At 46.7% G+C, this 60948-nt stretch overlaps 3 protein-coding genes and 1 pseudogene across 3 annotated transcripts; 1 reads left to right on the top strand and 3 right to left on the bottom strand.

Annotated features, from left to right (window-relative positions):
* Window positions 1-455: 455 nt before the first annotated feature.
* Window positions 456-7093, bottom strand: LOC122907544 (protein CD300H-like). Its single transcript, XM_044250349.1, has 3 exons — window positions 6859-7093; window positions 1799-2156; window positions 456-752 (listed from the first exon to the last, which is right to left on the bottom strand). Exons 1-3 carry the CDS (start codon window positions 6989-6991, stop codon window positions 512-514), a joined length of 732 nt encoding a protein of 243 aa, XP_044106284.1. The 5' UTR covers window positions 6992-7093; the 3' UTR covers window positions 456-511.
* A 10647-nt stretch (window positions 7094-17740) lies between these two features.
* LOC122907543 lies at window positions 17741-26396 on the top strand (annotated as a pseudogene).
* A 7484-nt stretch (window positions 26397-33880) lies between these two features.
* On the bottom strand, window positions 33881-40249 carry LOC122907301 (CMRF35-like molecule 1). Its single transcript, XM_044250206.1, has 3 exons — window positions 40210-40249; window positions 36107-36439; window positions 33881-34297 (listed from the first exon to the last, which is right to left on the bottom strand). The coding sequence occupies exons 1-3, from the start codon at window positions 40247-40249 to the stop codon at window positions 34119-34121; spliced, it is 552 nt and encodes a 183-aa protein (XP_044106141.1). The 3' UTR covers window positions 33881-34118.
* Window positions 40250-48136: 7887 nt separating this feature from the next.
* Window positions 48137-53475, bottom strand: LOC122907542 (CMRF35-like molecule 5). Its single transcript, XM_044250348.1, has 3 exons — window positions 53371-53475; window positions 50180-50509; window positions 48137-48664 (listed from the first exon to the last, which is right to left on the bottom strand). Exons 1-3 carry the CDS (start codon window positions 53408-53410, stop codon window positions 48486-48488), a joined length of 549 nt encoding a protein of 182 aa, XP_044106283.1. The 5' UTR covers window positions 53411-53475; the 3' UTR covers window positions 48137-48485.
* Window positions 53476-60948: the final 7473 nt, after the last annotated feature.

Genomic DNA, 60948 nt, shown 5'->3' with positions numbered 1-60948 from the left:
ACTCCCAACCCCTCAGCTCAACTGTTGACTTTGGACATTAGATGGTCCAATATTGAGAGGAGAAAGAGGGTTTGCCTGGGCAGGACCTGGCTCCACAAACAGCTGCTTTGTCCTAAGCCCTGCCCCTCCTTCTGCCATCCACACACCCAAGAACCCAGCTCAGGCTGGGACTGTTTTTGGTGATTTCTCATAGGTCAATATCTATATAGGCTGGCGCTACATAGGTTCTTGGTGAATATTTGGTGAGTGGATGGAGGAAGGAAGGAATGTTGAGTTGGGAAGCTGCCCTGGGGGTTCTAAGGAGGGCAGCATCATTGAAAAGCAGGCCCTCACCTTGGGCTCCTCTGGCCAACCAGGCTGTGCTTGACACTCTCTGCTGGCATTTAGGGGTCCTATGGAAAGCTTTCCCCCCTTCTCCCAGCCAAGCACTGTGCACATCTACGTTATACACACAATTGTGTGTATGTGCGTGTGGCATATTTTATTGCATTTTCTCAAGCTTTTCTTAAATTTACCAGTTTTTGGGAACAAGGGGGCCAGAAGTTCTTCCTCTTCTAGTGTGAGTGGCAGTGTCTCTGGACAGGATGTCGATGGACAAGTAGGGCTGCATGTTGTCTTCATCAGGCCGACTGTGTGTCCCACAAATTGTCCATTGAGGTCTGTTGACCCAGAGCACAGCACTGAGCATCATCAGAAGCAGAGGTACCTTCAGGAGTATGAGAAGCAGGAAGTGGATGTTGCTAAGCAGAGACCTACAGGAAGACACAGTGACTGGCAGGGGTTTCCTCCTGAACAGGAGGCCCAGGCTCTGCCTTTTGCCCCTGCCTTTGAGCTCAGGTCCTGTGGCCCTAAAAGTCAATATCAGCATCAAATCTGGTTGGTATCAGCACCAGACGGCCCCTGCTGAGAGCCCCAGACTCCTGTCCTTCAGCTCAAGACCTGATCTTGAGCATCAGGGCAAAGCAGATACATGAGGATGTGGTGGTGAGGAATGGAGAGAACGGGAGAAGAGGGGACCCAGGAGGCTCTGGCTCCCAGAAACTCTCTGAGAGTTTAAAAAGCAGAGGGAACTGAGAGAAGGAGTGGCACAGAGCTTCTAGGGCCATCATCTCCCGCTAGGCAGACCCAGGCCTGGCCAGAGTGTGGTGTAGCCCCATTCAACACCATCCCAATCTGCTCAGCAATGGATGTATCATAAACCAGGACCAGAGAATCATCACCTTCCCCATAAGCATTACAGCGTCCCTCATCTCACTGGAAACCAGAGTGCTTGAAAGTTGGCACTGGAGCAAGACCTCAGGTCCCAGCCCCAGACAGTGCATCCCCCTGCCTTGTCCACCCTGCCAGAAGACTGCAGAGGTCAATTCAGGAAGTTTGTTAATGGGACACACAACCCTGGAGGACAGGAGGGTATACAAGCTGCCTGGATTCTAATAGAGATGCATAGCCCAGAACTCCCCTTGTGGACACCACCCTCAGAGTCCCCGAGGCCCAAGGCTCTTGTCAGGAGACTGGGCTCATGGCAGGGACCTTGGATGTCACAGTCCCGCCATCCTTCATTCTCAGGGGCTTGCACACATACTCTCTCATGCACACAAGCACACACACATTCTTTCACACTCCTGCACACTCCCACCACTCACATTTCTCTCACACTCACACCCACACAACCCACTTGGCCCCCAGTCTCTGAGGCACAAACACCAGGCCCGGTTTGCACTCTTAAGTTACTCTGATGCTCTTCAGGGATTAGCTCAGATCCCTTCCTCTGTGGCAGCAGAGAAAAGCAGGGTCTTACCTGGGGGAAACAGACACATGAACCTGGAAGAAAAGGTCAGGCAGGAAACCATGGAGTCCTTCTTCTTGCAGTATTGTTGCGATCCCACACCTGTATTTTCCTGCATCATCTGCAGTGAGGTTCTCCAAGGTCACTGTGAAGGTGAGGTCTTCAGCATGGTCCACAATGGACACGCGGCCACTCCTCATCTTTTCCTCAGACCTTCCGGTGGCCACAGTCGGGTTCCAAAGTAGTAAGCATGGTTGTCGGCACCAGTATTTGGTATATGTCTTGTACTTCTCCTCGTACTGACACTGCACGCTCAGGGATCCCCCCACGGTGCCCATCACAGTGCTGGGGCCACTCAGAGACAAAGAGCCTGAAAGACACCATCAGTATTTTCTTCACCTGGAGACCTGGGCTGGAGGTGCATTGTGGGGTCGGGTCCCCTGGAAGCCCAGACGTCACCCTGAGGCTGGAGGAGGGTGGGGCAGGAACCAGGGAGCTTATGGGCTGTTGGCAGACACAAGTGGGGAGACCTGAGGAGATTTTGGTGTGGGATTCTGGGATTCAAGAGGCCATGTCCAGCCTTCATGTGCTCAGCCAACCTGGAATGTGGGGGAAGAACGATTTTGGGTGGCCCCAGACAGGTTCTGGGTCCCCAGACATGTCAGTAGTGAGAGGAGATAGCTATGCCAATCAATCACCAAGACCTGAATGACACTACAGAGCATACTCTGAATGAATGGATGGATGGATGGATACATGAATGCATGGACACATGCATGGAGCATGGATGGATGCATGGATGGATGGAGAGATGGACAGTTGAAATAGGAAACAGGAAACAAGAATGGGAACCAAGGAAGTCCAGCTGAAGCACAGCATTGAGAGCTAGAAGGAAACCTTCAGGTTCTGACTACATCCCCTTCCCAAATGATCACCTGTAGGCCCCAAGCTTATAGCCCCCACTTGTATAGGTGGAACCTCCTGCTCACAGTCTGGGGCACTCAAGGGAAGCCTATTGACCAAAGGGTATAAAGAGGCAATCAGGAAGGGGTTCCTTTTGGCTATGATTTAAGGACAACTTCATCCTTATTTCCTTCCTGGAACAGAATCCTGTGACAACACTTGCCATCACCTAACATCCTTAGGGACTCCTTGCCCCATGCTGCTGCTCCCCCCACCCCTGGGCAGCCACCTACCAACTTTGGCATGTCCTGGCCTCATCTCTAGCTCTTCTGCCACCTCCAAGCTTTTTTGTTTTTTAATTTATCTATTTGACAGAGAAAGAGGAGCACAAGAAGGCAGAGAGGCGGGCAGAGAGAGGGGGGAAAGCAGGCTCCCTGCTGAGGAGAGAGCCCAATGTGGGGCTCGATTCCAGGACCCTGAGACCATGACCTGAGCCGAAGGCAGAGGCTTAACCCACTGAGCCTCAGGCTCCCTGTGCCACCTCCAGAGTTTTGGCATTGTCTTCCCTCATCTAGTCACCCTGGAGGCTCCAGTTTCAAATAATCAGGATGCAACCTCCTAAACTCTAGCTTCCTGCCTAGAGAGCCATGCCTGCCCCAGACACCCGAGGGGTCCTCATTACTCCAATGCATGGCTCTTGTCTGACCTACTCTTAACAAGGAAGGGTGGTAACCCAGGGCAAATGGACACTGAGAAATAATTTGGGCAAAATACCAAACTTCTGAAAAAGAACTGTGCATGTCCTCTACTTACCTATCATCCATCTGTCTGTCTGTCTACCCATCTTTCCACCCATCCATCCATTCTTCTCTCCCTCTATTCACCTATCCAAGCAATATATTGTCATCCATTGAATGTGAGGCTTTCCTATCTTTTATACTAAAATTAGAAGAAAATTTGTATTTTTTGTTTCTTCCTATTAAATACCTTACATTTTCTCACTGCATTTCCCAGCAAGTAAGTTCAAGTGACTGACAGATATTCTCCATCACAAGGCTATCTGCCTCTCCCACCAATAATCTGAAAAGCTGTGGCTCTCAACCAGGGGTGACAGAGCTCCCCCGGGAGACATTTGACAATGTTTGAAGACATTTTTGGTTGTCACAGCTTGAGGGGTGGGGAGCGGCTACTGGCATCCAGGGAGTAGAGGCCAGAGATGCTGCTAAATATCCCACAGGGCACAAGACAGTCCCTCAAACAGAATGATCCAGTCCCATTGTCAGCAGTTGGGAGGTTAAGGAACTACGCTCAAGAGGACAAAATGCCCCAACTTGAGGTCCTCCAGACACAGACTTAGGGCTGGGGGAGTGGGGGCATCAACACTCAACCTTCTCTGTGATTGTTGCCAACACAGGCTCAGGCTATAGGAGTGCCTGGTGGGGGTGAGTGGACCCTTCAGAGCAAGCTTCCCACTTTGCCTCCTCTTTCAGTTGCTTAAGTCCCAGCCTTGAAGATGTGGGGCTGCTTCCTCAGGGCTGGATGAGAAAACGTTATCAGGGACGCTCAGTTACACCCAGACATGACCCTGAGCCAGCACGGGGTCCCCCTCACCCACACTCCACTCCTCTACCCCCACAGCAGGCTTCCTGCCCACCAGGGCCTGGGAAAGAAACTCCCAGCTCCCAAGTGCACTATAGGACATTCAACAAAACCCTTGGCCCCTCCACACTAAATACCAGTAGCCCCCTTCCCCCAGTGGCAAGAGCCAAAATTGTCAACTGGCATTGCCTCATGTCCCCTGGGAGTAAGTCATCCCTGCTGAGAGCCACCGCTTTAGAAGAAGAGGGTTTATCCAGGAGAACCTGGGGTAGAAATTCCCAGGCAAGAGGATGGACTGTGGGCTCCTGTCCTTGGCATGTCCTCTGTCCTGGTGAGCATGCTGTATTTTGCAGCTGTTCCTTTGTGGTGTCTCCTGCTTTTTTTTTTTTTTTTAAGATTTTATTTATTTATTTATTTGAGAGAGAGACAGTGAGAAAGAGCATGAGCAAGGAGAAGGTCAGAGGGAGAAGCAGACTCCCCATGGAGCTGGGAGCCCGATGTGGGACTCGATCCCGGGACTCCGGGATCATGACCTGAGCCGAAGGCAGTCGTCCAACCAACTGAGCCACCCAGGCGTCCCGGTGTCTCCTGCTTATTACCTGTCGGTCATGGAGCGTGAGGGCGCTCTTCCCTGTATCTGAGCTGCCTCTCAGGTGCTGCTCAGCCTTCTCCCACACTGGGTTCTTTCCAGGATCCCACAGATGGTGCTTGCTCTATACCCATTAAACCCCTGATGCTTCCTACAGCTCTGACTTCTAAGAGACCCCGGGTTCTCTGCCTATGAGTATAAAGGCAAATATTGGCTAGACAGAGAGGTTTATCTCCTTGAGAAGCAGGAGGCTGGCTTAGCTTGAGGTCTTTTCTGGCTCATGTGTGTATGGCCTCCCTGCTGGGCTGTAGTGACTTGCTCACAGCATCTCTGTTGCTGGAAAGTCACAGTCTAGAACCCGGGCTTGTGTGTTTTCCCTTTCTCTGCCATCAGTCTTCCTACTGGGCAACCAGCTCCTGTGCATTTTCAGACTCAGGCTTAAAGACCAATTGAATCATAACTCTCCTTAATTACAGAAAGTCTCCTACATATCACTGAGATGAAAAATAGGAAAAGAGAAGCTTGCACTGCTGGAGGCTACCTTCAAGACTGTGATTCTTCCCTGAACTCTTCACCATCCCCGTGCCAAAGCAATAAACCAAAAGTATCCTCATCAGTATGACCTAGTCGAGAGTCAGTCAAAATTTTTTTTTTCATCTGGATGATCCTATCCCTAAAGGGCTATGGTGTTGTGTCTTTTCATGCCTGAGATGCCCAGTGTCACTCTGTAGGACACACGTGCTTGATGTGGGCCATCTCAGATTTGTCTTAGTAAGTGTAAGAAATTACTTTTTAGATCCTCAAATTTATAATAAAATTACTTTACCTATCCTGATCACCAAACTTGGTGTTTTAAATGTGCTTTATTGTTTTAATGTAGGTTTTTAATTTAATCACTTCACTAAGGCATTATTATTCAAACGTTGGTCAAGGTTTAAAAGTCTAAGATGGGTTTGTTCAGTCAATTTTATCCTGCAGAGTATCTTTATGTTCTTAATTTTAGTGTCCTGTTTTAGGAATAATATTCTTAAGGTTCTTAGTACACCTTGATTAATACCTCTAGAGGTGGAGGGAAATGGGATTAATGTAATAAAGATTTTTTTCCTACTTGGATTCTGAAGGTTGGCTCTGATGTTGGATTACTTTGTATTCTAATTCCTACGTTTAAGTTTGCATGGGATCAGAGCAAACTGGTGAGTTGTCTTGATTTTTTCTCCCATTTATAATAAAATATTTTCCTTCCAGTGTTCAAACACAAAAGAGAGAGAAAATTGTGTTAATGGGAACTCTCAGAACACACCACGTTGTGGGAGCTCTCAAGGTAGGATTGCTCACAAGTCCCCAACAGTTTCACCTTCAGGCAGCTCATAGTGCAAGATCCCTGAGGCCAGCCCAGGCCTGTCAGAGACACAGGGACTCCATCAGCACACAGCATACATAAACACCATTCACAAGGAGGCTTATGAAGTAAGTAACCAATGTATTATTTAAAAAAAAAAAAAAAAGGTGATGACCTTGAAAAGAAGTGTTATAAGAAGAGCAATGGCCTTGGAAATAAAATTATTTTACTTGGAACCTTAGCTGCCTTTTATGAATGGATCTAGAGTAAATAACTTGCATCTCTCTGCATCTTGGTCTCTTGTTTTCAAGGATTGTGATAAGAATTGGATTTGATTACAGGGAAAGCCAGGTAGTCAATTCCTATTAGTTTTCTGCTCCCCTCCCCTGGGATGGTGCCTAAGACAGTATTCCCGTTTTTCAAAATGGTGGCAATGATGATTCAAGGGGCCAATTTCTTCAGTGCTCAGTATGCCCTCTCCTGTGGGAATCATCTTACCATCCATAACTCCTCCTCTTTGCCTGGGTGAGGTATCTCTGTGCTCACCTCCTCCCCGCTTTGCTTGTCTCCTCATCTCTTCCCTTCCCCATTGCCAGCCTTGCCCCACACCATTGTCACCCCGACCTGTCCGGCCCCGCTCACCTGGGACACAGAGGAAGAGAAGAGCTAATGGCAGCCTCATAGTCTTGTCCCACTGGTGTGTCTCCAGCTGCAGCTGGAGCCGCCTCATCTGGGGCCCACTCACCCCATCTCCCTCTTCTGCTTTTCTTGGCATTTCTCTGCTTCCTTCTTTAGCCTCTTAGTTCTTTTCTCAGAGCTGCTCAGAAAATGGAGGAAGCGAGGAGTTCAGAGCATTGGGAAGTCAGCTGATGGCCTGCTGAATTTCATCCTCAGAAACACATTTGAATGCAGAGATCTTGTTTCTGTTCCCTCTGAGGATGACGCCTTTACCATAACTTCACCCATAGCTGACACACCCTCGAGCCTTTGGCCAGCCTGTCACATTGACTTCTATCTAGATTTTCTGAGCCAGCTTCCACCCCTCCCCAACCCCCATCTATGAATGGTAAATGTCCTGTGGCTGGTGTGGCTGGCATGAGCAGTCCTGAGAAGAAAAGGCATGACTAAGACTTCTCTGGACAAGACCCTCTATTTGCAGGGCCCAGTGCAAAATGAAAATGCCTTTGTCCCATTTACCAATAATATCAAGATAGCAACAGTGGAGTATTAACTCAAGACCTTCCGAGTGCGGGCCTGGTATGCCTGCAAAGGTGCACCTCCATGGGCCAGAACTGTCTCTAACTCTTGCTGGAGCAGAGTGTGAGGCTGGGTCCCCTCTAGGGGTATACTCTGCTCTTCTCAGCTCCCAGCCCTCAGTCTGGCCTTCCCCCAGAGACCTTGAATGGTTTCCTGTCTTGGTCATGCACTCTTGACCAGGGCCCAGCACTCTGGCAGCAAGCCATGCTCAAACCTCACCTTTACTCTGTGTGGTTAAATGAGCCCCAAGATACTCATGGCTACAAGAGTTTCAGTATATCGAATGGTAACTCAGGTGCACTTAGCCAGAAATGTGCCCAATGACATGAAACAGCCAGGGGGTACTTATAGAGGTAGGTGCAAATTTGGGATGTCTTAACCGAGAACCCAGGTTCACATAAATAGAAAAGTCTAAAATTCTGGAATCCTATTGCCAAATGTTCTTAGCTGGATGTTTCAGTAAATAACTTGCCTGCTTGCTTTTGCTGTACTGGTAGACCTCATACATTCTGATGTTTTGTGTGCATGTGCATGGGTGTGTGTGTGTGTGTGTGTGTGTGTGTGTGTGTATGCACCTCCCCCTTCATGGTGGAAAGTCATTTCCCGCACCATGTGTTCAGCAATGACACAGAACTGACAGAGCTAGAGAGGAGGAAGTTTGCCAGAAGCTGAAGGATTCTCCATTTCATTAGCTTCCATTTACTTGGGTTCCATCACTCCCTCGTTGACCCTTAGGGATTGGGTACCTGAAGAAGTACAAAGATTCATATTCATCTTTTATACCCTTATTTCACTAGTCCTTGTGACATTTTGCCTGAGAATTATTATTTTCTTTTCAACATGACCTTGAAGGAAAATCATTCCCCAATGTGATCTGTGACATGCCCAGAAAGCTCCATCTTGCTATTTATTAGCTGGGGGATCCTAGGCAAGTCACATGATTGCTCTCAGGGCAGGATTCAAACTCCTCCTTCTCAGCTCTCCCCACCTGGATGCAGCTGGCAGTAGGTGAGGGTGTGTGTGCATGGGTGTGTGTCCCTTTTTGAGCCCCAAAGATGGTTCCATCCGCAATAGGCCCAGACAGCTCAGGCAGGCTTCTTAGGGACATATCTGTCCTTTCTGTGACTGTTGTCTGCCAGTGAGAGGCCACTCTGCCTCCATTACCCATTTTACACCACCAGACCTGTAAGGGAAGAGCCCCCAAGAGCTGCTCATGGCCCTGGAAACAAGGAAAAGGGCACCTGCTCCTTAGTCTCCTGGAAGGAGCCCCGTTGGGGCAAGGCAAGTGCAGGGAGCACTACTTAACTTTCCTTCCTTGGAATGCAGTGTCTGAGTCTGTGAAGGGGATAATTCATAGCCACAGACTTTCCCAGAAAGGCACTCTCACCACCCACATTCTGAGCAAATATAGGGCTGTTGAACCCATGGCTGTATCAGTCAGCTTTTTCTAAGTGATGCTGCTGTAACAAAACTCCCAACCTTCAGAATGTTGGAATCACACAGGTTGCTCTCTCACTCATGTTACATGTCTGCAGTGGGCCACCTTTACTTAGGAACCCACTCTAAATAAGACCTCCCTGTCTGCAACAGGGAGAGGGAAACCACACAGCAGCTCCAGAGCTTTGGCTCGAAGGGGCACATGTCTCTTGGGCTCTTCGTTCATTGGCCAACGCTGATGTCAACAGGACAAAGTAGCATAATCCCCTCATAGGGACAGGTGGAAGGAATTGCAAACCTGCAACCAGAGGTTTCTATTAGCTTAGCTGGAATTTCACTCCATGGCATGCTGGCGTCATGGCTTCCTCTAGGTCTCCGGTCAAGGCAGGAAGAGGTTGCAGGGTCTACTTAGCCAACCCAGGTTCATTTCCTCAGCCACAGATAGGACACTTGGCCGTATGCAAAGGCCATGGCAATAGGACAGGAACCAAATTTATTTTTTAATTTTTTTGTGTGTGTTAACAACCTCTTAGATTGTCTTACGAGATATTAATACACAGCTAATTAACATAATATTATATAATAGAAGTCATGACAAAGTGTATATTAAACCTAAAATGGCAACTGAATTATAATTATAACTTTTTAAATTTCCCTTAGAGTTACCTTTTCTAATTTTAAAATTTATTAATTTAAATGGATTAATTAACATATAGTGTATCATGAGTTTTAGAGGTAAAGGCCAGTGATTCATCAGTCTTATATAATACACAGGACTCATTACATCACATTCTCTCCTTAATGTCCATCACCCAGTTACCCCATCCTCCTGCCCCACCCCCTTCAGCAACCCTCAGCTTGTTTCCTAAAATTAAGAGTCTCTTATGATTTGCCTAGCTCTCTAATTTCCTCTTGTTTTATTTTTCCCTCTCTTCCCCTATGATGCCCTGTTTTGTTTCTTAAATTCCACATATGAGTGAGATCACATGATAATTGTCTTTCTCTGATTGACTTATTTAGTTTAGCATAAAACCCTCTATTTCCATCTATGTCATTGCAAATGGCAAGATTTCATTTTTTGATGGCTGAGTAGTATCCAGTTGTATATACATATATACACCACATCTTCTTTATCCATTGATCTATTTTTTTTAATTTTTTATTGTTTATAAACATATATTTTTATCCCCAGGGTACAGGTCTGTGAATCGCCAGGTTTACACACTTCACAGCACTCACCAAAGCACATACCCTCCCCAATGTCCATAACCCTACCCCCCTTCTCCCAACCCCCCTCCCCCCAGCAACCCTCAGTTTGTTTTGTAAGATTAAGAGTCACTTATGGTTTGTCTCCCTCCCTATCCCATCTTGTTTCATGGATTCTTCTCCTACCCACTTAAGCCCCCATGTTGCATCACCACTTCCTCATATCAGGGAGATCATATGATAGTTATCTTTCTCCGCTTGACTTATTTCACTAAGCATGATACGCTCTAGTTCCATCCATGTTGTTGCAAATGGCAAGATTTCGTTTCTTTTGATGGCTGCATAGTATTCCATTGTGTATATATACCACATCTTCTTTATCCATTCATCTGTTGATGGACATCTAGGTTCTTTCCATAGTTTGGCTATTGTACATTGGGGTGCAGTTGTCCCTTTGGATGCCCACATTTGTATCTGTGGGGTAGGTACCCAATAGAGCTCTTGCTGGGTCATAGGGTAGCTCTATTTTCAACTTTTGAGGAATCTCCATACTGTTTTCCAGAGTGGCTGCACCAGCTTGCATTCCCACCAACAGTATAAGAGGGTTCCCCTTTCCAGAAACCAATTTTAAACCAGATGCACAATGTGCCTTCAAGAGAGATGACCCTTGGTGATGGCACAAAGGAGGAACTTGCCAGGGAAAATCAACAGTCACTTTCACAGTAAGAGAGGTCTCATTTTAATTTCAAATATCCACTGCCTGCATTATCCTCAGAGAGGTTCTCCATGGTATTGTGAAGGTCGGGTCCCAGAGATGGTAGTAGATGGAAAATCAACACATTTAAATTATCAATTGATTCCATGCCTTAAAAAGATGAAGACTTTTGCATCTCACCCTTTGTCCACCCTCCTCTTCCCAGTGCTGGTTTTGCTAGCACAGTGCTCTTTGCACCGATGTTATTTATACTCTCTTCTGTAATACTTCCCGCCATTGCTTAGGGGTTTTCTCTTTTTAAATACATTCATCGCTGACCACAGTTTCTCTTTTTTTTTACATTTAACTTACCGCTTTGTTGGCAAAATTTTATCATGATATAAATTTTTTTTTAAATGGCTCACGGGTGCTGTATTTCATAAGGACTTGATGCACGGGACTGTCTGTTGTCAGAATATTCCGAGGAGGGACGCCTGGGTGGCTCAGTTGGTTGGACGACTGCCTTCGGCTCAGGGCGTGATCCTGGAGTCCCGGGATCGAGTCCCGCATCAGGCTCCCAGCTCCATGGGGAGTCTGCTTCGCTCTCTGGCCTTCTCCTCGCTCGTGCTCTCTCTCACTGTCTCTCTCTCTCAAATAAATAAATAAAATCTTTAAAAAAAAAAAAAAGAATATTCCGAGGATATTCTCTCATTTGCTCAGAGCATGTAAATTTTCCTTCACTGTTTCTGGAAAGGGGTGCGGTTATCACGTCTGAGGCTAGCCTATTTGTGTCGCACACAACAAGCTCCTTCTGGTATGATCTTCTAATTCGATCACTGTTGCTGATACCAGCCCATAGATTCTGTCTTTATCCTCTGTAACTTTATAATATTCCAGGTATGGATCATCTGTATAGTCCTTTCCTGGGTCACCGTGTGGGCTCTCAGTTACAGCCTGAAACGTCTCCTTATTTCTGGTTAGTTTGTAATTCAATTGTTTACTTTGGCTTCTCTCTTCTCCAAGGCAACAGCCAGTGTGCATTTGTGGAATGACCTCCCGGTCTCCTATACCTAGTTTTCTGCCTCTCCACATTTTTTTGTATTGTGCCCATTTAAAGATTCTATTTATTTATTTGAGAGGAAGAGAATGAGAGAGAGAGAGAGAGAGCATGCACAAGAGGGGGAAAGTCCCAGGGAGAAGCAGACTCCCTACCAAGCAGGAAGTGCGATGTGGGACTCGATCCTGGAACTCCAGGATCATGACTTGAGCCAAAGCAGTCAGTTAACCAGCTGAGCCACCCAGGCGCCCTATTGTGTTCACTTAAATCTCCCTTCATGAACTTTCCAAAAGAAACCACATCTGTGTGTGCAGACATGCTTAATCATTGAGTTCTGTGGTTCCTTCCCCTCGCTGTTTCTTCCCGGCTAAGTCCTGTCTTGCTCTTCTGCTCCTTCTCTATCCCGAGGTCAGCCTGCCTGCTTCTCATTGCCCTATTTTTACTACAGTCTCTTTACATTTCTAGATTCATCTCATTCTCTGTCATTTCCTTGAGACTAAATAGAGCTGTTTATATGAGCAGTTTTCCCATGTCTCTTTGGGCATTTCCGCTCAGGATATATGTTCTGGGGATGCCTGGGTGGCTCAGTTGGTTAAGCAGCTGCCTTCGGCTCAGGTCATGATCCCAGCGTCCTGGGATGGAGTCCCGCATCGGGCTCCTTGCTCAGCAGGGAGCCTGCTTCTCCCTCTGCCTCTGCCTGCCTGTGCTTGCTCTCTCCCCACCCCCTCTCTCTGATAAATAAATAAAATCTTTTTTAAAAAAAGGATATATGTTCTGTATCAGTTTTGTGCTAGTATTCTTCTCTTTCCTTGCCACCTGTAAGCTTTTGAAGGTGCTACTCCCCTTTTGGATAAAAGTTGGTACTTGCTAAAGACAGTGTGGGGAGGGAGGTGGCTGGGAGGGTCTGTAACCTGGAACCTCCCCTACCCTGAGGACAGGTGTCCTGTTGGTTCTCAGCCCACCCAGCATCACCTACCTGGTCGCTCTCCACTTGGTGCCTATCGCTACTCCTTCTCCCCACTGTCCTTCACCCCCATCTCCTACCGTGCTCTCCTCTGCCTGGGAGCCCAGGTCACGTGCAGTCCACATACCAAGTCTGCCAGTCAGAGTGTAAAGACAAAAACTTGACGACACCCAATGTTGGGGGTGGGGGCTGACTGTCCATTAACAGATTCAGACAAGGGTAGAAATATTTACAACCTTTATGAAAAATTGGAAAAATGCACCAACCAATAATACAGCTATTTTTTTTGTAGGAAGATACCCAACAGGCATAGCCATAAATGGATATCAAGCCACATACACAAGAGATTCATTCCACAATTGCATGTAGTTGCAAAAAACACACAACAATGGAAATGCCATCAGGAGCAAAAAAAATTAAGCAAGTCATGATATGTAGATAGCATGGAATGCAGCGAAGCCATTAAAACATTTATGGATACTGATATGGAGTGATTTTCAAAATACATTCAGTGAAAATAGGCAAGCTGCAGAAGAATACATGTTGTTTTTCTTTGAGGGAGGGAAAGATAAATACCCTTATATATGCTTTAGATGCATAGAACTTATACACACATACACACACACATTGTTGTTTTATTCACCCCAAATGGTCATGGAGAATGTGTGTTTTTCCTGATTGATGGACACAATGTTCTTCTTTAACTCTGATCCAGAGGTTTGAACAAGGATGCTTCACTAGGTAGGGTGTCCCTTGCCAGGGTGCCTGAGGAGCTGGGAAGCTGACAGCCAGCAAACCAGGTGACACAGTGCAACAGGGACCAGATACCTGACCCTCAGAGTGTGGGTCCAAGGAAGTGATGGAGACACGTTGGGTTTGCACGTGGGGAAGAACGCAGTGCTCAGGGCTTACACTCAGCCTTGCTGGACACACAGCCCCATCTTAAGTCTCTTTCTGGGCAGCCCACCTGAGGGCATCCCAGACCACCCCTCTCTCCCTGGGCCCTGGTCCAGCCCTGAGTCTAGCCGTTAGACCCCTCGCTCTGAGTCTTCCTCATGAGGTCCTGAGTCTTTCTGACAGGTGTCATGGGAGATTTTAAGGAAGAAGAAGTAGCCTTTCCCCATCAGCCTCATTGTGGCCTAGATGCTTCCTCTGCCATCTTTTGGCATTACTTCCCCTGACTGTGGACTAAGGCCTCTTCCCAGCCCCAGACTGCTCATGCTAATGCCCTCCTAAGTGCTTTTACCACAAGGGTCTTCTCATCCTTCACATGTCCTCTTCTCCCTCTGTCCTCTGTCCCCTCTCCCTCTCCACTCTGAGTCAATTTTTCTGTCTCCTTTTTTCTTTTATGTTTTCCACATTTGTCAGCTTAGTTCTACCTCTTGGGAGGATTTGATTTGGTTTTGTGTTTTTATTCTCTCTTCCAATCTTTGGATGAAATGTTTAGTTTAGGAACTATTATTTCATTTGAAAAACTCCTTTCTTGGGGGCACCTGAGTGGCTCAGTGTGTTAAAGCCTCTGCCTTGGGCTCAGGTCATGGTCTAAGGGTCCTGGGATCGAGCCTCGCATCAGGCTCTCTGCTCAGCAGGAAGCTTGCTTCCCCCTTTATCTCTCCCTGTCTCTCTGACTACTTGTGATCTCTCTCTCTGTGTCAAATAAATAAATAAAATCTTTTTTTAAAAACCTCTTTTTTTGTTCTCTGCTTGCTGATGTTTTCAAAACTCTCCTCACTGTGTGGTCATGTGTTGAGTTTGGTCTGGTCTGGTTTGGTCCTTCTCTTTTTATATCCCACATATGCCTCACATGACTGATCATTGTTGGTTGTCTGACTGTAATGGAAAATGAGCCAGAACAGGGGCGCCTGGGTGGCTCAGAGGGTTAAAGCCTCTGCTTTCGGCTCAGGTCATAGTCCTGGGGTCCTGGGATCGAGCCCTGTGTCGGGCTCTCTGCTCAGGGAGGAGCCTGCTACTCCTTCTCTCTGCCTGCTACTCTGCCTATTTGTGATCTATCTCTCTGTCAAATAAATAAATAAAATATATTTTTTTAAAATGAACCAGAACATAGTTGATCAAGGCTCTGAGTATGTGAAACAGGGGTTCAGAGGGTGCCAAATTCTTTGAGCTTCCATTCTTTCTTGAACTATAAGCTATGCTTTCACAGGTGGTGACAGGGGGTCTTCTAAATTCCAGAATGAAGAGAACTGACGGTGGCCGCCAGCATCCTCTCTAGCTGCCTCGGTTTCCCCACATATTTTATGAAGTTAAAGAACCTCCTGGGCTATGGGAACGTTTGGTTCTTGATCTAAGTGCTGGTTCGTGGGTTTGGGGTGTTTTTTTGTGCAAATATACTGAGCTGTGCTCTTCTGATGTGTGCGCTTTCTGTGTGTATTTTATACTCCAATGAAAAGGTTTTAAATTTTACCATGAAATCTCTCCAAGCCGGTGCTTACTTAATCCTTTAAATAGCAGCCTCAGTATTCCATTATGTGGCTGTAGCATAATTACCTATTCCTCTTTTGTTGTTGGCATTGACCCTGTTTCCATCTTTCCTCTTGCAAATCTGTGCTATGGGATTCCAGATAGGTGAGATGACGTCATCACACACCACAGACTTCTTCCCGGACTGCAGCTAAGAACCCAGAGACATTATACGGACCACCTGCCTGAGAATTCGGCAAAATGAACCCTATCAGGGGCTCTAAGAGCTCAGGATGAGTAGAGAAAATGGGCCCTAGGGAAGAGGGGTCAGAATCCAGGAGTTTTCTTGGGGTTTATGTTTTCTTTCCCTCCCACTAGATCCCCAGCAAGCCTCAAGACAGAAGCTGTAATTCCACCTGCCGCCGCTGGGGGACGATAGCTGGAACGCGGAAGGAGGAGAGTCCTGGCTGCCCAGAACAGTTAGGGTCCCAGAACCTGGAGGGGAAACCATCACTGCCTCTTCTCTCTTTGTTCTCCTTCTGCTTGGTCCTGGAAGAAACCCCAATCGCAGGAAGTATGCAGCAGACTGGGAAGAGAAGAGCCTCAGCTTGCCAAGCTTCCCGGCCAAAGGACCAGGAAGGGGCGTGTGGAGGCTCTGAAAGCTGGGAGGTTGGGCCTTAGGGGGACGGACAAGAGGAAGCCCCTGAAGAAAGTGACCCTAGATCTCCCAGGCTTGCGCCCCATCTGTGCACATCTGATCAGACGGAAGGAATACCCACTTTAAGAGCTTGGGGAAGACCCTCCCCGGTCACAGACTGGCCACCGGAGGTTGCACGTGGGGGCACATCCGGGGATCACCTGCAGGGCCCCAGAAAGCTGAACCAGAGCACGTGGGAACCACAGTCCACAGAAGCCACATCAGCACTTGAAGTCCTAACCTCACCAGGGGGTTTGCCTGCCATTAGAGAAACGGAAGTCTTAGTTAAAGAACTTTCTGGCAAGGGGCTAGCATTGCTTTGTATGTGTGCGGCGGTTCCCTGAAATGGTGTGTATGTGAAACATATAGAACTGAACACCACCCCCAAAATCGTACCACATGTAAAATTTGGAAAAATGGTTCAACCTATATACTTTAGAAGGATGTGGTTTCTTTTTTTTTTTTTTTCCCTCCTTACACCTCACTAAAACTTAACAGAGAAAGAGTGGGAGGGATAGTTTTGAGGGGAGGTGGATGATGCTGCCCTCCACTCCTTCATAAATTCTTTGCCTCAGGCAGAAGCCCCAGGGTTCACTGAGATTCCCCAATCGTAGGAGAAGGCTCAGTTCTACAGGTGAACACAAACAGAGGTCTAGGGGCTGAGCCAAGCAGCCTGAAGATGGGCCATTTTGTCATTATTTGGAGCTAAAGGCCCTGGAGACACTGCAGGCTCCAGAGAAACTTTTGCCCCTCCCTTAACTACATAGAGGAATCTCAGTTGCAGGGGCTTTGCTGAATAAGGGTTATTATCAGGAATAAATCTTATCTGAGTAACACAAGCACATGGCAGGGCAAAGACTTGACTACCAAACTTACTGATTTTCCTCTTCCTGTGAATCGCTTTCCTTCTCTTTGAAGACCCAAACCCCTACCCCACTTCTTTTAATTCAGGATGGCATTTGTACCCCATTATGTCTGACTGCCATGTCTGTGTTTGTTTCCCAAACAGATGCTATTAAATTGATAGTCTCCTGTTAATCTGTCTCACATCAGTTTGATTCCTAGTCCAGATAGAAAGACCTTGAAGGATACGAGAACTCTTCCTCCTCTTCACTCCCTGGAGCTGACCTACCCCACCCTCTCCTCCTCCTGCTGGCAAAGCCCTTGGATGCTCCAGCTCCTGTCCCCCCATCCCGGCAAGGCCTTCTGAGGGCAACAGATGTCAGGAAGACCCCATGGGCTTTGTCTTAGGAAGGCTAGTCTGGTGGAGGCAGGTGGAGAGGGAGGCCCTGGATGCATGGACCAGGTGTAGGGACAGACTGACTTTAGGAGTGAAGATGACAAGAAATTGCATTTTGAGTATATTTGAGGTGCTAATATGGTAGACAGCTCTACAAAGACACCAGGAGCCAATGGAAGTCCAGACCCGGGCTGGGGAATGGGAGTGGCAGAAAGTAGGTGCCCACAGACTGAAGGTGGTGCTAGAGACTGAGGCAGGGAACCTCCTGAGAAGGTCACTAGGGACAGACTCCAGGGGATGCTGCAGTGAGGGGCCAGAGGGAGAGAGCACACCTCATCACGTAGGCCATACACTCCCCAAATGACCCTGCTTTTCTCCTAATTTTGAAGTTAGAAAATAACAAAAGAAAAAAATTAAGAACATAGATGAGAAAATATTTTTTAAAAAATTTTTTTAGAAAAATAGAAGGCAGGTTGCCCCTGAGTTCAGTTCCAGACACTGGAGAGAAGCAGGCATCAGCTGTGCACCAGGGAGACAACCCAGGCAGGCCGGACATGTGGCTTCTCTGGGTTCTGCTCCTTCTCATCATCCAAGGTGAATGGGGCTGGGGCTTCGGAAGGGAGCACTTGCAGAGCTGGGGCGGGACAAGCACAGGACCTGTCCCAGGGGAAATGGCAGAGCATTTCACTCATCCAGACACTTATTCATTAAAAAAACATTTTTTAAAGTTTTGTTATGTGACAACAAATAAGTTTTGTGTTGGGGAAAGAAAATAAAAATGAGTAACACAAATAGTGTCCATTTTCTAGTGCATTACTTGTCAACCCTGGCAGAGAGATGCATAGAGTTAATGAGTGGATGGATGGATGCATGCATGCATGCATGGGTAGATGATAGACACATACATGCACACATATGTACACACATATATAAATGCATGAATTCCAGAGGAACTTTGAAGGGGCCCAGAAGCCCAGCCTCCAGCTGATACCTACTCAGTCAAAGTGAGGTTCAGACATCTGGATCATTTATAAACCTGCATAACTGGTCTTGACTTGTAGCTAGAGCTGAGATCTTCTTTTCTGAAGAGCTCAGATACAGGGAGCAAGACAGGCAGCAAAACGTGGGTGTGACAGGCTCTCTGGAGACTTGCTCAACCCCACACATCAGGCTGCCTGAGTCTTGCTCTGCATGAGCCAAAGACCAGACCACCATCCAGTGTTGTAAGCACAACAACGGAGACAGGGACAAATGCTCTGATGGCACCAGGAGTGACCCAGTTGGCTGCAGAATCGTAGACACCATAGAAGAGACACTGTTTGAGCCAAGCCTTGAGGGGTGAATATAAAGGCTTGATTCTTTCAAGCAGAGAAGAACATTCCAGGCAGAGGGAACAGCTTGTGCAAAGGTGTGGAAAGTCAGAAGAGCAAAATGTGTAGTAAAATAACAAGCAGTCGCCTGTGTGAGTGAATGTGTGTGTGTTAGTTCTGTGCCACATGTTGATTAGAAGGTGAAGTATTTTAAGTGTTTAGGGGTTAGAGTGCCAGGGGGTGGGTGAGGAGGGATCTCTCTGTCTCACCAGCTCTGGGATTCAGAGCTGGGACTGCCGTGTGGGCTTTGCGCTGCTGGGGAGAGGAGTTGGCCAAGGCCAAGGGAGGGGTGGTGATCAGTAGCTGGCAAGTGAGGACAGGATCCTGTATTGAGGAATTAGGAGCCCCAAGAGGAACATTCCATGATCTCAGGTTCCTGGAATCGAGTCCCGCATCGGGCTCTCTGTTCAGCAGTGAGCCTGCTTCCCTTCCTTTCTCTCTGCCTGCCTCTCTGCCTACTTGTGATCTCTCTCTGTCAAATAAATAAATAAAATCTTTAAAAAAAAAAAAAAAGAGAAGAGACAGCTAAAGACATACCACAGGGATGAAGGGACAGGAGGAATGTGACATAGACAGAGACCAGAGACTCCTGGCCTGTCCTCAGGGCAGCGTCAGACACTCCAGCAGCATCCAGACCAGACCAGGGCTCAAGGGAGGATGAGACAAATATTGGGTTTCTGTCTTCTAGGACACTTCTCCATCTGCCAGGAGGGGATGGTGAGGGGCACAGAGGGGAGGACACTGACCACATACTATGAGTATGGCCAAGGATGGGAACCCTACAAGAAGTGGTGGTGTCGCGGGAAGAGCTGGATTTCCTGCAGAATCCTTACAAAAACCACCGGGACAGACAAACTGGTGAAGAATGGCCGAGCGTCCACCCAGGACAATCCCAGCCGATGCACATTCACCATGACCTTGGAGGAACGCCATCGAGATGACGCAGACACCTACTGGTGTGGGACTGAGAGAACAGACGTTGACCCGGTGAACAAATTATCTGAGATTGTCGACCCAGGTAGGCACTACTCTCTTCTGTGCTCGGGGACCCTGGTACCACCTGCAGAGGAGTCAAACTGCTCTTCTCTCTTCCCCAGTGGACAGAGAGGAGTCTGCAAACAAGCCTGAGACTCCACACGTGTCCTTGTGTGTGCCTGTGTGTACATGTGCAAGCATCATTAGAGGCACCAAGATTCTGGGAAAGACTGGAAGAAAGAGCGAGCCCCACATCTCTGCATGTCTCCACCTGCTCTCCCCAGAGGCAGCAGAGAAGCAGAGACTCGGCTAGGCCAGACTTGCCCGGGGAAGGCAGCTCCTCTTTCCCCAGTCACAGCATCCCCTTGCAGCCCCAGGCTGAGTGGGGCCTTGTCAGGTGTGCAGGGAGAAGTGGGTGCTAGAAAGCTGTGATCCTGATGGTCTCAGCTGCAGGACAGGAGACCCTGTCCCTGCCCACTCCTTCTCCCTCTCCCTCCTCTGGCAAGAGAAGCACAAAGGAGCAAGAGACTCTGAACCCATTTCTGGGACAAGGAAAGGCAGACTCCAGCAGAGTGCAGGGGCCCCCTCTCTGGCTGCCTCTGAGCCTTGGAGGGGACTCTGGGCTCCCCCACAGCTGCCCCAGAGGCACTAGAGCCTCCCTGGAGAAAAGCCTCGAAAGGGTGCTCAGCTGGAGCCCCCCTCCACCCAGCCCCACTTCTGGACCCCTCAGTCTTGTCCCCAACATGCAGACACACAGACTAAATGGGAAATACATCTGCTACTCGTTAGTCTTCTCACAGTTAGCATATGCAAATCTGGTGTGTGCATGTGGGCAGTGGACAGCTACGCTGGTGTAGAATGTTCCAGAAATTAACCGAAAAAGACAACAAAGGTGGCTGGATGTATACAGGAGTGCAGGAGGAGCTGGGGCCAGAGACATGGAGTCTGGACCCTCCAACCAGACAAGCCTTCGCTGGCAGGCCTGGTGCAGGAAGAAAGGCCCCAGAGAGGTGGGTAGGACTGAGGGGACAAGGGGGGCTCCAGGCTCTGGACAGCTGCAGGAGACGGGGGACCCTGGGCCAGTCAGCTCATGGGTCACAGTGCTTCGGGCAAGGCTGAGACTCAGAGAAGAGCTGATTGAAAGCTCCAGGTTTGGGGACGTGGCTCGGACATGCTCAGCGATGCCAAGCAGGACACGGAGATTGAGCTGATTGTAATTGCTACAGAGCTCCCCACCCCCACACACCTCCCACGGTGGTGAACTGTTGTTTCCCTGCAAATGACGTAATTGCAGGTTTGGGGTGAGAAACCAAAAAGATGCAAGAGCAGACCAATGTGCCTGAGCAATGTCCCTAAGACAGAAGCTTCTCCGCCCTGGGGGTGGGCAGTGGAGAAGGCCATGGGAGCCACCTGCGTCACTCTCACAACCTTGCTCTGCTCTGTGTGTTTAGAACCGGATCCAACAGACTCCCCAAGCCTGTGCTAAGCACCACACCAGCCAGCTGGGACTCCTCACCTCTGTTTACCCAGGGCACCAACAGCAGCCCGCCTGTGACTCCAATCAACCCCATCAACAGGTGAGCAGGGCATTAAAAGATGGGGTTTTCCACGGCAGCCCTGTGACCACTCCCCTCGGGACAATCTACCAGGGAGCGCCCCCCCCGGCCCCACTGATGTTTCCTGGGAGGGGAGAATCAGCAAGGTCTGCACTGACCCCCATCCTTTATACCTCTGAGCATGTAAAGAACTCCCCATGCCCTATGAGGAAACTAACAAAGTGCTTTAGCTGGGCTATAGGAGAGAAGGCTCTGGTCTTCTGATCTGCCTCCCAACCCACAAGAACCTCAAAGAGAGGTAGTTGGTTCCAGCCTCAAGTATGCCAGAGGGAAATGCTCTGTATTCTTTTCCTGTGGCTTCTAGAACAAATCACCACCAACCTGGTGGCTTAAAACAAATAGTTTTATGACCTTGTGGCTCTGGAGATCAGAGGTCTTTAATAAGTCTCCCTGGGGGTAAAATCTAAGTGCTGGCAGGGTTGGTTCCTTCTGGGCACTCTAAGGGTGAAGCCTTCCTTGTCTTTTCCAGCATTTAGAGACCCAGCACCCCCTGGCTTGGGGTTCTTTTCATCCTCATAGCCAGCAGTGGTAGTCAAGTCCTGCACACACCACATTACTGGGACACTGGCTCTCCCCTGTCCTTATACTTATAAAGACACTGGTGATGACATAAGGTCCACCCAGTAACCCAGGATAATCTTCCCATCTCAAGGTCAGCTTGTTGGCAATCATCTCCATCTGCATCATGAAATTCCCCCTTGCTATTTAACCTAACACATTTACAACATCTCTGGGTGGAGGGTGGGGTTACTATGCCCACAGACACTCATGGGCAGGCACCTGTTCCATGGATCCAGCCCTGCCCTCCCCAAGTGTTAAGGAAATGCTGGGAAGGAGGAGGAAGCTGGGATTCCTGCTTTCTCACATTCCCAACATGGCCGAGAGGCTGGGCCATCAACCTGAAACACCCCCCCACTGGCCGAAGAAGCATCCAAAGGCAGCCAATTAGCTCTTTCATCAGAGGGCAAACACACTGTCTCAGTTTCACCCCATCAGAGAGCAGGGTTGAAGGTGCATTCCCTCCCTGGGTCCTGCCTCCCATAAACACCCTCCACCAGCTCCTTTCCAGCTCCAGTCCAAGTTCTTTTCCTCTCTAGGGCTCTATTCCTTTGAACCCGGCCCCTGTAGACAGTTTGTTCAGTCAATCCTCTAAACGAGGAAAGCACTGGGCTCACGCTTGATGAGGAGCTTCTGTCATGCTGGTGACTGTTGGAGATCAGTTGTTCTGTTGAGTGGGGAGTGGAGGATGTAGGATTTTTAGGAGACCAAAGAGCACAGGAAGAAGCCTGTGGGGTGGAAAGATGGGATAGCATCCCCAAAGAGATTGGAACTTAGGAAAAGAACACAATGCCTCAAAGGATATTTGAAGGAAAGGCAAAGCAGCATGCCCCTCTCCCCAAAAAACCACCTCTGAAATCCACATGACCCATTATGCTCAAGGCAGGATGAAGGACAGAGCAGGGCTGGCCTATAGGGCGTCCTGGTCCTGTTTGTGGAAGAAGACTTGAGGTCAAGGGTGAGGGATCCAGACTCGGATACAAGAGGGACCACCAAAGCAACACATGTAAGCAAGGCCCATCATCCATCTAGAACCCCGTCCACTATACAGGATGTATGAGCGTACAACCCATACGTGCAAAGCTGGGAGAGACCCCCCCCCTGGAGAACCTTGAAGGTTAATAAATAGATGGACGGGGTGGGGGGAATATTCCTCTGCTTCAAAGAGGTAATATTAGATCACAGAAGGAAATTTGGGCAGAATTGACACAAGGTAGGACACAAGTAGGATGAGAAAGATGGGCAAAGGCAAACCCTTCAGCTTGGCTGACCTGCAGGTGAGGTGGAGGGGAATTGTGGGAGAGGAGCCAAAAAGCAGGATGAAATCAGGGACAGATCATCAAAAATCTCCAAACAAACAAGAGCCCAGGGCCAGACGGCTTCCCAGGGGAATTCCAACCAACATTTAAAGAAGAATTAATTCCTATTCTCCTGAAACTGTTCCAAAAAATAGAAATGGAAGGAAAACTTCTAAACTCATTTTATGAGGCCAGCATCTCCTTGATCCCAAAACCAGACAAGGATCCTATCAAAAAAGAGAATTACAGACCAATATCCTTGATGAACACAGATGCAAAAATTCTCACCAAAATACTAGCCAATAGGATCCAAAAGTACATTAAAAGGATTATTCATCAAGACCAAGTGGGATTTATTCTAGGGTTGCAAGGATGGTTCAACATCTTCAAATCAAATAAAAGAAAGAACAAGAACCATATGATACTCTCAATAGATTCTGAAAAAGCATTTGACAAAGTACAGCATCCCTTCCTGATCAAAACTCTTCAAAGTTTAGGGATAGAGGGCACACACCTCAATATTATCAAAGCCATCTATGAAAAACCCACTGCAAATATCATTCTCAATGGAGAAAAACTGAGAGCTTTTCCCCTAAGGTCAGGAACATGGCAGGGATGTCCATTATCACCACTGCTCTTCAACATATTACCGGAAGTCCTAGTCTCAGCAATCAGACAACAAAAAGAAATTAAAGGCATCCAAATTGGCAAAGAAGAAGTCAAACTATCACTTTTTGCAGATGATATGATACTATATGTGGAAAACCCAAAAGACTCCACTCCAAATCTGCTAGAACTTATACAGGAATTCAGTAAAGTATCAGGATATAAAATCAGTGCACAGAAATCAGTTGCATTTCTTTACACCAACAACAAAACAGAAGAAAGAGAAATTAAGGAGTCAATCCCATTAATAATTGCACCCAAAACCATAAGATACCTAGGAATAAACCTAACCAAAGAGGCCAATAATTTATACTCAGAAAACTATAAAGGACTCGTGGGAGAAATTGAGGAAGACACAAAGAAATGGAAAAATGTTCCATGCTCATGGATTGGAAGAACAAATATTGTGAAAATGTCTATGCTACCTAAAGCAATATACACATTTAATGCAATCCCTATCAAAATCCCATCCAGTTTTTTCAAAGAAATGGAACAAATAATCCTAAAATTTGTATGGAACCTGAATAGACCTCAAATAGCCAGAGGAATATTGAAAAAGAAAGCCAAAGTTGGTGGCATCACAATTCCAGACTTCAAGCTCTATTACAAAGCTGTCATCATCAAGACAGCATGGTACTGGCACAAAAACAGACACATAAATCAATGGAACAGAATAGAAAGCCCAGAAATAGACCCTCAACTCTATGGTCAACTAATCTTTGACAAAGCAGGAAAGAATGTCCAATGGAAAAAGAGAGCCTCTTCAACAAATAGTGTTGGGAAAATTAGACAGCCACATGCAGAAGAATGAAAGTGGACCATTTACTTACTCCACACATGAAAATAGACTCAAAATGGATGAAGGACCTCAATGTGAGAAAGGAATCTATCAAAATCCTTGAGGAGAACACAGGCAGCAACCTCTTCGACCTCAGCCACAGCAACTTCTTCCTAGGAACATCGCCAAAGGCAAGGGAAGCAAGGGCAAAAATGAACTATTGGGATTTCATCAAGATCAAAAGCTTTTGCAGAGCAAAGGAAACAGTTAACAAAACCAAAAGACAACTGACAGAATGGGAGAAGATATTTGTAAACTGACATATCAGATAAAGGGCTAGTATCCAAAATCCATAAAGAGCTTATCAAACTCAACACCCAGAAACAAATAATCCAATCAAGAAATGGGCAGAGGACATGAATAGACATTTCTGCAAAGAAGACATCCAGATGGCCAACAGACACATGAAAAAGTGCTCCACATCACTCGGCATCAGGGAAATACAAATCAAAACCACAATGAGATATCACCTCACCCCAGTCAGAATGGCTAAAATTAACAAGTCAGGCAATGACAGATGCAGGTGAGGATGCAGAGAAAGGGGAAACCTCCTACACTGTTGGTAGGAATGCAAGCTGGTGCAACCACTCTGGAAACCAGCACGGAGGTTCCTCAAAAAGTTGAAAATAGAGCTACCCTAAAACCCAGCAATTGCACTACTGGGTACTTACTCTAAAGATACAAACATAGTGATCCAAAGGGGCACATGCACCCAAATGTTTATAGCAGCAATGTCCACAATATCCAAACTATGGAAAGAACCTAGATGCCCATCAACAGATGAATGGATAAAGAAGATGTGGTATATATACACAATGGAATACTATGCAGCCATCAAAAGAAATGAAATTTTGCCATTTGCGACGATGTGGATGGAACTAGAGGGTATTATGCTTAGCAAAATAAGTCAATCGGAGAAAAACAACTATCATATGATCTCCCTGATATGAGGAAGTGGAGATGCAATGTGGGGGGTTTGCGGGGTAGGAAAAGAATAAATGAAACAAAAAGGGATTGGGAAGGAGATAAAACATAAGAGACTCTTAATCTCACAAAATAAATTTAAGGGTGGCCGGGGGGCGGGGTGGGGAGGGAGCTGGTGGTGGGGTTATGGACATTTGGGAGGGTATGTGCTATGGTGAGTGCTGTGAAGTGTGTAAACCTGGTCATTCACAGACCTGTACCCCAAGGCTAATAATACATTATATGTTTATTAAAAAGATAATAATTTTTTAAAAAGAAAGAAATCAGGGGTAAAAGTGCTGACTCCAGGCTAAGCCTGCAGGGAGGCCCTAAAGGCTTACCCTTGGTTGGGCAGCTTGGCTGTGCCCTCAGAGGGGCTTCTGAGCTGGGACCAAGGCTTGCTTGTCCTGCAGGTCTGGGCTCAGATGTCAGGTCAGGGAGGAAGGGGCTGGGGTTGTCCCTGACAAGGGAGCTCACTGCTGTCACCCTGTTCCCTGCACAGGGCCCTGCTGTGCAACTTTCACTTTGTGAAGGTGCCCAGGCTTGGGGTCCTGCTGTGGACTGTGGTGGGGCTGAGCCAGGGTCAGAGGGACCCAGGGAGAGAACAGAGTCAGTCTGAACAGGAGAACCACAGCTCCCATGACACTGACGCTCCTGTACCCTCAGACCTCTGAGCAGGGATCTGGTGGTGTTGCAGCTCCGAGAGAGATCTGATCCCCGGTAGGTGGGGACTCCTCTCATCTGACCTCAGGCATAAGCTCTGGCTCCCTCCCTGCTCCGCACAGGTCGGGGAAGATGGCCTCCTCTGTAGCAGCCAAGAAGCCTCCTGTGTGGACCCTCCTGCTGCCTCTTTTCCTTGTGACCCTGGAGGGGCTCTGCCAAAGATGATGGACCATTGCAGCATGCAGGACTCTGGCCAATGATGGGTTTTAAATTTCCCAACCAACCAGTAACTATAAAACCAGAATTAAACCAAAAAGCTTGAGGGGTTTGCACATGGCCAGAGACCCCTGAAGGCCAGGTGTACAGAGTCCTGCCGATCCTGCCTGCTGCCCCTTCGGTGTCTCCTGGAGTTAGAGTCGCCCGAACATCAGATGGAAGACAAGGTTGGACCATCTCTGACCTACATCCCATCTGTTCGCTCCATGCCTTTGCTATTAAATCTATGGTTTTTCCTGGGCTCTTTTGAGATTATTTCACTGGGACACTATTTCAGTCTTCTCTATGTGAAAGACCCATCATACTAGAGGCTCTGAAGTGAGTCTAAGTCCAACACTAGAGTCACAATGTGTCCAGCAACTGGGAGGTGGGAGACAATAGAAGGGAGAGACCTGGATGATGCCTTTTAATCCCCTCCAAGACTTCCCAGTGAGGGCTCCCCTCCTATAGGTGGGAAATTTCATTGATAGCCAGGAGTGGATAAAGAAAAGCATAGGGACTTGGGTTTGAAGTTATTTTCTGTGTTTGTGTTAGAGAGAGAGAGAGAGCATGCGAGCTGAAGGGGGAAGGACAGAAGGAAGGTGAGAATCCCAAGCAGACTCCGTGCCCAGCGTGGAGCCCGAGGCAGGTCCCCATCTCATGACTTTGAGACCATGACCTGAACTGAAATGAGGTTCCCAAAGCTTAACTGTCTGAGCCACCCAGGTGCCCTTTGTTTTCTGGATTTTTCAAAAAGAGTATCGTGGTATATATACACCTCACATATTGAAAGCCTTCACAAGCTAGATGTGCAGTGAATGAGGAATGCTTGGTTTACTGTCACTGCCGTCAAGATCTTAATAGGGATGCGGATATATGACTATAAATCAGTCAGAACTAAGTGAAGTTACTTTTTCCCTGGTAAGTAGTTAAGTGTTTTGTGGCGAGGGGCTTTGAAAAAATGTACATAGCCACGTGTCACTCTATCTATATTGGCGGCCTCCAAAGACAGGGGACTCACCCGGTGGTCACAAGAACAGTTCATTTCTGTCCCTCCCTTTGTCCCTTAGCCTCTCTGGTCCTTTAGGTGCAGGGCTCCAGGGACAGTCTGGACGTCTCCATCTAGACGGGACAAATGAGGGCTCAGATCTGTCCTCTTCATGCCTGTGATGCTGTCCATCTCCAGTCAACTCAGACCACCATCACTTCCTCCTGGGTTTCACCTGAACTTTGCCCTGCCCACCCTCCCCCACTCCCCAGCAGAGCAAGGGCAAGACAGAATGCTGGTCCCTTCCTCTTTAACTTCCTCCAATTCACATAAAAAATAACACAAGTCTTTTCCTTTTCTAATTTTCAAAGGCATACATATTTCCTTCCTATAAAACACTGGGGCATTGCCAAAGTGGGTGTGTTGGGTTGGGGGTGGGACATTCTGCAGCAGTGGTGGCTTCTGGTGGGGAACACCTCCACCACATGCCTACAACTGCACCCACATTGTTCTGGGTCACCGGTCAGGAGATGGTGAGACCTCAAAGCCAGCAGCCTGTGACTTACCATGTGGGAGCTCCCAGCCTCTGTCCCCTTTGCAGGGCTGAGTCCCAGAGGGGCTCTTGGCAGCAGCCAACAGCCTCCCCACAGCTCTCCATGCCCACGGCAGAGGTAGCACCTTCCTCTTTACCATCTTGCCTGACCCTAGAACGGACAGAGCCAAATGGTCCCGTGATCCATACTTAGATTTTCCTTGTGACATAAAACAGCAATCACTTTGTCATGTCACAGATTCCACGGTCAGGAATTCAAAAGGGTTGAGAGGGGACAGCCTGTCTCTGCTCCCTCATGTCTGGGGCCTCAACTGGGATGACATAATGCTGGCAGGGTGACTCACATGGCTGGGTGCTACTGTCATCCAGAAGCCTCTTTGCCCGTGTGTCTGGAACAGGAGCCAGGGTGACCCAACACGGAGCCCAGTCCCGACTGTGGACCCAAGATCCTACAGGTAGCCTCTGCATGGGGCCGCCAGGTTCTGAGTGGGACAGTCCCCAGCACCAGCATTTCTAGAGCCTGAGCAAGGAGCTACGGGATTCCTCCTGGCCTGGCCTCGGATGTCACACAGGATCACCGTCCCCAGGCTCCATCCGGGCCTTCCGACGGGGACGAACATTGCTTCTTGGAGGGTGAAAACGTTGCTACTCTTTTCATATACAAAACATATATGATTGATTGGTAGACAGATCGATGGATGGACAGATCAGTAGAACATGGACGTATACAGCATGTCTTTAGTACTAAAATTTCATAGCTTGGGGGGGCATTTCTAGGAAGAGAAAATGAGTAAACAGGCTCCTTAGAAGATAATCATGGAAAAAAGTTGGGGCAGCGCTGCTCTGGGCTTCTGTCTGCAGCAGCCACAGCCCATCCAGACGCAAGGGGTGGGGACATACCCCCAACTCTTAATAAAAGGAAGTGTCAAGAAATTTGCAGCCTCATGTTGGAACTGCCACATGGAAGAATTTTTTTTTTAAGATTTATTTGTTTATTTATTTGAGAGAGAGAGAGAGAACCCTCAAGGGCAGAGCCGAGGGGCAGAGCAGCAGAGAGGGAGGGATAGGAGAAGCAGACTCCCCACTGAGTGGGGATACCATGCAGGTCTCTAGCCCAGGACCCCGAGATCATGACCTGAGCCAAAACCATGAGTCAGATGCCCAAGTAGCTATGCCCCCCCCCGGATGCCTCTGGAAGAATATTAATTTAGTGTCTTCGTGTCACATTAAAGAATGAGGAGCCCAGAAGGGCTGAGGCTCCTGGTCCCAGTCGTAAGCCTTGGGAACAGACTTAGATCTGCCCCAGAGCCAGCCTGGGGCTCATCCACACGGTGTCCCTGCAAGCCCATCTGTGTACTTGAAAGGTCAGTTCCCAAGCCTGCTGGGCTCCATATGGCCCCAGGTGTAAACACTAGGCAAACCTGACGACATCCTGCCATTTCTCTGCTGTACTCACAGGTCACAGACTACACCCATCAATCGCATGAACTTGTGAAATGTTTTGTTTGGGTCGCAATATTATTTTTTTAAATGGAGTTTGTTGCCAACAGGAAAACACGAAAAATTTCACTTCTGGTTTCTCTTTTAAAAAGTAGAAATGCTGGGCGCCTGGGTGGCTCAGTGGGTTAAGCCTCTGCCTTCGGCTCAGGTCATGATGTCAGGGTCCTGGGATCGAGCCCCACATTGGGCTCCCTGCTCAGCTGGGAGCCTGCCTCCCCCTCTCTCTCTCCCTTGTGATCTCTGTCAATATATTGTGATCTCTGTCAAATAAATAAATAAAATCCTTAAAAAAAAAAAACAGAAATGCTGGAGAACAGAGGGTCCTGCATGGCCACCAGAGTGTCTAAGACTTTCCAGCTGCTCCCTAGGGTTTCTAGAACACTATGAAAGCTCACAGACTAGAAAGAAATAAAACTGTCCCTTTGTGCGGATGACATAATTATGTAGAAAATCCCAAGGATTTCACACACACACACAAAAATACCAACTGCTAGAACTAAAAAGTGAGTTTAATGAGCTACAGACAAAAAGATCAATAGAGACGCACATACACATACACACAGACGTGTACACACATATGTGTACACACACACAGAGTCCTATTTCTATACTAGCAGCAAGCCTGTAGAAACTGAATTGAAACACACGGTGCTAGTCCCAGCTGCTGGACAAGAAGAAGAAACACAGGCTGCAGATCTAATGGACTATATGCAGCATCCATGTACTGAGATTTACAAGACTCTGGTGACCGAAGACAAGGACTATTTAAAGAAATTGCGAGAGGTACCACATTATCAACACAGGAGAGATGTCAGTTCCCCCAGTATCAATCTGTAAGTTTAACACGATTCCTATCAACATCCCAGCAAGATTGTCTTGGTAGAGAAAGACAAGCTTCCTCTAACATTTACACGGAAAGGTGACGAAACTGGAGTACTTAAAAATGAGTTTGAGAAAGAATAAAGTACATCACAAGCTTCTCTCTTGCCCAGCCTTGTGTTTCCTACATCCCCCCTGTGTGTGTTTTATCACATGGCCCCTCTGTGCCTCTGTGGCTGAATTTCTCCTTCGACGGAGTCCTGGACCAGTGCCAGCTCTCCTCAAAGTGCCAAAAGGGCGGAAGCCAGGCCAGGGCTCAGATTCCGAGCATGGCCTCCCTGCCTGAACGTGCAGCACTGAGGAGCTCAGAGTGTTTTCTGGAAACTGGCATCACTGGCTTTGCATGGCGGAGACAAGAGCGCTGGTCTAGATTTGAGGAGCTGAGTGGAGCTGGGGACGCGTGCTTGTGACAGACTGTGTTCCTCCCTGCGCACTGCCGGAAGGGAGCCAGTGACAAACATTTGAGACCCTCCGAGTCCTTTCCAGGGTCATGCATCAGCACCTCACCCTCCTTGGGCTTTGACGTCCTACGCCGACCTGCCTCCCACGTGGATGCCCTTCTCACCTCTCTCGGGTTCTGCTGCCCCGGCCTGGGCTGAGCCCAAGTGGGAAGGGCTTCCTCAGCCTGCTCCGACCCTGACATCCACGCCCGGTGACCCCCCCTCTACTGGGATGCCCTCCGCAATTTTTCTGGACACCGACCCTCCCCCCATTACATCTTCCTTCTAACAACACATGTAAACTGTCTATTGACTCGTGCCTTCAAAGAGGAAGATTTTGCGTCTCACATTTTGTCCATCGTCCCCTTCCCTCTGCTAATTTGGTCAGCACAGTGTTCTTTGCACCTAGATATCTCTGCTCTCTTCTGTAATACTTCCCACCATTGCTTTTGGGGGGCCGGGAACGGTTCTCATTTTAAATGTAATTGTTGCTGATCACAGCTTCTCTTTTTTCACGATTTAACTTATCCCTTTGTAGGCAACATTTCATCAGAATGTAGATTTTCTATTTTTAAACGGGTCACGGGTGCTGTATTTCATAAGGCCTTGCATGCCCAAGACTGCTTGTTTCCAGGATATTCTCTCATTTGCTCAGACCATGTAAATTTTCCCTCACTGTGTTCTGGGATGGGATATGGTTATCACGTCTGAGGTTGGCCTATTTGTGTCACACACAACGAGCTCCTTCCCGTATGATCGAATCCGCTCTCCATTTCTGGTACCAGCCCATAGGATTCTGTCTTTATCCTCCAGGGGCCGTAACTTTATAATATTTTGGGTGTGGGCCATCTGAAGAGTCCTTTCCTGGGTCACCGTGTGGGTTCTCAGTTACAGCCTGAAATACCTCCTCATTTCCGGTTAGTTTCTAATAATTGAATTAGAAATGGAATTCAATAGACATTGAATTTACGTTTGGCTTCTCTGTCCTCCAAGAACACAGCCAGCGTACATTTGAGGAATCACCTCCCGGTCTCCTGTACCTATTTTTCTACCTCTCCACACTTTTTATATTGTGTTCACGGAAATGTCCCTTCATGAACTTTCCAAAAGAAACCGCATCTGTGTGAGCAGACATGCTTAATCATTGAGTTCTGTGGTTCCTTCCCCTCGCTGTTTCTTCCTGGCTACACCCTGTCTTGCTCTTCTGCTCCTTCTCTATCCCGAGGTCTGCCTGCCTGCTTCTCATCACCCTATTTTCTACTGCTGTCTCTGTTTACATTTCTAGATTCATTCCATTCTCTGTCATTTCCTTAAGACTAAATAGAGCTGTTTATATGAGCAGTTTTCCCATGTCTCTTTGGGCATTTCCGCTCAGGATATATGTTCTGTATTAGCTTTATGCTAGTATTCTTCTCTTTCCTTGCCACCTGTAAGTTTTTGAAGGTACTACTCCCCTTTTGGATAAAAGTTGGTATTTGCCAAAGACAGTGTGGGGAGGAAGGTGGCTGGGAGGATCTGCAATCTGGAACCTCCCCTACCCTGAGGACAGGTGTCCTGTTGGTTCTCAGCCCACCCAGCATCACCTACCTGGTGGCTCTCTGCTTGGTGCCTATCGCTACTCCTTCTCCCCACTGTCCTTCACCCCCATCTCCTACCGTGCTCTCCTCTGCCTGGGAGCCCAGGTCACGTGCAGTCCACATACCAAGTCTGCCAGTCAGAGTGTAAAGACAAAAACTTGACGACACCCAATGTTGGGGGTGGGGGCTGACTGTCCATTAACAGATTCAGACAAAGGTAGAAAAGTTTACAACCTTTTTGAAAATACCCATGAAAATTTGAAAAATGCACCAACCAATAATACAACTATTTTTTTTTTGTAGGATACCCAACAGGCATAGCCATAAATGGATATCAAGCTACATACGCAAGAGATTTGTTCCACAATTGCATGTAGTTGCAAAAAACCCACAACAATGGAAATGCCCATCGGGAGTGAAAAAAATTAAACAAATCGTGATATGTAGATTGCATGGAATGCAGTGAAGCCATTAAAAACAAAAATCTGTAGATACTGTTAAGGAGTGATTTTCAAAATACATTGAGTAAAAAAAGGTAAACTGCAGAACAAAATGTGATATTTTTCTTTGAGGGAGGGAAAAATAAATATACTATATATGGTTTAGATGCATAGAATTTCTCCACATCATACACACACACACACACACACACACACACACGTTCCAGACCTTACCTTTGGGTAGGGTACGAGGGTAGAAGACAGACGATACCATTTTACTTCACATTTGTGTACTTTTTAAATTTCCTTTCCTAAAAAAGTCACCTATTGCATGGAGCACTGGATGTGCTGCATAAACAATGAGTCTTGGAACACTAAAGAAATAAAATAAAATTTAAAAATATATAAAATAAAAACAAAAACAAGAATCCACAGGGGCGCCTGGGTGGTTCAGTGGGTTAAAGCCTCTGCCTTTGGCTCAGGTCATGAGCTCAGGGTCCTGGGATCGAGCCCCGCATCAGGCTTTCTGCTCAGCAGGGAGCCTGCTTCCCCTTCTCTCTCTGCCTCCCTCTCTGCCTACTTGTGATCTCTGTCTGTGTGTGAAATAAATTTTTTAAAAAATCTTTTAAAAATCCGCAAATAAATATAAAAGTTCGCGTCTGCTCAGTATTTCACTATCTCCCTCTTGCCAAGGAGATGGCAAGTGGTGCAAGAAAGAAGAATGTTTCCCTGGGTCAACGGTCAGGTTCACTTGGACACACAGTCAGCTCTGGTCTCCTAATCCCACACCGGGATGTGTCTGCATCCAATGCCTGAGTTCCTCCACGGTGTGTGTAGAAGACAGAGCTGCTGTACTGAATTAAGAATAAGCTGAACGACCTGCTGAATGGGAGGCAAATGCCACCCTCATGGGTGTGCAGGGAGCTCCGTCCACAGCCAGCCTCCCACTTTGGGGACACGAAACACCCAGGGTCATTTAATGGAAGGCATAGTTTTAATACCTCCACACAAAGGAAGGAGAGTCACATTTATTGCTTTATTCCCAGTGAGCCTGGGAAGGGCGGTCCTCCATCCCAGACCATGAGGGAGCAGGAGCCCCAGAGCAGGGTGGCAGGTCCTCTTACTTACACCATGGTCGGGACAGAGGTCACTGATTTTTCCTGGGCTCAAGTGGTTTCCAAGTGGTTTTTTTGAAATGTGCATCAAGAAAAGTAAAGCAGGAACTTATGGAGGAGTTCTAAGATTAGAGCCTTCTCTAAATTCTGGATTTCAGGGGGGAGCAGGGTTGCCTTACTATAAAATGTCTGGGCAGCAACTCATCAGAACAACAGCGGATTGTTTTCAAAACTTGTTTCACTCGCCCCAAATGGTCATAGAGAATGTGCGCTTCTTCTTATCAACGGACAGCTGGTTCTTCCTCAGCTCAGGTCCGGTGGTTTGAACAAGGATGCGGCAGCTATTCAAATCCGTGTCCGGACACCACGACTTCACGAAGGTCTCCCAAGCCGGGCTGTAGTGACACTGCACGGTCACTTGCAGATGGAAGTAGAAGAAAGGAAACGATGAGGAAAAGAAAAAGGTAATGAAATAGAGCTCAAATATAAAATAGAGAAGATCAAAAAACCCAACAATGGGCTTTTCAACGAAGCAAAAACCCTCGCAGGATATTTGTGATGAAAGGAAAGGTCTGAATAATCAATAATCAAAACACGTACATCACACAATATCCCGGGCCTAGTAAAAAGAAGGAAAGGCAATAAGGGGACAGGATAATAAAAGGATATCTAAACAACTGTATGCCAATAAATTTGAAACTTTAGGGGGAATAAACAAATTTCTAGCAAAAATAATGTGATATTCTAAAAGATAGTCACAAAAAGAAACAGAAAACTTGAATCCTCCATCAGCTATTTCAAAGAATCAAATCCATTATTAAAAATCTCTCCAAGGAGCCCCTGGCTGATTCATTGGGCAGAGCGAGTGACTCTTAATCTTGAGGTTGGGAGTTCAAGCCCCACCTTGGGTGTGCAGATTACTTAAAATGAATGAATGAATGAATGAAATAAAACATCTCCAAAAGAAACTCCAGGCCTAGGGTACCTGGGTGGTTCAGTGGGTTAAAGCCTCTGCCTTTGGCTCAGGTCACATTCCCAGGGTCCTAGGACTGAGCCCCGTATCTGGCTCTTTGCTCGGCAGGGAGCCTGCTTCCTCCTCTCTCTCTCTTTCTGACTGTCTCTCTGCCTACTTGTGATCTCTCTCTGTCAAATAAATAAATAAAATCTTAAAAAGAAAAGAAAGAAAGAAAGGAAGGAAGGAAGGAAGAAAGAAACAAACAAACAAACAAACTAGCTAGCTCCAGGCCCATAGAGCTTCAAGAGAGATATCTTCTAATCATTTAAGGAAGAAAGAATGTTCGTCCTAAACAAAAATTTCCAGGACATAGGAGAAGAAGATGCAGTTCTAAATCCTCTGAATGAGACTAGCACACTCTTGATGACAAAATCTGACAAGGGCAGTACAAAAAAGAAATCTTATAGGCAAAAATCACCCATAAACATAAATGTCAAACTCTACATCAAAAAAAATCAGCAAGCTGAATCCTGGGATATAAAAGCAAGATAATACATCATCACTAAGTTGGGTTTATCCAAAGAATGTGAAATTGTTTGAATAAGAGAAAACCAGTATGTATAATATGCCACATTAATAGAGTCAAGGAGAAAAATCATGTGATCATTTCAAAGATGCAGACAAAAGTCTTTGATAGATTTTAAATAGTCCTTTGACTAGGAAGGCCTTTCTAGACCTTAGGACTCAACCACAGCACCCCGACTGTGCTGGGCCTCTTCCCTCTGAGACCGGAATATGGAACAGGGGGTGGGAATAGCCATTAGGACATCTGGCCCCAAACTCCAGAATGAGCAGGGACACGGGGGCACCAGAGGTCCAGGAAAGCATTGGCAAGAATTGGGGTCTCTGGGTCCTGGGAAACAAGGTCCCTTTGGCCCAAGGACTGAAACTGGGACCATCACTTGCATCTCCATGGACAACAGACTCAGGCACTGGGCTGCGCAGAGAAACACCTGCCCAGAGAGGCTGGATCCCGTCCTGGAGGAGGTGGCAGGAGCTATGAGAGCATCAAAGAGAAGCCCTCTTCCTCCCAACACAAGGGGTGCTTTGGGGTCCTAGAAGAATTCAGGACTCACCCACTTTGTGTGACAGTTCACTCCAAGTGACACAAGTCACTGGAGAGGAACCTCAGGGAGCATCACAGAGCAGGTCCTTAAGACACATACACACACACACACACACACACACACACACACACCACACACTCTTACCTGGGTCAATGGTCACTTTAACTGTGACCCCAAGATCAGTTCCAGCTCTCGCGATCCCACACCAGTAAGTGTCTGCACTGTTCCACCTGAGGTCCTCCATGGTCACGGTGAATGTGCGTGATTTCCAATTGTCCTTGATGGACACTCGGTCACGCTTCACTTCCCGCTCTGATCCGTCGGTTTGAACGAGGATATGGCAGTCACTCCACTCGGCTCCTTGACACCACCACTTATAGTAGGTCTCCCACCCATGTCCATAGCGACACTGTACAGTCAGTGAACCCCGCAGTGGACCACTCACTGCACTGGACACTGCAGTGAGGGCAGATGAGCCTGGAAACACAAACCAGTGCTTGTCACACCACACCCTACCCCCTGAGGGCAGAGCCACAGCCTCCTGCATCCAAGTAGCCCCAAGAAACCCAAGTGCCTGATGAGTGGAGTGACAGTCAACGAGGGAATACACCTTCCACAAGACAGACCTTTGTCCTTCAAAACTCCACTGGTCAAAGCCACCACAGAAATCACCTAAGAACACAACTCTACCCCTCAGAGAAACTAGAATGTCCCCACGGAGCAATGACAGCTTTCGATAATCCACCCCTCCCCCTCCCTGTGGTCAATGTCATCTGGAAGCAAATGACCCAAGCGAAGGCATGGCCCCAGTCCACTTCGGCCCATTGTCCTCGTGCGAGATGTGGGCTCTGTGGTTTCAGACCTTTTCATTTTTCTAGAGTAGCCAAGAATCTGGACTTTGTGTGAAACCTCTCAACTTGAAAATACTGGTTTTGTTAGAAAACTTTTTTTTCCCTAAGTTCTTAATTTCTCAGGAGAGACTGACTACAGAAACCTTGCCTGCTAGCTGACCCTAGCTGTCAGTCTTCAACTCCAGCTCTATAGTCCTGAAGAATGCTCTTTTCTGGAGTTATCTGTGCTGTCTGCTGAGGTCCGATATCAGTGATGTTCCTTTCGCACAATTAATCTAGAAGATTTCTATCTGTTTCACGTGCTGAGATCAGGACGAGATCAAAGAGAACAAAGGGATTCCTGTGTCTTGAGACTCCTAAGAAATTATCGAAACTGGATTTATTCATTATTGGGACAAATTCTTTGGTTTCTGGAAATTGTTTTCCGCGGAATATTGACTATTCAAGTTCTTTGATGGTTGCTGATCTGTTCTATTGTTTTATTTTGGTTTTTTTTTTCCAGAATGTCCTGCATTATGTATGAGCATAAAGTCCTGCAATCAGAAAGTATCCTTTATAATGAAAATGTTCACATATGTTTTAATGACATGTCCTGACCACAGGTACTGTGTGGTTTTGTGTAGTGCACCTACTGCAGGGTGTCCTCCTCCTCATTTCTACTCTCCTCCCACATTTTTTACACATTAATTTTTTACACATTTTGAAATTAGCTTGTTTTATTTCCTAAGTCATTTCTCATATGGATAATTTTATTCCTTTTCTTTACTCCAGATTTCCACATGGGCTCTTTTTCCGACTTGTTAAGTTAAAGACAGAGATCATCTTCTTCCTTTCTAAAATGAATTAAAGTGTGTGAAAGGCCAAGAACTTACTTTTGTTGACTGTACAGATTCAGATCTAATGCACTTCTCGTGAATTTGAAGTGTATACCTCAGTGGTTTTTAGGATATTCACAAAGTTGTGCCAACATCACCTCTAATCCCAGAACATTCGGTCGCCGCAGAAAGAAACCCTGTACCCCTTGTCGTTCCCTGCTTTCCTCTTCCCTGAAGCCTTTGATGACCACCCATCTACATTCTGTCTATTGATTTCTCTATTCTGGACACTGCCTACGAACAGAATCCTACAATCTTACCTTCTGCTCTGGCTTCAGTCACTTAGTAGAATGTGTGTTAAGGCCCAGTCTATGGGAGGGAAGGGCACGTTTATCTCATCCATTCATCAGCTGATGATATGTGAGTTGTTTTGACTTCTTGCCTCAGTGAATAATGTTGCTATGAGCAGTTATGTACTAGTGTCTGTATTGATTCATGCTGACACTGTGTTCACAGCAGAAGTTCCAGGATGGGTTTTCTCAAGAGCCCATAAGAAGCTGCTGTGATTCTGAAAATTCTCTGGGAAACTCCCACCCATTATCTTCAGCCTCCACCAACAGAGTAAGGGTTCCCAAGAGCGAGACAGGAACCCACCCTGAATGTCTTCTCTCCCCATGCACACTCCAGCTGCCCGCAGACAGTAAGGCCACTCTCCCGCCTTCCAAATCTCTGGCAGGTGCTTCCAGGGACAAACTCCAGCCCACACAAGGAAGGTGACTGGAGGGAAGGTGATTCCCAGGTTTTGCTCAGGGATGCAGAAGAGGACTTGGGGCGGGGGGTAATGATATCAACATCAACAGAGGAACTTACGCTCTCTGCCCCTTGATCAATTCTGTCCCTGTGTTGTCGAGGACGGGATGTTTGTGTTGCCCCACAATTCCTGTGTTGAAGTCCCAAGCTCTAATGGGATGGTATGTGAATCTGGGGCTTTGGGAGGGCATTAGGGCTAGAGGAAGTCATGATGGGGATCTCAGGATGGGATCAGTTCTCTCATGAGAAAAGACACCAGAGAGCCTCTCTGTCTTTCTTTCTCTGTGTCTCTGTCTCTGTTTCTCACTCTCTCTGTCTCTCCTTCCCTGAACACAAGGTGGGGGTCACCGTGAGAAGGTGGCTGCCTGAAAACCAGAAAGAGAACTTTCATCATGAACTGAAATCAGCCTGCACCTTGATCTTGGACTCTCCAGCCTTCAAACTGCGAGAAAAGAAATTTCTCTAGTTCAAGCCCCTCAGTCTCCGGTATTTGGTTCTTATGACTCATATGCATTTGTAACCCTTTTATGAACTTCCAAATTAAGAAAATAGTAGTATATAAGGCACCTGAGTGACTCAGTCAGTTCTGCAGCCAACTCTTGGCTTTTGACCCAGGTCATATTTTTGGAGTCCTGAGGTCAAACCTCGTGTCGGGTTTCATCCTCAGCGTGGAATCTGTTTGAGATCTCCCCCTCTGCCCCTCATCCCACTCACCCTTTCTCTATTTCTCTCTTTCTCTGCCTCTAAAATTTTTTTAACAAATTGCAAAAAAAAAAAAGAATATAGTAACACGAACGCTTTCCCAATAAAGATTCTGCGTGCGAATCTCTCATTCAAACTGTTTAACTACCTCTGCACATAGGATGAAGTCAGTAGGTGCGTAAATGGGGTCTTCTTATTTCCCATGATGTCCTCCTTCCCAAAGGGGACACTGTCTGCCTCCTGCCCCAGCAGCCATGGTTCTGGAGGATGAGAAGCAACAGAGCTGGGGCAGCGAAATTGTCCTGTCTTACTAGCTCTTGTCTTCTCTAAGCATCAAGAACCAGCTGCCCTCCAAAGATTTGCCATCCAGCCCAGAAACAGAAAACTTCTTATCTCTGGTGTTCCCTCCCAGTGACACCACTCAGTAAGTCTCAGTGGTTGTGCTAATGACACTGGACATCAGTCTGGTCCTTGTCATCCAGAGCAGAGACTCAGGGGGCCTGATGTGCAGGACTGAACAAGTCTTCAGAGAACCTGTCACACCCTATTTTTCTGCTGGTCTTCCTCCCTCTACTCTGAGCTCTTCAGAAGAAAGGGTCTTAGCTCTAGCTACAAGTCAAGATCACTGTGCAAGCTTTTAAATGATCCAGATGTCTGAACCCCACTTTGACTGAGTGGGTCTCAGCTGGAGACTGAGCTTATGAGCTCCTTCAAAGCTCCTTTGGAATTCATGCATTTATATATGTGCGTAGATATGTGTGCATATGCTTTTATCATCTACCTATCCCTCCTTCCCTCCCTCCCTCCATCCATCCATCCATCATCTAGCTAGCTATCTGCCAGAACTGGCAATCGGTGCCCTAAAAAACAGACACTGTGTTATTTACTTTTGTTTTTCCAACACCTTACTTAGTACCTGTCAAGTAGCAAAAACTTTGAAGGTTTTTTTTTTTAAAGAAGTAAGTATCGGATTGAGTGAAAGGCCCTGCCATTTCCCCTGCGAAAGACACTGCCTGTGTCCTACCCCAGCCCTGCAGGTGGTCTGGCCTGGATCCCCCACACCACTCACCTTGGATGATGGGAAGGAACAGAACCAGGAGTCGCCACATGTCCTGTCTGCCTGGGTTTTCTCCCTGATGCTCAGCTGATGCCCGCTGCCCTCCAGGGACTGGAACTGAGCTCGGAAGCAAACTGCCTTCTACTTCTCAAAATCGTTCTTTTATAGTTTCTGTCATCTACTTCCCATAATTTTTTATTCAGTTACTTTCTAATTTGTTTAATTAGGAGAAAAGCAGTTCCATCCTTTGGGACCCTATGGTTGACATGGTTTTTCTCAATGATTTGGGGAAGCGAAGTGTGGTTAGGGTGCCACTTGTCAGTATGTGTGAGGAACTGGGAAGCCTGCAGACGGCAAACCAGATGACACATGCAACAGAGCCTCAGAGTGTGGGTCCAAGGAAGTGATGGAGACACATTGGGTTTGCACGTGGGGAAACCCAATGCAGTGTTCAGGACTCACACCCAGTCTTGCTGGACACACAGCCCCATCCTAATCCTCCTTCTGGGTAACCCACCTCAGTGCCTCCCAGACGACCCCTCTTTCCCTGGCCTCTGATCCAGCCCTCAGCATGACCCTTGGGCCTCTCCTTCTCAGGGTTCCCACCATGGTTCAGAGTCCCTCTGAGACAGAGGTGTCATGGGGAGATTTTAAGGAAGGAGAAGTAGCCTCTTCCCATCAGCCTCATTGTGGCCTAGATGCTTCCTCTGCCATCTTTTGGTGTATTTCCCCTGACTGTGGAATGGGGCCACTTCCCAGCCCCAAACTGCTTATGCTAATGCCCCCTAAGGGGCTTTCCCACAAGGCTCCCCTCTTCCTTCACGTGTCCTCACCTATCTTCTTTTCTCTGTCCCTTTTCACTCTCCTCTCAGAGACAATTCTTCTGTATTCTTTTTTCTTTTATGTTTTCAACATTTTTGAGCTTGGTTTTATCGTAGGAGGATTCTGTTTGGTTTTGTGTTTTCAGTGTCTCTTCCAATCTTTGGATGAAATGTTTAGTTCAGGAATTATGTTTTTTTTAATATTTTATTTATTTATTTAAGAGGGAAAGGGAGAGTAAGAGGGAGAAACAGACTCCCCGCTGAGTTGAAAGCCTGATGTGGGACTGTATCCCAGGACTCTGGGATCATGACCTGAGCCGAAGGCAGACGCCCAACAGACTGAGTCACCCAGGCACCCTAGGAATTATATTTTCATTTCAAAAGCTTCTTTTTTGTTCTCTGCTTGCTGTAGTTTTCAAAACTCTCCTCACTCTGTGGTCATGTGTTGGTTTGGTCTGATCTGGTTTGGTCCTTCTCTTTTATATACCAAACATGCCTCAAAGACTGATAGTTGTTGGTTGTCTGACTGTAATGGAGAATGAGCCAGAGCATAGCTGATCAGGGCTCTGAGTATGTGGGGGCAACACGGCATGTGAAGCATGGGTGTCGTGGTGTTCCAAATCCTTTGAGCTTCCATCCCTTCTTGAATTACAGGCTATGCTCTCACACGAGCGGGCAGAGGGATCTTCTAAATTCCAGAATGATGGGGACTGAAGGTGGCCCCCAGCATCCTCTCCAGCTGCCTTGGTTTCCCCATGTATTTTATGAAGTTAAAGAACCTCGTGGGGGATGGGAGTGTTTCTTTCTTGATCTAAGTGCTCGTTGCATGGGTGTTGGGGTTTTTTGTACAAATGTATTGAGTTGTCCACTCCTGAAGTCTGCACTTTCTGTGTATATTTTATACTCCAATGAAAAAGTTTTAAATTTTACCATGAAATCTCTCCAAGCCTGTGCCTACTTAATCCTTTAAATAGCAGCCTCGGTATTCCATTATGTGGCTGTAGCATAATTACCTATTCCTGTTTTGTTGGCATTGACCCTGTTTCCATCTTTGCTCTTGCGAATCTATGCTATGGGATTCCAGATTGGGTGAGATGACGTCATCGCATGCCACAGACCTCTCCCCCCGACTCCAGCTAAGAACCCAGACATATTATGTGGACCACCTACCTGAGCATTCTGATAAATGAACCCTAGCAGGAGATTGGGGAAGGAAGCCAGATCAAGTATAGGACCAATCCAGGTGTGAGTTTTTGGTTATGCTTCCTTCTCTAACCTCCTGCCTGAGCATGAACCCTGCGGCTCACAGCCTGAAAATGCACACTCAGCAGGAACCCTAAGAGCCCAGGATGAGCAGAGAAAATAAGTCCTAGGGAAGAGGGGTCAGATTCCAGGAGTGTTCTTGGGGGTTATGTTTTTTTCCCTCCCACCAGGTCCCCAGCAAGCATCAAGACAGAAACTGCAATTCCACCTGCAGCCGCTGGGGGCCGATAGCTGGAAAGTGGAAGGAGGAGAGACCTGGCTGCCCAGAACAGCTAAGGGTCCCAGAACCGTGGGCGGGGACAATACACTGCCTCTTCTCTCTCCTTGACCTTCCCTCCGCTTGGCTCTGGAAGAAACCCCAGTAGCAGGAAGTACGCAGCCGACTGGGGAGAGAAAATCCTGAGCTTGCTAAGCTTCCCGGCCAAACGACTAGAAAGGGAGGAGATGGAGGCTCTGACAGCTAGCAAGGATGGTGGTGGGGGAGGGGGGGAATGGAGAAGAAAGGGACCCTCGACTTGAGCTCCAGCTGTGCACACCTGATCAGTCCCTGGAAGGAATACCCACTTTAAAAGCTTGGGGAAGACCGTCCCCGGCCACAGACTGGCCACTGGAGGGCGCACGTGAGGCACATCTGGGGGGCACCTGCCCGGCTCCAGAAAGCTGAACCAGAGCACGTGGGAGCCACAGTCCACAGAAGCCACATCAGCACCTGAAGTCCTAACCTCACCAGCTGGACTGCCTGCCATTAGAGAAACGGAAGTCTTCGTTAAAGGCCATTCTGACGAGGGGCTACCATTGCTGTGTATGTGGTGGTGGTTTCCTGAAATGATGTGTGTGTGAAACACATAGAACTGAGCACCACCCCAAATTTGACCATATGTAAAGTTTGAGAAGTAGTAAAAAAAAAGAAAGAAAGAAAGAAAAAGAAAAAGAAAGAAAGAAACGCGTTTCAAACTGTGCACTTTAAATGGGTGCAGTTTATTGAAAACTTTGGTAAAACTTGAGAAAGACAGAGTGGAAGGGAAAAGTTTGAGGGGGAGGACCAGAGTTCCTGCCTCCCACCCCTTCATAAATTCCTGGCTTCATAAGTTCTTCATAAATTTAAGGCCCAGGATTCATTGAGACCCCCAATCACAGGAGAAGGCTCAGCTGTCACACATGAACACAGAGGTCTAGGGCCTGAAGGCAGTACCTGCCCACCAGCCCCGCAGAACATGGGGCAATTTTTTATGAAGATTATTCGGAGCTAAAGGTCATCAAGACACTGTAGGCTCCAGAGAAACGTTTGCCCCTCACTTAACTTCATAGAGGAATCTCATTGGCAGAGACTTTGCAGAATAAGGGTTACTCCCAGGGATAAATTTTATCTGAGTAACCCAACTACATGGCAGGGCAAACATTTGTTTACCAAACATGTACCAGTTTTCCTCTTCCTGTGAGTAAATTTCTTCCCTTTGAAGCCCCAACTCCCTACCCCTTCCTTTAACTCAGAATGACATATGTGCCCCATTATGCCTGACTGCCTTGTCTGTGTGGATTCCCCACACTTACGCTATTAAATTTTATTTTCTCCTGTTGATCTGTCTCATGATGATTTGATTCCAGGTCCAGCTAGAAGAACTTTGAATAAGACAGGAACTCAGACTACCCAAAAATGTGATGGGACGTTTTCGATCCCTGACACTTGGTGCAGTCAGCAGAATACTTTAACTAGTGGGACACCGCTCACCCCCGACACTGCTGCAGCTGGGACATTCTTGGGACATCTGGCAGAGAGACAGCAGAAGGTAAGATTTCTCACCATGTCAGACTCCTGGAGTCTCTATCTGCACAGGCTGGCAGAACGAGAGAGATCAGGGTCCTTTGTCTCCCTCTCAATTTAGATCAGCAAGTTGTGGAACTAGTTGTGGAACTAGTTCCTTGGGCTTAGTGACCCTTTAGTTCAATTTGGTTGAGTTACTCTTTGGTTACTAAAACATTTCATCCCAGACATGGTCTCTGTTTTCCTTGGTCTATGTCATGTATGTAGTTTGTCATCTGCTGGTAAGGGACATCTTGGAAGTCAATGTTGCAAAATTAGGGGACACAAGTAGATCACTTAGAACGTATCAGATCATTCACCACCCAAGAAGATTCCCATGAATTCCCATAGGATGAGATGGTCATGGAATGGGATAGACGGACACTAGTCACCCACCAGCTTCAAGAACCTCCAAGCAACAAGGTACACTGTATGAACCCATAGTCTTCCAACCCCATCACACATTCTTCCTTGGTGTTATTTTGGCTCCAAGACACCAAAGGTTTAGAGAAACCTGGTAGATGTCTCCTTTGGTTTTCTTCTATGTACTAAGAAATTGGCTTTATGACCTGTGAGGATATTCTCTTTGGTCTCCACCATTCAGAGGATGCACTCACTGGGGTACACTTTGGAGGCCAGTGGAATACTCTCAGCATCCAAGTCTCTTTCTCTCTGTCAGGTTGTGCCACTTTTCAAGGTGTATGTCATGAGAGGTTCCAGCCCATGAGAACCTTTGTGGTCTCGACCTTCATTGCTTGTTGGTGCTGGAAAGTCTCATTCCAGAAGCACCTAGGGTTTGTCACAGGTGAAAGGTCTGTGAGTGGAGACATCTCACATTTTCATGGGGGGCTGAAGACACCATTGCCACTATATACCCTCACTGCCTGTGCACTGAAGGGCTTTGCTTTTTTAGTAAAGAAGGAGTAAGGGGAGTAAGTAAAGGAGTAAAGGGGAGGAAGCTTCTGGATCATGGAGGCTGCATTCCGTATACCCTCTCTGGACACCTCTTGTTTCCTGGGCTCAGTCCCTAAAAGCCTTATTGGTTTGTTGCTAATAAGCGATCCCCCCATCAATGGCCAGATGATGGATCCTTTAAACTACCAAACTACATCTTCAAAAACTGTATATTTTCTAAAGGGCTCTCAGTTGTCCTATTAGTATCATTGCTACCCTTAAGGACTCCCTTGACAAGATAGAAGAAGTTCAACTTTAAGACAAAAATAAGGCTTCCCAAGAAGTGTAAATTCCCCTTCCTCTCTTCCTTGTTTCTTTTAGTTTCATTGAGTTTTTCACTGACATTATAGAAGCTTTTTGTTTTGTTTATGTTTTGTTTTGTTTTACTTCTTTTTTTTCTTTTTTTTTTTAATTTTCAGTATAACAGTATTCTTTGTTTTTACACCACACCCGGTGCTCCATGCAATCCGTGCCCTCTATAATACCCACCACCTGTTTCTCCCAACCTCCCACCCCTCGCGGCTTCAAACCCCTCAGATTGTTTTTCAGAGTCCATAGTCTCTCATGGTTCACCTCCCCTTCCAATTTCCCTCAACTCCCTTCTCCTCTCTAACTCCCCTTGTCCTCCATGTTATATGTTATGCTCCACAAATAAGTGAAACCATATGATAATTGACTCTCTCTGTTTGACTGATTTCACTCAGCATAATCTCTTCCGGTCCCGTGCATGTTGCTACAAAAGTTGGGTATTCATCCTTTCTGATGGAGGCATAATACTCCATAGTGTATACGGACCATATCTTCCTTATCCATTCGTCCGTTGAAGGGCATCTTGTTTCTTTCCACAGTTTGGTGACCGTGCCCATTGCTGCTATAAACATTGGTGTACAGATGGCCCTTCTTTTTGCTACATCTGTATCTTTGGGGTAAATACCCAGTAGTGCAATGGCAGGGTCATAGGGAAGCTCTATTTTTAATTTCTTGAGGAATCTCCACACTGTTCTCCAAAGAGGCTGCACCAACTTGCATTCCCACCAACAGTGTAAGAGGGTTCCCCTTTCTCCACATGTCCTCCAACACATGTTATTTCCTGTCTTGCTAATTGTGGCCATTCTAACTGGTGTAAGGTGATATCTCAATGTGGTTTTAATTTGAATCTCCCAGATGGCTAGTGATGATGAACATTTTTTCGTGTGTCTGATAGCCATTTGTATGTCTTCATTGGAGAAGTGTCTGTTCATATCTTCTGCCCATTTTTTGATATGATTATCTGTTTTGTGTGTGTTGAGTTTGAGGAGTTTTTTATAGATCCTGGGTATCAACCTTTTGTCTGTACTGTCACTTGCAAATATCTTCTCCCATTCCCTGGATTGCCTCTTTGTTTTATTGACTGTTTCCTTTGCTGTGCAGAAGCTTTTGATTTTGATGAAGTGTCACTCAGTCTTACCACAAGAAGTGGAATCTTCATGCCCTTCCTCTGCCCCACACGGCCCCCACCCACCTCCCCTCTGGGAAGCATTCACTTCTTCACTGAGGTAAGAGTCTGGTTTCTGGTTTATCTCTCTCTCTGTTTTTTCTTTATTCATTTGTTGTGTTTCCCTTTTTAAACTCTGGCCTCATGTGCCTGTCTTCACCTGCCTTTCCCTACAAGATTTACAGAGATCGCTCTGGACTGATCTCTACGTTCAAAGCATCCAGATTGCTCCTATCAATGGTGAAAGCCAGAAAGAGAATTTCACAAGAGCATCGCGAACTGGCAACAAGGTTTACTTTGCTCCTACCTTCCAGGGCTTGGTACTCAGGTCCTGCCAGCCTGAGGAATTCTTATACAATATGTTCACAGGTGTATCCCCGACCCCCGCCACAAAAAAATTCATGTCCCCTGGACAGAAGCAGGACTTTTAGATTATAAAACCTTTTTACTTCCACTTTGAGAAGGTCCCATCTTTGTAGTTCAGATGTCTCTGGTGATCTGAGTGGCCCAGTGAACAACCAGAACAAAGATTGTCTACTTGTTAGCTATTGTGCTGATTTCTCTGAAGTGCACATTTAGTTGTTCAGGAAAAGGGGTAGTTTTCATTCTCAATGACTCCAAGTCAGAAAGGTGTGAGAAAACTCAAAACATTAGTGTGGAGACTGTTTTCAGGTGTTAACTAGTTAACTAAGTAGTTAACTAACTAGACTGTTAGGGTGGTAGAAGACACTAGAAGAAACCTGGTCCTAGTCGTGTTTATAATGATTAGTATTAAAATCTAGTAGTAGGTACCACGATGTGTTATTGAAACATCTTGTTAACTAACAAGTTAACATTAATTTCTTTGCGAAATAAATCTAGTTTCCAAAAGTGTGGCTTAATCATTTACATAAGTGCAGCAAGAATTGTGCTGGATGTTAAAACTGCTTTTTTTCTAAGAGTATCTCTACATAAGAGGTGTCTGGGTGACTCAGTTGAGTGACCGGCTCTTGATTTTGGCTCAGGTCGAGATATCAGGATTGTGGGATCAAGACCTGCATTGGGCTACTACTCAGGTGGTCTGCTTCTCTCTCCCTCTGCTTGTCCCCACTCCCCAAATAAATAAGTAAATAGATAGATAGATAGATAGATAGAATATTAAAATAAATAATCTCTACATGAATTTTGACAGGGTAGAAGATAGACCATACCATTTTATTTTATATTCTGCGTAGTTTCTAAATTCCCTTTTCTAAAAACCCATAAATAAATATAAAAGTTCACAAATCTGCTCAGGACTTCACTAACTCCCTCTTGCCAAGGAGATGGCAAGTGGTGCACGAAAGAAGAATGTTTCCCTGGGTCAACGGTCAGGTTTACTTGGACACACAGTCAGCTCTGGTCTCCTAATCCCATACTGGGATGTGTCTGCATCCAATGCCTGAGTTCCTCCACGGTGTGTGTAGAAGATGGAGCTGCTGTACTGAATTAAGAATAAGCTGAACGACCTGCTGAATGGGAAGCAAACGCCACCCACATGGGTGGGCCGGGAGCTCCCTCCACAGCCAGCCTCCCACTTTGTGGACATGAAACACCCAGGGACGTTTTAATGGAAGGCACAGTTTCAATACAACCACACGAAGGAAGGAGAGTCACAACATTTATTGCTTAGAACGGTAGGGGAGAGGCGCCCAGTGAGCCTGGGAAGGGCGGTCCTCCGTCCCAGACCATGAGGGAGCAGGAGCCCCAGAGCAGGATGGCAGGTCCTCTTACTTACACCAGGGTTGGGACAGAGGTCACTGATTATTCCTGGGCTCAACTCCAAGTAGGTATTTTGAAATGTGCCTCAAGAAAAGCAAAGCAGGAACTTATGGAGGAGTTCTAAGGTTAGAGCCTTCTCTATACTCTAGATTTCCGGAGTGAGCAGCGTTGCCCTACTATAAAATGCCTGGGAAGCAACTCTTCAGAACACAGCGGATTGTTCTCAGAACTTGTTTCACTCGCCCCAAATGGTCATGGAGAATGTGCGCTTCTTCTGATCAATGGAAAGCTGGTTCTTCCTCAGCTCAGGTCCGGTGGTTTGAACAAGGATGCGGCAGCTATTCAAATCCGTGTCCGGACACCACGACTTCACAAAGGTCTCCCAACCCGGGCCGTAGTGACACTGCACGGTCACTTGCAGATGGAAGTAGAAGAAAGGAAATGATAAAGAAAAGAAAAAGGTAATGAATTAGAGCACAAATCTAAAATAGAGAAGATCAAAAACCCAACAATGGGCTTTTAAACAAAGCAAACCCCTCGCAGGATATTTGTGATGAAAGGAAAGGTCTGAATAATCAATAATCAAAACACGTACATCACACAATATCCCGGGCCTAGTAAAAAGAAGGAAAGGCAATAAGGGGACAGGATAATAAAAGGATATCTAAACAATTGCATGCCAATAAATTTGAAACTTTAGGGGGAGTAAACCAATTTCTGGCAAAAATAATGTGATATCCTAAAAGATATTCACAAAAGGAAATAGAAAACCTGAATCCTAGTGTAGCTATTTCGAAGAATGAAATCCATTATTAAAAACCTCTCCAAGGAGCCCCTGGCTGACTCAGTGGGCAGAGCGAGTGACTCTTAATCTCGAGGTCGGGAGTTCAAGCCCCACCTTGGGTTTGGGGCTTACTTAAAATAAATAAGTGAATGAATGAATGAATGAAACATCTCCAAAAGAAACCTCCAGAACCTAAGAGCTTCCTGTTGGGTATCTGCTAAATATATAAGGAAGTAATAGTGTCCGTCCTAAAAAAAATTCCAGGACCTACGAAAGGAAGAGGCAGTCCCAAATCCATTTAATGAGACCAGCATGCCCTTGATGACAAAATCTGACAAGGGCACTGCAGAAAAGAAAAGTTAGAGACAACAAAATCAGTCTCCAATGTAAATCTCAAAGTTCACAATACAAAATCAGCACACTGAATCCAGAGACTTAAGCAAGATAATACACCATTGCCAAGTTGGGTTTATCGCAAGAATGCAAAATTGTTTGAATGAGAGAAAATCAGTATGTATAATATGCCACATTAATAGAGTCAAGGAGAAAAATCACGTGAGCATCTCACAGATGCAGACAGAAGTCTTTGATAAATTTTAAATAGTCCCTTGACTAGGAAGGCCTTTCTAGACCTTAGGACTCAACCACAGCACCCCGACTGTGCTGGGCCTCTTCCCTCTGAGACCGGAATATGGAACAAGGGGTGGGAATAGCCATTAGGACGTCTGGCCCCAAACTCCAGAATGAGCAGGGACCCAGGAAACCAGAAGTCCAGGAAAGCATTGACAAGGATCAGGGTCTCTGGGTCCTGGGGAACAAGGTCCCTTTGGCCCAAGGACTGAAACTGGGACCATCACTCCCACCTCCATGGACAAGAGACTCAGGCACTGGGCTGTGCAGAGAAACACCTGCTCAGAAAGGCTGGATCCCGTCCTGGAGGAGGTGGCAGGAGCCATGAGAGCATCAAAGAGAATCCCTCTCCCTCCCAACTCAAGGGGTACTTTGGGGTCCTAGAAGAACTCAGGACTCACCCACTTTGTGTGACAGTTCACTCCAAGTGACACAAGTCACTGAAGAGGAACCTCAGGGAGCATCACAGCGCAGGTCCTAAAGATACATCCACACACACACACGCACACTCTTACCTGGGTCAATGGTCACTTTAACATCGACCCCAAGGTCCGTTCCAGACTTCTCGATCCCACACCAATAAGTGTCTGCACTGTTCCACCTGAGGTCCTCCATGGTCACGGTGAATGTGCGTGATTTCCAGTTGTCCTTGATGGACACTCGGTCACCCTTCACTTCCTGCTCTGATCCGTCGGTTTGAACGAGGATATGGCAGTCACTCCACTTGGCTCCTTGACACCACCACTTATGGTAGGTCTCCCACCCGGGTTCATAGCGACACTGCACGGTCAGTGAGCCCTGCAGTGGTCCACTCACTGCACTGGACACTGCTCTTAGGGCAGAGCCTGGAAAGACAAGCCAGTGTGCTTGTCACACCACACCCTACCCCCTGAGGGCAAAGCCACAACCTCCTGCATCCCAAGTAGCCCCAAGAAACCCAAGTGCCTGATGAGTTGAGTGACAGTCAACGAGGGAATACACCTTCCACAAGACAGACCTTTGTCCTTCAAACCTCCACTGGTCAAAGCCACCGCAGTAATCACCTAAGAGCACAACTCTACCCTTGAGAGAAACAAGAATGTCCCCACGGAGCAATGACAGCTTTCGATAATCCACCCTCCCCCTCCCTGTAGTCAATGTCATCTGGAAGCAAATGACCGAAGCGAAGGCATGGCCCCAGTCCACTTCGGCCCATTGTCCTCGTGCGAGATGTGGGCTCTGTGGTTTCAGACCTTTTCGTTTTTCTAGAGTCGCCAGGAATCTGGATTTTGTGTGAAACCTCTCAACTTGAAAACCCTGGTGACCAGCACAAAAACAGAGCAAAGGAATTTCTGTATTTTTATCCTAAGAAATAGCGATAAAACTCTCTGGCAAATTCTTGATTGAGACAAATACTTTGATGACTGGAAATTGTTTTCCCCTAAATATTGACTATTCAAGTGCTTTGATAATTCTTGAAACTCTTCTAAAGTTTTGGTTCTTTTTTCCCAGAGAGTTTGTCTATTCCCTGGAGTATGTGTTAGCCGAAAGTCCTCCATGTAGAATGCATCCTTTATGATCAACATGGTCATACCCGTTTCAATTACATGCTCTGACCGCAGGTGCGGAGGGACTTTATGGATTACACCTGCTGCGGGATGTCGACCTTCTGCTTATACGCCTCCTGCACATTTTTACACATTAAACCAGTTTTGAGATGAATTTGTGTTACTGTTTTTATTTCCTAAACCATTACTTTCTCATGTGGATAATTTTATTCCCCTTCTTCCCTCCAGATTACCACTGGGGCTCTTTGTCCAACTTGCTGAGTTAAAGACAGAGACAATTTTCTTCCTTTCTAAAAAGAATTAAAGTGTGTGAAAGGCCAAGAACTTACTTTTGTTGACTGTATGGACTCAGATCTAATGCACTTCCATGAATTTGAAGTGTATACCTCAGTGGTTCTTAGCGTATTCACAAAGTTGTGCCAAGAAACCCTGTACCCCTTGTTGGTCCCCCATTCTCTCTTCCCTGAAGCCCTTGACGACCACTAATCTACGTTCTGTCTATAGATTTCTCACTTCATATTCCAGCTGCCTGCAGACAGTAAGGCCGCTCTCCCGCCTTCCAAATCTCTGGCAGGTGCTTCCAGGGACAAACTCCAGCCCACACAAGGAAGGTGACTGGAGGGAAGGTGATTCCCAGGCTTTGCTCAGGGATGCAGAAGAGAACTTGGGGGGGTGGATAGTGATATCAACATCAACAGATGAACTTACGCTCTCTGTCCCTTGATCAATTCTGTCCCTGTGTTGTCGAGGACGGGATGTTTGTGTTGCCCCACAATTCCTGTGTTGAAGTCCCAAGCTCTAATGGGATGGTATGTGAAGCTGGGGCTTTGGGAGGGCATTAGGGCTAGAGGAGGTCATGATGAGGATCTCAGGATGAGACCAGTGCTCTCATGAGAAAAAACACCAGAGAGCCTCTCTGTCTTACTTTCTCTGTGTCTCTGTCTCTGTTTCTCACTCTCTCTGTCTCTCCTTCCCTGAACACAAGGTGGGGGTCACCGTGAGAAACCAGAAAGAGAACTTTCATCATGAACTGAAATCAGCCTGCACCTTGATCTTGGACTCTCCAGCCTTCAAACTGCGAGAAAAGAAATTTCTCTAGTTCAAGCCCCTCGGTCTCTGGTATTTGGCTCTTATGACTCATATGCATTTGTAACTCTTTTATGAACTTCCAAGCCCAGAAAATAATAACATGCAAGTTTTCCCAATAAGTCTTGTACATGCGTTATCTCTCCCTCAGAGTGTTTTCCTTTTACACATATCATGAAGAAGTCAATGGATGAGTCAATGGGTTCATTTTATTTCCCATGATGTCCTCCTTCCCAGAAGAGACACTGCCTGCATCCTGCCCCAAGCTACGTGATTCTGAAGGAGGAGAAGGAACAGAGTTGGGGGGTCAGATGGTCCTGCCTTACTAGTTCCTGTCTTCTCTGAGCCTCAGGAAACTGCCTCCAAGGATTTGACTGACATCCAGCCCAGAAACAGACACCTTCTAACCTCTGGTCTTTCCTCCTGGTTACAACACTCAGTAAGTCTCAGAGGTTGTGCTTATGACACTAGACAACCATCTGGTCATTGTCATCCAGAGCAGAGACTCGGGAAGCCTGACGGGCAGGACTGAACAAGACTTCAGAGAGCCTGTCACACCCTGCTTTTCTGCCGGTCCTCCTCCCTCTGCCCCGAGCTCTTTAGAAGAGAAGGTCTCAGCTCAAGCTACAAGTCAAGATCACTTCACAGGCTTTTAAATGATCCAGATGTCTGAACCCCAGCTTGACTGAGTGGGTCTCAGCTGGAGCCTGAGCTTCTGAGCTCCTTCAAAGTGCCTCAGGAATTGATGTCATGTATGATGTATATATTTGTGCACGTTTACGTCTGTCTCTCATCTACCCATCCATCCATCCATCCATCATCCAGCATCTGTCTATCCATCTGTCTGCCAGAGATGGCAAACAGTACCCTAAAAACAAATACCATATTACTTATTTTTACTTTCTTTCCCCAACACCTAACTTAGAACCTATCAGGAAAATTTTTATTTTAATTTTTGTAACAAGAAAAGTTCTGGATAAGTTAAAGTCCCTGCCATTTCCCCCAGGACAGACCCGGTCTGTTTCCTGCCCAGCTCTGCAAGTGCTATGTCCTGAAGCAGGCAGCCCACTCACCTTGGACGACGGGAAGGAAGAGAACCAAGAGCAGCCACATATCCTGCTGCCTGGGTTGTCTACCTGCTGCTCAGCTGATGCCCGCTGCCCTCAGAGACTGGAACTGAGCTCAGAGGCAAAATGCCTTCTATTTCTCTAAATCGTTCTTTTAGAGTTCTCCCCTCTACTTCCCTAATTTTTTATGCAGTTCCTTCCTAATTTATTTAATTAGGAGAAAGACAGTGTCCTCCTTTAGGAGTCTATGGTGACATGATTTGTCTCAATGATTTGGGGAAGCCAAGTGTCCCACTGCCCAGAATGCCATTTAGCAGGATGCGTGAGGAGCTAGGTGGCCCGCTGCTAGCAATTAGGGCACACAGTGCAACAGGGCCCAGACACCTGACCCTCAGAGTGTGGGTCCAAGGAAGTGAAAGAGACTCGTTGGGTTTGCACGTGGGGAAGAATGCAGTGCTCAGGGCTTACACCCAGCCTTGCTGGACACACAGCCCCATTTTTAGTCTCTTTCTGGGCAGCCCACCTGGGTGCATCCCAGACCACCCCTCTCTCCCTGGGCCCTGGGCCCTGGTCCAGTCCTGAGCCTGACCCACAGACCCCTTCCTCTTAGGCTTCCCCCCAAGGTCCTAATTACCTCTGAGAGAGGTGCCATGGGGAGATTTTAAGGAAAGCAAAGTGAGGCCTTTCCCCATCAGCCTCACTCTGCCCTAGACACTTCCTCTGTCACCTGCTGGCATATTTCCCCTAACTGTGGACTAAGACCTCTTCCCAGCCCCACACTGCTTATGCTAATGCCCCTCTAAGGGATTTTCCCACAAGGATCTCCTCATCCTTCACATATCTTCTCCTCCCTCTGTCCTCTGTCCCTTTTCCTAACCTCTCTGAGACAATTCTTCTGTCTCCTTTCTTCTTTTACTTTTACCATATTTGTGAGGTAGTTCTACCTCTTGGGAGGGTTTGGTTTGGTTTGGTTTGGTTTGGTGTTTTGACTCTCTCTTCCAACCTTTGGGTGAAATGTTTACTTTAGGAATTATATTTTCTTTTTTCAAAAGTTCCTTTTTGTTCTCTGCTTGCTGATGTTTTCAAAACTCTCCTCACTCTGTGGTCAGGTGTTGGCTTGGCCTGGTTTGGTTTGGTCCTTCTCTTTTACATCCCAAACATGCCTCAAGGACAGATCGTTGTTGGTTATCTGACTATAGTGGAGAATGAGCCAGAACTTAGCTGATCAGGGCTCTGAGTATGTGAGGATCAGGAGTATCAGGATGTACCAAATTCTTTGAGCTTCCATCCCTTCTTGAACTAGAAGCAATGTTTTCATGGGACTGGGCAGAGGGATCTTCTAAATTCCAGAATGAAGAAGACCGAAGGTGGCCTCCAGCACCCCCTCTAGCTGCCTTGGATTCCCCAAATATTTCATGAAGTTAAAGAACCTCCTGGGGGATAGGAGTGTTTGTTTCTTGATCTAGGTGCTGGTTGCAACATATTGAGCTGTGCACGTCTGATGTGTGAACTTTCTGTGTGTATTTGATTCCTCCAATGAAAAGGTTTTAGATTTTACCATGAATCTCTCCAAGCCATTACACCTATGCTTACTTAATCCTTTAAAAACTTCCTTAATGGGGACCCTTGGTGACTGAGTCAGCCAATCGGCCAACTCTTGATTTAGGCTCAGGTCATGATCTCAGGGTCCTGGGATGGAGCAGGAGTCTGGCTCTGATCTCGGTCCACAACCTCTTTGAGGATTCCCTCTCCCTTTCCCTCTGGCTCTCCCCTAGCTCTTCCCCCACCATCAAATAAATATCTGTTTTTTAAAATAGCTGTCTTAATGGTCCTTTGTGTGGTTGTAGCATAATTAACTATTCCAGTATTGGTGGCCATTCACCATGTTTCCCGTATTTGCTGTCGCAAATCTACACTGCAGGATTGCAAATCCGGTCAAATGATGTCATCACGAGCCACAGACCTCTTTCCCAGACATCAGGTAGGAACCCAGAGAGAGTACTTTCAGCAGCTATCCGAGCATTCCTCAAAATGAACCCAAGCAGGAGATTGGGGAAGGAAACCAGACCAAGAATAAGAGCAACACAGCTGTGAGTTTTCTCGTCATGCTTCCTTCTCTAACCTCCTGCCTGAGCATGAACCCTGCAGCTCACAGCCTGAAAGTGCACACTCAGCAGAGACCCTAAGAGCTCCAGATGAGCAGAGAAAATAGGGAAGAGGGGTCATATTCCAGGAGTTCTCTTGGGGTTTATGTTTTCTTTCCCTCCCACCAGGTCCCCAGCAAGCCTCAGGACAGAAGCTGCAATTCCACCTGCCGCCGCTGGGGGGCCGATAGCTGGAACGCGGAAGGAGGAGAGTCCTGGCTGCCCAGAACAGCTGGGGTCGCAGAACCTTGGGGGAGGGAGCGGGGAGGGAGACTACCACTACGTCTTCTCTCTCTTTGGCATCCCTCTGCTTGGCCCTAGAAGCAACCTTAATCACAGGAAGTATGCAGCCGACTGGGGAGAGAAAAGCCCCAGCTCACCAAACTTCCCAGCCAAACGACCAGAAAGGGGAGAGTGGGGGTTCTGAAAGCTGGGAGGGGCTGTTGAGAGGATGGAGAAGAGGAAACCCCTGAAAAAAGGGACCCCAGACCTCCAAAGCCCGCGCCCCAGCTGTGCACACCTGATCAGTCCCTGGAAGGAATACCCACTTTAAGAGCTTGGGGAAGACCGTCCCCGGCCACAGACTGGCCACTGGAGGGCGCACGTGAGGCCCATCCGGGGAGCGCCTGCAGGGCTCCAGAAAGCTGAACCAAAGCACGTGGGAGCCACAGTCCACAGAAGCCACATCAGCACTTGTCCTAACCTCACCAGCTGGACTGCCTGCCATTAGAGAAACGGAAGCCTTTGTTAAAGGCCATTCCGGCAAGGGGCTAGCATTGCTTGGTATGTGTGCGGTGGTTTCCTGAAATGATGTGTGTGTGAAACACGTAGAACTGAACACCACCCCCAAACTGTACCACATGTAAAGTTTGAGAAGTAGCAAAAACAAGAAGAAAAACGTTTCAGACTGGGAACGAGAAGCGGTTGCGGTTTATTCTACCAAATTACACCTCAGTAAGACTTGAGAAAGACAAGGTAGGAGGGAAAAGTTTGAGGGGAGACCAGATTTCCTGCCCCCACCCCTTCACAAGTTATTTGTCTCAGATGGAAATCCCAGGTTTCGCTGAGACCCCTAATGGCAGGAGAAGGCTCAGCCTTCACAAGTGAACACAGAGGTCCAGGGCCTGTCGACGCACCCCGCCCCCACCCCAGAATATGCACGACTTGGGCATGAAGAGAAAATTTTGCCCCTCCTTTAACTGCATAGAGGAATCTCAATGGCAGAGTCTTTTGCAGAATAATAGTTACTTCCAGGGATAAATTTTACCGGAGTAACCTAATTACATGGCAGGGCAAACATTTGTTTACCAAACATTTACTTGTTTTCTTCTTCCTGTGAATTGTTTTCCTCTTTGGAGTCCCAAGCCTCTTCCCTTTTCTCTAAACTCTAGATGACATATGTACCCCATTATGCCTGACTACCATGTTTGCGTGGATTTCCCACACTTATGCTATTAAATTTCATTTTCTCCTGTTGATCCGTCTCATGATGATTTGATTCTGGATCCAGCTAGAAGGACTTTGAATGGGACAGGAACTGACTACCCAAGAATGCGATGGGACATTTTTGCTCGCTGACACTTGGTGTAGTCAGCAGAATACTTTAACTAGCAGGACACCGCTCACCCCCGACACTGCTGCAGCTGGGACATTCTTGGGACATCTGGCAGAAAGCAGAAGGTAAGATTTCTCGCCATGTCAGACTCCTGGAATCTCTATCTGCACAGGCTGGCAGAACAAGAGAGATCAGGGTCCTTTGTCTCCCTCTCCGTTTAGATCAGCAAGTCGTGGAACTAGTTCCTTGGACTTAGTGACCCTTTGTTTCAATTTGGCTGAGTACTCTTTGGTTACCGAAGCATTTCATTCCAGACATGGCCTCTGTTTTCCTTGGTCTATGTCATGTATGTCGTCTGTCACCTGTTGGTAAGGAACATCTTGGAAGGCAATGTTGCAAAATTCGGGGACACTAGTAGATCACTTCAAACCTGTTAGGTCACTCACTACCTCAAGAAGCTTCCCATGATAGGATGAGATGGTCATGGAATGGGATAAACGGACACTAGTCACCCACCAGCCTTAAGAAAACCTCCAATGTTCATAGCAGCAATGGCCACAGTCACCAAACTGTGGAGAGAGCCAAGATGCCCTTCAAAGGATGAATGGATAAAGAAGATATGGTCCATGTATACAATGGAGTATTGTGCCTCCATCAGAAAGGATGAATACCCAACTTTTGTATCAACATGGACAGTACTGGAAGAGATTATGCTGAGTGAAATAAGTCAAGCAGAGAAAGACAATTTTCTTATGGTTTCACTTACTTGTGGAGCATAAGGAATAACATGGAAGACACTGGGAGATGGAGAGGAGAAGTGAGTTGGGGGAAATCAGAGGGGGAGACATACCATGAGAGACTGTGGACTCAGAGATAAACTGAGGGTTTTGAAGGGGGGAGGTGGGGAGTGGGGTGAGCGTGGTTGTGGGTATTGGGGAGGGCATGCATCACATGGAGCACTAGGAGGGGTGGTGCACAAACAATGAATTTTGGAACACTGAAAAAAAGTAATCAAATTCAAAAAAGAAAAAAGAAAACCTCCATTCAGCAAGGTATATTCTATACAACCCACAGTCCCCAACCTCATGGCACATTCTTCCTCGGTGTTATTTTGGCTCTAAGACACCAAAGGTTTAGATAAACCTGGTAGATGTTTCCTTTGGTTTTCCTCTATGTACTAAGAGATTGGCTTTATGACCTGTGAGGATATTCTCTTTGGTCTCCACCATTCAGAGGATGCACTCACTGGGGTACACTTTGGAGGCCAGTGGAATACTCTCAGCATCCAAGTCTCTTTCTCTCTGTCAGGTTGTGCCACTTTTCAAGCTGTTTGTCATGAGAGGTTCCAGCCCATGAGAACCTTTGTGGTCTCGACCTTCATTGCTTGTTGGTGCTGGAAAGTCTCATTCCAGAAGCACCTTGGCGATGTCACAGGAGAGAGGTCTGTGAGTGGAGACATCTCACATTTTCATGGGGGGCTGAAGACACCATTGCCACTACACACCCTCACTGCCTGTGCACTGAAGGGCTTTGCTTTTTTAGTAAAGAAGGAGTAAGGGGAGTAAGTAAAGGAGTAAAGGGGAGGAAGCTTCTGGATCATGGAGGCTGCATTCCGTATACCCTCTCTGGACACCTCTTGTTTCCTGGGCTCAGTCCCTAAAAGCCTTATTGGTTTGTTGCTAATAAGCGATCCCCCCAACAATGGCCAGATGATGGATCCTTTAAACTACCAAACTACATCTTGAAAAACTGTATATTTTCTAAAGGGCTCTCAGTTGTCCTATTAGTATCATTGCTAGCCCTAAGGACTCCCTTAATAAGATAGAAGAAGTTCAATTTTAAAACAAAAATAAGGCTTCCCAAGCAGTGTAAATTCCCCTTCCTCTCTTTCTTGTTTCTTTTAGTTTCATTGAGTTTTTCACTGACATTATAGTAGCTTTTTGTTTTGTTTTTGTTTTGTTTTACTTCTATATGTCACTCAGTCTCATCACAGGAAGTGGACTCTTCATGCCCTTCCCCTGCCCCACACGGCCCCCACCCACCTCCCCTCTGGGAAGCATTCACTTCTTCACTGAAGTAAGAGTCTGTTTCTGGTTTGTCTGTCTTTTTTTTTTCTTCTTCTTCTTTATTCATTTGTTGTGTTTCACCTTTTAAAACTCTGGCCTCATGTGCCTTTCTTTACTTTCCTTCCCCTACAAGATTTACAGAGATTGCTCTGGACTGGATCTGGATCTGGACTGGACTGGATCTCTAGGCTCAAAGCATCCAGGTTGCTCCTATCAATGCTGAAAGCCAGAAAGTGAATTTCACAAGAGCATTGGGGACTGGCAACAAGGTTTACTTTGCTCCTCCCTTCCAGGCCTTGGTACTCTGGCCCTGCCAGCCTCAGGAATTCTTATACAATATGTTTACGGGTGTATCCTCGACCCCCGCCACAAAAAATTCATGTCCCCTGGACAGCAGCGGGGCTTTTAAGTTATAAAGCCCTTTTCCTTCCACTTTGAGAAGGTCCAACCAAATTTAGAGAGGGATTACAAAGATTATTTGACTGGATTTACAACCTTCTCTTCACAGAGGAAAAAATGACCAAAATTTCTTCTGTGTCCTCTCACAAATGATCAGTTGAAGGCCAATATTCAGGTGTAATAGAGCCACACTTACATTGCATATCCAGAAAAAAGGGCTTTTGTTAAAATGCTTTAGACAGACTTCACAAAGGCATAAATCTTTTGGTTTCCGTTTTAGGTAAATTCTCCCTAATATAAAGAAGACAATTTACTTAACAAGATGGGGCAGTGGCTTGATATGCGGGCTATAATCAGGTCTTTGAGGAATGAGAAACAACTGTCCTTCTTGTAACCATCTCTACAAAAGGATGACTACAGCTCTAGAAACAAGTTAAAGCTCCCTTCTAGCTCTCTCAACTTCCAAACCTTGCCTATTACTCTCAAAATGTTTCTGAATATTGTAAAAGATCAGGGAAGGGGTACCTGGGTGGCCCATCAGTTAGGTGTCTGCCTTTCGCTGAGGTCATGATCCTGGTGTCCCGGGATGGAGCCTGGTGTGGGACTCCCTGGTTTTCCCCCTCCCTCTGCCTCACCCGACTCCTGCTCTCTCTCCTGCTTGCTCTCTCTCAAAGATATAAATAAAATCCTTAGTAGTGACTAACTAAATAAATAATCAGGATATTGGAGGAAAATGTTCTGAATTTTCTTAACGGAAATTTTTTACACCAATAACCCTGAAACTCAAGAAAAACAATTTTTTTCAGGCTCGGTCCCATGAAATCACAAATCTCATCATATCTTTGAAATGTAAACACAGCCCACAATCTCCTGAGACTGAAAAGAAAGGAAAAAAGAGGGAAAAGAGATTAAGGTAAACTTAGGACAAAGTTTTTAGTGAAAATAAATAAATAATCGAGGAAAGTATTTAAAAATTGTGCCTATAATGCCCTCTTCACAAATATAGGTATAAACAAAATTAAGATTTTATGTGCATCTTGTCTGTGTATTGTGTGTGTGTGTGTCCGTATAAGTTGTAAACATGAGATATTTTCTCTACCAATGGGAGGTATTGTTAAAAATAATTTTCAAGGAGCGCCTGGGTGGCTCAGTGGGTTAACCCTCTGCCTTTGGCTCAGGTCATGATCTTAGGGTCCTGGGATTGAGCCCCGCATCGGGCTCTCTGCTCAGCAGAGAGCCTGTTTTCCCCCCTCTCTCTGCCTACTTGTGATGTCAAATAAATAAAATTTTTTAAAAAAATTTTTTCAGAAGAGCTCTATTTAGTTAGTGTGAGGGCAAGCACTCCTAAGCATTGGGCATTCTATACTCAGAAAGGTAAAAACTCACCCAAATGTTTTTCAGGTTCACACAATCTGGGATT

This window comes from Neovison vison, chromosome 5 (genome assembly GCF_020171115.1).
Source record: "Neovison vison isolate M4711 chromosome 5, ASM_NN_V1, whole genome shotgun sequence".
In the NCBI taxonomy this organism is placed as follows: Eukaryota; Metazoa; Chordata; class Mammalia; order Carnivora; family Mustelidae; genus Neogale; species Neogale vison.
Note: the sequence above shows the minus strand (reverse complement) of the source record. Positions and strands in the feature narration are given on the sequence as shown.

Coding starts and splice junctions, on each gene's coding strand:
- LOC122907542 (XM_044250348.1), bottom strand. CDS start 53,410: ATGTGGCTGCTCTTGGTTCTCTTCCTTCCCGTCGTCCAAG. Junction 50,510..53,370: donor CTTCCTTCCCGTCGTCCAAG/GTGAGTGGGCTG, acceptor TTGTCTTTCCAG/GCTCTGCCCTAAGAGCAGTG. Junction 48,665..50,179: donor TAAAGTGACCATTGACCCAG/GTAAGAGTGTGC, acceptor TCCATCTGCAAG/TGACCGTGCAGTGTCACTAC.
- LOC122907301 (XM_044250206.1), bottom strand. CDS start 40,249: ATGTGGCGACTCCTGGTTCTGTTCCTTCCCATCATCCAAG. Junction 36,440..40,209: donor GTTCCTTCCCATCATCCAAG/GTGAGTGGTGTG, acceptor TTGTGTTTCCAG/GCTCATCTGCCCTCACTGCA. Junction 34,298..36,106: donor TAAAGTGACCATTGACCCAG/GTAAGAGTGTGT, acceptor TCCATCTGCAAG/TGACCGTGCAGTGTCACTAC.
- LOC122907544 (XM_044250349.1), bottom strand. CDS start 6,991: ATGCCAAGAAAAGCAGAAGAGGGAGATGGGGTGAGTGGGCCCCAGATG. Junction 2,157..6,858: donor TCTCTTCCTCTGTGTCCCAG/GTGAGCGGGGCC, acceptor GGTGTCTTTCAG/GCTCTTTGTCTCTGAGTGGC. Junction 753..1,798: donor CATGTGTCTGTTTCCCCCAG/GTAAGACCCTGC, acceptor GTCTTCCTGTAG/GTCTCTGCTTAGCAACATCC.